The sequence below is a fragment of the Dromiciops gliroides genome, chromosome 3, assembly GCF_019393635.1.
Source record: "Dromiciops gliroides isolate mDroGli1 chromosome 3, mDroGli1.pri, whole genome shotgun sequence".
Taxonomy (NCBI): domain Eukaryota; kingdom Metazoa; phylum Chordata; class Mammalia; order Microbiotheria; family Microbiotheriidae; genus Dromiciops; species Dromiciops gliroides.
In genome coordinates, this window is record NC_057863.1 from 507,275,760 (window position 1) to 507,347,848 (window position 72,089).

The following is a 72,089-nucleotide window of genomic DNA, read 5'->3' on the forward strand; positions in this document are numbered from 1 at the left end:
ATAAGCAGTATTTACGTAAAACTATCAGCAAGCATTATATATAATGGAGATAAGTTAGAGGCCTTCCCAATAAGATAAGGGGTGAAACAGGGATGTCCATTATGACCTTTATTATTCAATATTGTACTAGAAATGCTAGCTTTAGCAATCAGAGAAGAAAAGAGAATTAAAGGAATTAGAATAGGCAAGGAGGAAACAAAATATCACTCTTTGCAGATGATATGATGGTATACTTAGAAAATCCTAGAGAATCAACTCAAAAATTGCTTGAAACAATTCACAACTTTAGCAAAGTAGCAGGATATAAAATAAATCCACATACATCATCGACATTTCTATGCATGACCAACAAAGTCCAGCAGTGAGAGATAGAAAGAGAAATTCCACTTAAAGTAACAGTAGATAATAAGAAATACTTGGGATTCTACTTGCCAAGACAAACCCAGGAATTCTATGAACACAATTACAAAACACTTTACACACAAATCAAATCAGATCTAAATAATTGGAAAAATATCAATTGCTCATGGATAGGCCAAGCTAATATTAGAAAAATGACAATTTTTCCTAAAGTAATTTACTTATTCAGTGCCATACCAATCTGACTACCCAAAAATTCTTTTATAGAGCTAGAAAAAATGATAACAAAAGTCATCTCAAAAAACAAAAGGTCAAGAATATCAAGGGAACTAAAGAAAAAAAATGCACAGGAAGGTAGGCTAGCTGTACCAAATCTGAAGCTATACTATAAAGCAGCAGTCATCAAAACTATTTGGTACTGGCTAAGAAATAGAGTGGTATATCAATGGAATAGGTTAGGCACAGGGGACACAGTAGTGAATGACTTTAGTTATCTACTGTTTGATAAACCCCAAAGACTCCAGCTTCTGGCATAGAAATTCAATATTTGAAAGAAACTTCTGGGAAAACTGGAGGATGGTATGGCAGAAACTAGACAGAGACCAACATCTTATACCTTATACTAAAATAAAGTCAAAATGGGTACATGATTTAGATATAAAAGGTGATACCATAGGTAAATTAGGAGATTTATGGAAAGGATAACAGTTTAGGACTAAAGAAAAGATACAGAATATTATTAAATGCAAAATGGATGAATTTGATTATATTTAATTAAAAAGTTTTTGTACAAACAGAAGCAATGTTTACAAAATTAGAAGGGATGCAGAAAGCTGGGAAACAGTTTTATAGACAGTATTTCTGACTAAGGCCTCATTTCTAAAATATATAGGGAACTAATTCAAATTAATAAAAATCTAAATCATTCCCCTATTGAGAAATGATCAAAGGATATGGACAGGCAGTTTTCTGATGAAAAAATAAAATCAAAGCTATCTACTGCCCTATGAAAAACTGCTCTAAAAAACTCTTGATTAGGGAAATGCAAATTAAAACAACTCTGAGGTACCACCTGACACCTATCAGATTGACTATTATGACAAAAAAGGAAAATAATAAATGTTGGAGAAGCTATGGAAAAATTGGAACACTAATACATTGTTGGTGGACCTGTGAACTGATCCAACCATTCTGGAGAGCAATTTGGAATTATGCCCAAAGGGCTATAAAGCTGTGCATACCCTTTGACTCAGCAATACCACTATTAGGTCTTTTTCCCAATGAGATCATGAAGAAGGGAAAGGGACCCACATGTACAAAAATATGTATAGCTGTTCTTTTTGTGGTGGGAAGGAATTAGAAATTGAGGGGATGCCCATCAATTGGGGAATGGCTGAACAAGTTGTGGTATATGAATATGATGGAATGCTATAAGAAATGATGAGCAGGAATAGTTCAGAGAAACCTGGAAGGATTGCATGAACTCATGCTGAGTGAGATGAGCAGAACCAGGAGAACATTGTACACAGTATCAACAACATTGTTTGTTGATCAGCTGTGATAGACTTGACTCTTCTCAGCAATACAGTGGTCCAAGATAGCTCCAAAGGATTCATGATGGAAAATACTCTCCAAATCCAGAAAAAAAAAGAACTATGGAATCTAGATGCAGATTGAACCATACTATCTCTATTTTTTTCTTTTTTGAGGTTTTTCCTTTTTGCTCTGATTCTTTTTGAACAACATGACTAATGCAGAAATATGTTTAATGTGATTGTACATATATAACCTATATCAGATTGCTTGCTCTCTTGGGGTCGGGGCAGGGAGGGGAGGGAGGGAGAAAAAATTGAAACTAGAAACCTTATAAAAACAAATGTTAGGGGCAGCTAGGTGGCACAGTGGATAGAGCACTGGCCCTGGAGTCAGGAGTACCTGAGTTCAAATTCGGTCTCAGACACTTAACACACACTTACCAGCTGTGTGACCCTGGGCAAGTCACTTAACCCCAATTGCCTCACTAAAAAAAAAATGTTGCAAACTACCTCTACATATAACTATAAAATAATAAAATACTTTTAAGGAAAAAAATAATTTGCATTATATGCTATTTGGTGTTTATATGTTTAGTATTGATTTACTTCATTGTATATAGTTGCCTTTTCACAAGATGTAATTTCCTTACTTTTACTTTTTAATTAGGTAGATTTTTTTATTTGTTTGAGATCATGATTGGTGCTCCTGCCTTTTTTTTTTTTACTTAAGTTGAAGCATATTAGGTTCCATTCTAGCCTCTTATTTTACCTCTTTATGTATTTTTCTGTTTCAAGTGTGTTTCTTGTAATTAGCATATTGTTGGATTGTGATTTCTAGTTCATTCTGCTATATGGTTTTTTTGGGGGGTTTTTTTTTGGTGAGGCAATTGGGGTTAAGTGACTTGTCCAGGGTCACACAGCTAGTAAGTGTTAAGTGTCTGAGGCCCGATTTGAACTCAGGTACTCTTGAATCCAGGGCTGGTGCTTTATCCACTGTGCCATCTAGGTGCCCCCTATACGTTTTCTTTTATGGAAAAGTTTATCCCATTCGTATTCATAGTTATGATTATGAAACAATTTCCCTCCATCTTATCTTTTTCTATTTTTCCTTATCTTTCTTTATTACTCATTCGTCCTCAAAAATCTGTTTGGTTTCTGATTAACATCTTCCTTAATCCACTTTCCTCTAAACAATGCCCCTATCCCCAAATTTTTCCTCATCCCATACCTCTCCTACTTCTCTGTTGGGTAAGATAGATTTCTGTTCCCATATAAGTGTGAATATATATCTCGCCTCTTTAAGCCAGTTAAAATAAGGTTGAGATTGATGTTCCCTCCTATTATCTATGTAAAACCTCTTCCTATTGTATCTCTTTTATGTGAATTTCCCGTTCTTCATGTTCCTCCCCCCTCTTCCAAGTGCATCCCTCTTTCTCATTCCTCCATTTTTTTGAGATCATCCTAACATAATTGACTGCACAGTCATGCATTCTATATAAACTTCTATCTGCCCCTGTAATGATAAATTTCTTAGAAGTTAAATACATTATCTTCTCATATATGATTGTCAACAGTTTACCCTTATTAAGTCCTTTATGATTTCCCTTTTGAACTTATCATTTTGTTCTTCTATTGAATCTTGTGTTTGAATGTCAAATGTTCTATTGAGCTCTGCTATTTTATTCAGGAATGCTTGGAAGTTCTTTATTTCTGTAATCATCCATTTTTTTCCCCTCTGAAGGATTATACTTAGTTTCTCTGGGTAGATTATTATTGCTTGTAATCCTTGCTTTTTTGACTTCTGGAATATCATATTCCAAGCCCTTGCTTCTGTAACATGGTAGTTGCTCATTCTTGTGAGAACATGATTGTGCTGCCATGAATATCTGAATTAATATTTTTGACTGCTTTTATTATTTTCCCATTGACTTGGGAGCTCTGAAATTTGGCTATAAGATTCTTAGAAGATTTCATTTTGAAATTTATTTTAGGAAGTGGTTGGTGTATTCTTTCAATTTCTATTTTACCTTTTGGTTCTTCTAAGATATTGGAACTGTTTTATCATTTCTTATAATATAGTTTCTAAATTGTTTTTAAATTGTGGCTTTGAGGTAGTCCAATAATTTTAAATTATCATTCCTTGATCTATTGTTGAGGTCAGTTATTTTTTTCTGATGATATATTTAAAATTTTCTTCTATTTTTTCTTCTTTTGAATTTGTTTTATTGTTTCTGGTTAGCTAAGTAATTCATAGCTGATCATCTTACAATATTGTTGTTGCTTTCTATACAGTAAATTTCACTTTGTTTCAGCTCATGTATGTCTTTCCAAGTTTTTGTGATAGCATCCTGCTTATCATTTCTTATAGCACAATAGTGTTCCATCATAATCTCATCCCACAATTTGTTCAGCCATTCCCCAATTGTTGGGCAACTCCTCAATTTTGAATTTAACTTTTTTTTTCTCTTTTTAGATGCTGAACTAGTAGTGGTATTACTAGGTCAAAGAGCATGCATGGTTTTATAGCCCATTGGCCATAGTTCCTAACTGCTCTACAGAATGTTTGAATCAGTTTACAACTTTACCAAGATTGTATTAATGTCTCCTTTTCCCCATAACCCCTACAACATTTGTCATTTCCCTCTGCTGTCATATTTTCCAATCCAATAGGTAGAGGTAGTACCCCACAATTGTTTTGATCTGGATATCTCCAATCAATAGTGAGTTAGAGAATTTTTTTTTCATATGGCTGTAGGTAGCTTTGATTATTTCTTCTGAAAACTTCATATCTTTTGAACATCTATCAATTAGGGAATGCCTATTATTTTAACAAATTTGACTCAGTTCTCTATGTGTTTGAGAAATGAGGCCTGTCACACAAATTTTTTTTCACAATTACTATTGCCAACTTTATTTCTCTCCATCTTATTCCATCCCCAAGACATTTACTCTATTTCTATCTTCTTTTACCCTGTCATTCTTTAAAAGTGTTTTGCTTTTGATTGCCCCCTTCCCCAATATGCCTTCCCTTCAATCACTTCCCCCCACCTTATCCCCTTTCCCTCCTACTTTCCTGTAGGATAAGATAACTATACTCACTTGAGTGTCTATGTTATTCCCTCCTTGAACGACTTCAAGATACTTCAACCCATTCCACCTTTCCCTTTCTCCCAGTGCATTCCTCTCTCACCCCTTAATTTTAATTTTTTAAAGATATCTTTCCTTCAAATTAAACTCACACCCATGCCATCTGTCTAAATATACCACATCCACCTGCTATAATATTGAGAAAGTTCTTATGAGTTACAAGTATCATCTTCCCATGTAGGAATATAGTTTAACTTTTTAATATACCTTATCATTTCTTTTTCCTCTTTACCTTTTTATGCTTCTCTAGGGTCTTGTATTTAAAAGTCAAATTTTCTATTCATCTCAGGGCTTTTCATCAAGAATGCCTGAAAGACCTCTCTTTCATTGAATTCCTTTTTTTTTTTTTTGTGGGGCAATGAGGGTTAAGTGACTTGATTACAGTCACACAGCTAGTAAGTGTCAAGGGCCTGAGGATGGATTTCAACTCAGGTCCTCCTTAATCTAGGGCTCATGCTTTATCCACTGTGCCACTTAGGTGCCCCTTTGAATTCCCATTTTTTACCGTGAAAGATTATACTTGGTTTTGCTGGGTAGGTAATTCTTGGCTGTAATCCCAGTTCCTTTGCCCTCCTGAATATCATATTCCAAGCCTTCTGATCCTTTAAAGTAGAAAGCTGCTAGTTCTTGTGTTATCCTGATTGTGGCTCCACAATGTTTGAACTGTTTCTTTCAGTCTGCTCGCAATATTTTCTCTTTGCCCTGGGAGCTCTGGAATTTGACTATAATATTCCTGGGAGATTTCATTTTAGGATCTCTTTCAGAAGGTGATTGGTGGATTCTTTCATTGTCTATTTTACCTTCTGCTTCTAGAATATCAGGACAATTTTCCCTGATGATTTCTTGGAATACAATGTATAGGCTCTTTTGGGGTTTTTTGATCATGGATTTCAGGTAGTCCAATAATTTTCACATTATCTCTCTTGGATCTATTTTCTATGTCAGTTGTTTTTCCAAGGCGATATTTCATATTACCTTCTATTTTTTCATTCTTTTGGTTTTGCTTTATTAAATCTTGATTTCTCATGAAATCATTAGTTTCCATTTGCTTAATCTTAATTTTTAAGTAGTTCTTTTCTTTTCTTTCTTCTGTTTATCTTTTGTTTTGTTTTTAGTGAGGCAATGAGGGGTAAGTGACTTGCCTACGGTCACACAGCTAATAAGTGTCAAGTGTCTGAGGCTGGATTTGAACTCAGGTCCTCCTTAATCCAGGGCCAGTGCTCTATTCACTGCACCACCTAGCTGCTCCGAGTAGTTATGTTCTTCAGAGAGCTTTTGTACTTCCTTTTCCATTTGATCAATTTGGCTTTTCAAACTGTTGACTTTTTTCATGATTTTCTTGTATCACTCTCATTTCTCTCTCCATTTTTCCTCTACCTCTCTTACTTTATTTTCAAACTCCTTTTTGAGTGCTTCAATGGCCTGAGACCAATTCATATTTTCCTTTCAAACATTGGATATAGGAGCTTTGACTTTGTTATCTTCTTATGAGGGTGTATTTTGATCTTCCTTGTCACCACAGAAACTTTCTAGGTTCAGCATTTTTTTTCTGCTTGCTAATTTCCCCAGCCCATTTCTTGACTTTGAACTCTTTGTTAAAGTGGGGCACTGTTTCCAGGGTGGAGGACTCAGTGTCTCATGATTTAGGTGTTTTGTGTAGCTGTTCTCTGAGATACTCCCAGGAATTTGTAAGCCCTTAGTTCTTCCAATGTGTTATGATTCAAAGAATGGTGTGTTAAATACTTTGCTGGCCTGTACTTTGGTCTTCAAGCAACCACAGGCCTGCTTTTCTGCCTTAGAGCTATGAAGCCTGCTCCATTATGGCTGCAAGCTCTTGTGACTTTGTGTTCCTCCCTCTCCTGGTACTGCCACCAAGGATTGTGACCTGGATCTGAGTATAAGCAAAACAACAGAGCCCTGCCCCCATGCCAGCAAAGAGTCCCCTGTAATCTCCTTCTGTCCAACTGTTCAACCCCTTAATGCCTGTGGGCTGAGTTCCAGAAGCAGTTGCTGCCACTGTTGATTCAAAGGCACCTGAGGCCTGGTTCACTTGGTTGGGGCTGAGTCTATACTGTTGCTGGGTCTTTGCTGGCATGACCTGTGCTGGGATCCACTCCACTTTTATCCTGGTACAACAGACCTTTCTTGCCAACCTTCTAAGCTGTCTTTGGCTGGAAAATGATTTCACCCTGTCCTTTTGTGGGTTCTGCTGTTCCAGAAATTGTCTTTTGGCCTTATTTGAAGGTATTTCAAGGGTTATTGGGGAGAACTCATGCAAGTTAATACCTTTCTTCCACCATTTTGGCTCTGTACCCCACCCCCATTCTTTTAGTACCCTCATTTTCCAGGTGATTTCTTGACTTTTAACCTTATATTAATGTGGAGCTCTCTTCACCTGTGAGACATTGTCTTGAGCCTAGGGCTTTTCTATGCTGCTGTTTTCCTAACTAGTCCCAAGAATTTATAAGCTTTTGGTGCTTACAAGGTGGTTTGATCTAGAGAAGAATGGTTACTGCTCTCCTGTTTGTGCTCTTGTGCTTACCTGGTAAGCACCCCTGCATCCTTGCAGCTAAATGCAATAGCACTCCTCTCTGCCTTGTAACTACAATTTGGAACTGGGTATGGATAAGGTATTTGCCAAAGAATATCTGGTCCTGTGTTAAGTACTAGCATAGATAGGAGCGCCCTGGAATCTTTTTCTGATTGTCTAATCTCCTTACCATCTCTGGGTTGAAAGTTCCTGAATCTACTACTGCTGCTGCTGTCATAGCCACTTCCATATCCCAAAGCTAGTTTTGCCACTCTATGTGCTCCAGGCTAGTTCCTATCCCAGTGTCACAGACATCTCCTTCTGACCTTCTTAGTTGTCTTAGACTGCAAAATATATTCAAAATTTTATTGGATGTTCAACTCTATAATTTGATTGGATGAGCCATTTTTAAGATGTTTGGAGGGGAATGTAGGGAGAGCTCAGCTGCAAAGCTATTTTTTCTCTAACATTTTAGCTCCATCATGATAAAGAGAATTTACATTTGAAATTGTTGTTTGTCCTTTGTTCTCAAAGGAGACAATGACATCAGGGTGAGGTCATGACTTGAACTGAATTGGATTTGAATTCAGTGGAGAGTTGGTGGGCAAGAGGTTTGATGAGGGTGTAGTTAGTGAAACAGCAAAGCAGTAGACCACATGTCAAGCATTGGTAAGGAGGGAAATAAAATCATGTTGTGAGAAGTAGACTCAGAGAATGAGAATGGTTCAAAGGACTAGTCAAGGAGTAAATCTGAAGTAATTGAGAGGGATAACTAATAAGAAAGGGGGATGACTAATAAGTAAGACTCATGGATATGCTTTTACACATATTCTAATTATCTTGTAAATTTGGAATATTTTCAGTGTATCTCAGCAGTCCCCCCCCACACACACACACCCCCCACCTCACTTATAGGTCTTACATTTGTCATATTGGGGAAATTTTCACTTAAAGAGAAATGTGAAAATCATTGATGATAAAATTGTTAAGTCAGCTCAATAAGCTAACTTTTGTTGTTGTTCTATCATTTCAGTTGTTTTTGACTCTTTGTGATATTTAGGGTTTTCATGGCAAAGATACTAGAGTGGTTTGCCATTTGCTTCTCCAGCACATTCTACAGATGAGGAAAATGAAGCAAACAGGGTTAAGCAACTTGCCTAGGTCACAGAGTTAATAAGTGTCTGAGGCCATATTTGAACTCGGGTCTTCTTGACTCTGGAGCCAACCCTCTATCTACTTTCCCACTTAACTGTTCCCAATAAAGTAACTATTGCATATTAAGCATTTAGCCTTAAAAATCCTAATGGTCAATCACCTGAACCAGAGTAGGGCAGGAAAGACACATAAAGGAAATGAACAAGGTTAAGTCTCATGAGTAGGAAAGACCAGTAGAATATTGGAGACAATATTGGAGAAGCTATATCTTGCAGGGAAAGTACCTCAGGTAAAATAGGACAGAGTTATAAGGATATCTTTCCCATGGTGTTGCTGTCCTCTTTAGGTTGGGTTCTATTAGAGTTCCTGAAAGCTTATTGAAATATAATATATTATCTGACTGTTAAAAATTAAAATGAAAAATAGGTAGTGTTCATGAGTTCTTCAATGCTTAAATATATTAAATTAATTTTTAAAAGACAGACAGACAGATGATAGACAGACAGACAGACAGATAGATAGATAGATAGATAGATAGATAGATGATAGATCAGATAGCTTTTGAATCTTCCAGTCATCAGAAAGAGGCACAGAGATGGCAGGTATAATTTGAACTCCTTTCCAAGGCAAAAAGTGACATGTACATATAATCATTCTTCCCCATATAAGGAGCAAAGAAAAAGAGAGGTAGAGATGAGGAGAGAGAGAGAGAGAGAGAGAGAGAGAGAGAGAGAGAGAGAGAGAGAGAGAGAGAGAGAGAGAGAGAGAGAGAAAGGAGAGGAGACAGAAGATGTAGCAATAGTATTCATTGTAGGCTTCTATCTATGGATTCTTTTTTTGCATATTCTCTGTGACCCTTGCATTTGCAGCTGCAACTTGCTCTCTGCTGTACTGACTGTAATTTACTTGGCAGTAATTCTACCCCAGCAGAGGGCACATGATTGCTACTTGGTAAACAGGAACAAAGACATTATGAAGCTTAATTCCAGGTTCCCTCTCTTTCTGCAGTATCACACTTTAAAAATTATTTATTCTTTCTGCTTTTCTTTAGTCACTAGGTATCTGAGACTACAATAATTCTCTTTAACCTAAACCCACAAAAAGTACTCAACCCAGAGATGCTGATCAATCTCTGAGGGTCCTCTCCAGTTTTAGACTTTTTGTATTCAAACCTAATCCTTGCTATCCCAGTCATTACAAAAAAATTCAAAGTCGGCTTTTTGCATATGGGAACCAAAGGACTTTTGTTTCTATATTATGGCCACAATGTTTACCTTCTTCCATGAAGTCTTCAATGGGAGAAATGATAAGGTGTGAAATGACTGTATGCTTCCTTGCCCAATTACTGAATTGGTTATTTATCATGAAAAAGAAAAGTTCTAGATAATTACAAAGCATTGAAGGATTTAGGAACACTCTACCTATCCTACATATTAATAATTTTAAAAGTTAGATAAACTAACATCTTAGAATATTAAAACTTTTATATATATTAAATATGTATACATACATATATAAATATGTTTAGATAGCAAAAAATTAGAGTTTATAACTCAATTAATCAATAAACATTTATAAAGTACTTACTATGTGCTGAGAACTGAAGGTACAAAGAAAGGCAACAACATATAACAGGTATCTATAGAGGAGGTGGAAGTTAATAATAGAGGGAAGACACTAGCACATGCTTTCACTGACAAAGGTCTCCTGCAGAAATTGGGGTTTTGGATTGAGTTTTGAAGGAAAGGAGGGAAACTACAAGTAATAAGGAAAACATTCCAGTTATGTGAGGAAATGGTGCAAAGGCATGGGTTTGGAAGATGGAGTGTCCTGTCTCATAAACAGTAAGTGGGCTAGTATGTCTGGGTCATATATTGTAGATATAGGAATAAGCATAATAGGCCTAGAAAGGTAGGGAGCAGCTAACTTGTGAAGGACTTTAAACAAACAGTACTGAATTTTGAGTTTAAAAATATTAGGAATATTTTAGAAATATTTAGAAATATTAAGCATATTTAGAAATATTAGGAAATATTAGGGAATTTTATACACTAGTGAATTGAGAGTCAGCTATGGCACAGTGGATAGAGAGCTGATTCTGGAGTCAGGAAGAGCTGAGTTCAAGTCTTTCCTCAAACACTTGCTATCTCTGTTACCCTGGGCAAGTCATTTAAACTTTACAAGTTTCTTCAACTGGATAATAATAGCAGCTCCCTCACAGGATTGTTGTGAGAATCAAATGAGTTAGCATTTGTAAAAATTCTCTTAGTACAATGCTGAGCCTTTTGTAGGTGCTTCATAAATTCTTATTTCTTTCCCACTGATATGGTCAGTTCTAGTAATTAAGAATATTCCTGCCCATCAATTGGGGAATGGCTGGACAAGTTGTGGTATATGAATACAATGGAATACTATTGTGCTGTAAGAAATGATGAGCAGGAAGAGTTCAGAGAAACCTGGAGGGTCTTACGTGAGCTGATGATGAGTGAGATGAGCAGAACCAGAAGAACATTGTACACAGTATCATCAACATTGAGTGTTGACCTACTGTGATGGACTATATTCTTCTCACCAATGCAATGGTACAGAAGAGTTCCAGGGAACTCATGATAGAAGAGGATCTCCAAATTCAAGAAAAAAAAAAGAAAGAACTGTGGAGTATAGATGCTGATTGAACCATATTATTTCTTTTGTTTTGGGTGCTGTTGGTTTTTTTTTTCTTCTATTTTGAGGTTTTGCATCACTGCTCTGATTCTTTCTCTTGTAACAGGATTAATGCAGAAATAGGATTAATGTTATTATGTGTATGTGTATATATATATATATATGTATATGTATAGAGATATATAGATATAACCTATATCAGATTACCTGCTGTCTAGGGGAGGGGGGAGGGAGGGGAGGGAGGGAGAAAAATCTGAAATTGTAAAGCATGTATAAACAAAAGTTGAGAACTATCTTTACATGTAACGGAAAAAATAAAATACCTCATACATTAAAAAAAAAGAATATTCCTTTGATAGCTGAAGGAAGCATAGATTAGAGTAGGGAGAGACTTAAGGCAAGGAGACCAATTATCATACATACAGCTCATATTGAATATATTAGTTTGAATGTTATCTACCATATTAGATCATAAACTCCTTGAGGAAATAGACTGATGGGGGTTTTTTTGAACTTTTTCTGTATCCCTAGCACTTAGGACAGTGCTGGGCACCTAGTAGGCACTTAATAAATGTGTCTGGGTATACACACACACACACACACATGTAGATTTACATCCACATGTACACCTATCTGAAGAACTCAAAAAGGTTCTACTTGGAATGAACTGAGTATGGGCTTCCTAAGTGGCCAATACTCTAGCTTTCTGGATGAATCCCAAGATCTTCAACAAAATCTTTCATGGCCCTTCCTTAATTTCTATCATCCCCTTTGGTTTATAATCACTTTAGATGGTAAATCAAATTCATATTTGATAGACAGGCTATTCTTTCCCATCAAAATGAAATATCTAAATAACCCACTTGAATAACTAGAGGGAAGTAAGTTATATATTCCTTACCCTTTTTTTTTCTTTTCTTTTTTTTTTTTGGCTTTGATCATTACTATTCAACCCTTCTTTGCTCCAGCTGTAAGGGCTATGTGAACTATTCAATTCCTTTTTAAGAGACATGTCACTGGGGCAGCTAGGTGGCGCAGTGGATAGAGCACCGGCCCTGGAGTCAGGAGTACCTGAGTTCAAATCCGGCCTCAGACACTTAACACTTACTAGCAGTGTGACCCTGGGCAAGTCACTTAACCCCAATTGCCTCACTAAAAAAAAAAAAAAAAAAAAAAAAAAGAGACATGTCACTTAGGGAAACTGCTTCTTTCTCTAGAAATTCTGAACCCTTAACTATTAAACTTGGGGTTACATATGAAAAATAGCCTTCCAATATGGCTGTTGTCCAAGAAATTTTCCCTTTTTCTCTAGAAATTTATATTATATGTTTAGATTCTAACCCTGCCACATATGTTTTTTGGTGAGAAATGCGACTTCAATGACTCTTGAATCTGGGGTTACTGATGATACAACCTCTAAGGCTAACACTATGTGAGAAATCTTGCATCTTTTTCTAAAAGTCTGAATTCTAACATCTTATAGCTTAAGAAATAGATAGTTTCCCTTTACACATGGGTGTTTAGATTTCAGGAACAAAGTTCATGAGGTCCCATTTTGGGTTTAATCAGCAAGCCCATATCTGCTTCTGTCATGTGTTTTTCAGGGATTCAATTATTGCCTCACTGACTGCCCTCTTTTGAATATGGAATATCCATTCTCAGAAACTTTATTTTTAGTGTACTGCAATGAGTACATAATTTATTTTGTCATATACTTCTGCGGGAAGACTACAATTACCCAATTTTGGCATCTCTTGTGATGGCAAAGTGGACTCATGGTTAAGTATAGTATACCTGCCCCTAGTTTTTTAGTGTTTACTCTTTAGAATTTCAGATTATATGTTATTTGTCAGAGCAGTAAGAAATAAAAGTAGAAACAAACTTCATGTATTTAAAGCTCTTAAGCATATACCAGCTGTCAAATAATTTGAAAAAAAATTCATTTATTTGATATCTATCATTGATCTAGTTATTTTTCCAATAGTATAGTAAAAAGAGGACTGTGTTGAGAATCTAGGGACCTAAGTAAAAATCCAAAATACCACATTCCAAGCCCTCTGATCCTTTAATATAGAAGTTTCTAGTTCTAGTGTTATCCTGACTCTAGCTCTACAATATTTGAATTATTTGTTTCTAGCTGCTTGCAATGTTTTCTCCTTGACCTGAGAGCTCTTGAGAGTTTTCATTTTGGGATATCTTTCAGGAGGTGATCAGTGGATTATCAATTCTATTTGACCCTCTAATTCTAGAATATCAGGGCAGTTTTCCTTTATTATTTCTTGAAAGATGTTCAGGCTTTTTTTTCTTCTGATAATGACTTTCAGGTAGTCTAATAATTCTTAAATTATCTCTCCTCAATCAGATTTCTAAGTCAATTGTTTCCCCAGTGAGATTGTTCACATTTTCTTCATTTTTTTCATTCTTTTGATTTTATTTTGTTTTATTTATTTATTTATTTATTTATTTATTTATTTATTTATTTATTTATTTATCCATTCATTCATTCATTCATTCATTCATTCATTCATTCATTTATTTATTTATCTATCTATCTATCTATCTATCTATCTATCTATCTATCTATCTATCTATTTATTTATTTATTTATTTATATTTTTGTTTTATGATGTTTCATGGAGTCATAAGCTTCCACTTTCCCAGTTCAAAATTTTAAGGAATTGGGGCAGCTAGGTGGCGCAGTGGATAGAGCACCAGCCCTGGATTCAGGAGGACCTGAGTTCAAATCTAGTCTCAGACCCTTGACACTTACTATTTGCGTGACCCTGGGCAAGTAACTTAACCCCAATTTCCTCACCAAAAAAAAAAAAAAAAAGAAAGAAATTATTTTCTTTAGGAAGCTTTTGTACCTCATTTTCCATTTGGCCAATTATCATTTTAAAAGTGCTTTTTTCTTCAGTGTATTTTTGTATATTTTTCCTATGGGTATAATTTTGTTTTTAATGGTGTTCTCTTCAACAGATTTTTGTGCCTCTTTTATTATTTCACCTATTCTTTTTTTTAGGTGTTATTTTCTTCAGTTTTTTTTTTGTGTCACCTTTACTAATCTGTTGAATATTTTTTCATTATTTTCTTGCATCACTTTCATTTCTTTTCCCATTTTTTCTTTGCCTTTCTTATTTGATTTTAAAATTCTTTTTAAATTTTTCCAGGAAGTCATTTAGGGTCTGGAACCAATTAACATATTTCTTTGAAGCTTTGGATGTAGTGATTTTTACTTAGTTTTCTTCTGAGTATGTGTTTTGATCTTCCTTATTACCATAGTAACTTTCTATGATCATCTTCTTTTTTCTTTCTTTCTTTCTTTATTTCTTTCTTTATTTCTTTATTTATTTCTTTATTTCTTTCTTTCTTTCTTTCTTTCTTTCTTTCTTTCTTTCTTTTTCTGTTATTTGCTCATTTCCCAGCCTTTTTCTTTCCTTTTAACTTGATGTTAAAGTTGGGCTCTGCTACTGTAATGGAAAAGGCACAGTTTAAGCTTTAGATTTTTTGTGCAGCTATTTCCAGAACTAGTTCTTGGGATCTGTAAGTTATCAGTTTTTCTGGTGTGATAATCTAAGGAAAGGTATATTTTTACTTTCCTTGCCTATGCCCTGTTCTGTGTTTGCCCAGAATTGTGACCCAGATCTGTGCATGCACAATGCAACAGAGTACTATTACCAGCACCAGCAAAGTGACCCCATAATCTCCTTCTGATCATTCATCCAGCCCCCTTTACTATCTCTTGTCTAAAAGCTCTGGAAGCTATGCCACTGCCACTGATTCCGTGACCCCCAAGGTCTGCTTGTGTTTTGCTGAGGCACAGCATGTTGTGGGAAGCCTGTGACTGACTGAACACCACCCACACCCTGTTTCAATAGACCTTTCCTCCCAACCTTTTAAGTTGTCTTGGTCTAGAAAATATTTAATCCTGTCCTTTTATAGGTTCTGTCACTCCAGAATTCATTTTCAAGTGCTATTTAATATTTTTAGAGGGGAATTTGGGAGAGCTTAGATGAGTCCCTATGTTGTCTTGTCTCTGTCCTCTTCCCCCAAGTATTTGAGTTATTAAAAAAAAAATAAACATCCTTTATTTGACATCTTTGAATGGTCTTCCTTCTGTTTTTTCTTTATAGATACTTTGTGGATTAAATCATTTACCAAGATCACATCTCAAATTTCAGTATCCTTTTCTTTTTTTAAATAATATTTTATTTTTCCAATTACATATAAATATATTTTTCAATGTTTATTTTTGTAAGATTTTGAGTTTCAAAATTTTTTTCCCTCCTTCCCTTTCCTCACCTCTTCTGAAGCCAGCAAGCAATCTTATATAGGTTATATGTTACAATCATGTTAAACATATTTCTACATGTCATGTTATGAGAGAAAAATCAAAACAAAAAAGAAAAAGCACACAAAAAAAGAAACAAAGCAACAACAACAACAGTTAAAATAGTATACTTCAATCTGCAATCAGATTCCATAGTTCTTTTTCTGGATGTGGAAAGCATTTTCTCCCATGAACCTTTTGGAACTGTCTTGGATAATTGTGTTGCTAAGAAGATCAAAGTCTATCATAGCTGATCATTATACAGTGTTGTTGTTCCTGTGTACAATGTTATCTTGTTTCTGCTCAGGTCACTCAGCATAAATTCATATAAGCTCAGGTTTTTCTGCTATCTACCTGCTCATCTTTTCTTTTTTTTAAATTTAATTTTATCATTTTATTTTCGAGTTATGTATTATATATAGGGATAGTTTTCAACATTTGTTTGTACGGGATTTTTAGTTCCAAATTTTTCTTCCCCCCCCACCCCACTTCCCTCCCCAAGATGGAAAGCAGTCTGATATAGGTTGAATATGTACAGTCACATCAAACATAATTCTGCATTAGTCATCTTGTGAAAGAAGAATTGGAGCACAAAGGAAAAAACCTCAAACAGGAAGGAAAAAAAAAAACCCAACCAGTCCAAAAGTGGAAACAGTCTGATTCAATCTGCATTCATAATTCATAGTTCTTTTTTGTGGATGTTGAGAACATTTTCTATCACAAGTTCCTTGAAACTGTTTTGGATTGTTGCACTGCTGAGAAGAGCCAAGTCTATCTCCATTGTTCATCACACAGTGTTGTTGTTACTGTGTACTATGTTCTTCTGGTTCTGCTCCTCTCAGTCAGCATCAGTTCATGTAGGTCCTTCCAGGCTTCTCTGAACTCTTCCTGCCCATCGTTTCTTACAGCACAACAGTATTACATTACATTCATATACCACAATTTGTTTAGCCATTCCCCTATCGATGGGCATTCCCTCAATTTCCAATTCTTTGCCACCACAAAGAAAGCTGCTATAAATATTTTTGTACATGTGGGTCCTTTTCCCTTTTCTATGGTCTCTTTGGGATACAGACCTAGCAGTGGTACCACAGGGTCAAAGGGAAGGAACAGTCCCATAGCCCCTTGGGCATAGTTCCAAATTGCTCTCTTCTTTATGCATTGCAAATTAGTCTTCATAATTAGTGAGTGTTGTCTTTGGATGATATATTTTCTTCTTGGCAAGGACTAGATTGGCTGTGATATTTTATGAAATTTTAAAGCTTACTTTTCCCACAAATTCATATTAAAATATAATTCTCACTAGTTTATAATCATATCATTTTATCATATTATATAGATATAATGACACATATTTAAATTTGAAATTTCATCTGTGTAGGGAATTTCTGGTATGGCAATTCCCTTAACTAATATTGATCTTTTACTCATCTATAGTTTTAAGTTCATAGTTTTAAAAAATTGCCTTGGACAATAGATATTAAGTGACTTTTACATGATTGCATAATTAGTATGTGTCAGAGGCAGGATTTTAACTTATATTGTCTTTTTCTGAATGGCCTTGTATTGAATATTTTATGTTGCTTTTTATGACATACTCATAGACGTATGCATACAGATAGATAGCAAACAACTATCATCTGTACTAAGCAGTGGGGATACAAAAAAAGGCAAAAATCAGATCCTTGCTTTCCAGGATCTCACCTTTTATTGGGGTGACTACAAATAACTATGTACATTAAGATATATACAATATAAATAGGAAGTGATAGTAAAGGGAAGTGACAGGAAAATATGATGGATAGAAAATGGGAAATACTTCATGCAGAAGATACTGTTTCTGTTTAAATAATCCAGGTAAGCTAGGTATCAGAGGTGCAGAAGGTAAACATTCCAGGAATAGGGAATAATCAAAGTAAAAACAGAATGTCAGGAGATAGAATATCATTTTTGGAAAAATAGCAAGTTAAGTCAGTAAAGTTATATCATAGAATGAGTGGGAGACAGTAAAATGTAAAAGACTTAGAAAGACAAGTGTTGGACAGATAATGAAGGGTTTTAAATTCCTAAAAGAGGGCTTTGTTTTACTTTGTTTTGTTTTGTTTTGATCCTGGAGTTAATAGTGAGTTATTTTATTTCTCTGAATGGAGGCTAAGGCCTGTTGATGTGGGGTGGGGAGGATCCAATAATATGGTCAGACTGGAACTTGAGGAAAACCACTTTGACAATCGAGTGAAGGTTATTGGAGGATTTCAGCAGAGAAATTTGTTATTTATAGTACAATTAGAAGGCTATTAAAATTGTTCAGGAAAAAGCTTATGAGGTCCTAAAGTATGGAGGTAGCTGCATGAGTAGAGATAAGGGGACATACATGAAAAATATACATGTAGAAATGAAAAAGATTTGAGAACAGATTAGAAAGGTGGGGTGAATGGGAATGAAAAGAAGAAAATGACAAGTTTTGAACCTCAGTGAATGAGAGGATTCAGATTCCTTAAAGATAAATAGGAAAGTTGGGAAGATGAAAGAATTTGAGAGGGAAGATAATGAATTCTGTTTTGGAATTGTTAATTTTGAGATGTCTTGCAGGAAATTCAATTCAAAATGTTCAAAAGGCAGTTGGCTGTATGGAATTAGAGTTAGTTCAGGCATAGGATTTAGTTAGTGTAAAGAAATCACAACAAGGAAACTTCTTCTACCAACTCAGATCAGTGTTTCCTCTGACATCTTAAAGAGTTGCCTAAGGAATTGAGAGATTAAGTGACCTATCTATCAAGGATCACACAGTCAGTATGTATCAGAAGGGGGCTTGATCCCAGGTCTCCCTGACTCTAAGGCTGGACCTCTATCCACTATATCAGCCTTTCCCTGTGTGTATGTTTTACATGTACCACATATGTGTGTATTCAGATATGCATACATCTTATATTTTTGTAATACTTGTCATTTTTTAAAGAACCTTCAAATACATTTTGTATTTACTTCATGAGGTAGGTAGCATAGATAATAGTCCCATTTCATGAATGAAGAAAGTAGAATGGTGAGTTTAAGTGAATTACCCAAGGTGTCTCCATTAGTTTGTAGAAAAATGGGGAATTTAAATTCTTCACTTCCCTGCTTCCTCATTCATAGCTCTTTCCACTAACCTACATTGTGCTATTTATTGATGTGCAGAATTAGTAAGGTTATTGCAGTAACCATGTTTGCATAGTTAGTCTGGATAAAATTCTTACAAGAGGTAGTGATGTTATTGTAGTAACTATATTTGGATAGAGAGTTAACCTTTTCATAATGCTTGGAAAAGAGAGAACATGATTTACTAGAGAGGAAGAGTAGGGCATTATAGTTAATAGGTAGATCTTGTCTCTTATTAATATGAATATGAATAGAATTCATAATTTGAAGAGTTAGAGGAAAAGAAAAAGATAAGTCATGTAGGAAATTTCATTTAATTGGCTGGAGCTAATGAAGGATGAGAACAGTTGCATTTGATATGTGTAGGATAGGGGTAGCTTTGATTAGGAATTTGATTTACATTTGAGAGACAGTTGTTAGCTACTATAGATTTTTGGGAAAGGGAATAATGCACAGCACTATGCTTGAATATAATAAATACTTGCTTGAGATAGACTTGCATATTCTCAGTGTTCTCCATAATGCCCTTGATGTGTGCTCACACTCATCAACCTCATTTCCTTTATCAGATCCTTGATCAAAATGGAGCCCTCTTAGCAACCTCTGACAATAGTCACAAGTGTTAGCATACATAATCTTTCAGCTGGTGACATACCCTATCATCATATTGCCTCTTCCACCTTCCCACCCAAGTTAGTGGGTCACCACTCAGTGACTACAGCTATATCCTGATTAGTGTGAAGTGGTCATCATATTATTTGAATTTTCACTGCGTATTTCCATTGGGTTGGAACCAATTGCCATATTTTACATAATTTATACCTTTAAATAGTTCAAATTTTTTAAAACCTGGGCCCACTTCAGGGGATTCATTATTCCAACTGATTAATAGGTATCTACCTATGACTCTATTTTTGTGGGTGCTATTTGTCTAGGAACTGAATGGAATGGAAGATGAGTAAAGGGTCATTTAACTGGCCAAATTGAGTAGTGCCATATGATCTTTAGAAACAGCATTCAAATCAGTGTGAGATTTTCTTCAGAAAATTCAAAACCCTGAATTTTTAGTGGAATAGTTGAAGGGAAAATTCAGTTACCAGTAATTCAGTGACTTAGAATCTTTGTAGAATAGACTATTTTGTTAAACTAGGTTTGTTGATTAACTTATATTTAACCAGAATTAGATAATTCAATTACACTTATTGTACTGATGTGGATATTGTCTGAATTTTGATAGTGCTTTTTGACTTTGCCCCTTACCTGAAGCTTTCTGACTAAAAGAATGATGCTAGGTGGTATGGTGGATAGAGTCAGGCCTGGGGTCAGGAAGACTCATCCTCATAAATTCAAATATAGCCTCAGATTCTTACTGCCTGTGTGCCCCTGGGCAAGCCATTTAACCCTTTTTGCTTCATTTTCTGCATCTGTGAAATGTGTGGGAGAAGGAAATGTCAAACCACTCCAGTATCTTTGCCAAGAAAACCAAATGGAATCACTAAGAATCAGACATGCCTAAAATGACTCAACAAGAACAAGAATAAATATGTTTTTAGGGAGAGCTAGGTGGTATAGTAGATAGAGCACCAGGTTTGGAATCAGGAAGATATGAGTTCAATTCCAGCCTCAGATACTAAATGGGTGACCCTGGGAAAGTCATTTAACCCTGTTTGTCTCAGATTCCATATCTGTAAAAGGAGTTGGAGATGAAAATGGAAAACTATTCCAGCATCTTTGCCAAGAAAACCCCAAATGAGGTCACAAAGAATTGGATATGACTGAAATGATTGAACAACACCAAAAAAAAAAGCTGAATAAAACAAAAACATGCAGAGATTATTGCCATGCTAGCAGCTGTTGACTTTCAAACCTCAGTGACTACTAAAACAAACTCCCTCTTATCCCAGAAATGCTAAGGGAACTGATTGAGATAAGGCTCAGTCTAAGGGAATATGTTTCATCCTTTTAGCCTAAAGATACCTGAAATGCTAATTTTGCCCTGTCCCTGTGGGTTATGGTCATTTCTAAGTTGAAAATTACCTACTAATAATTCCTCTTTGAATCTGGTTATTCAACCAATTTTAAATTTACTTCATTATAATACAACCTAGTCTACATTTCCACAAGGGTATAATGATACATTTTATCAGATAGTTTGCTAAAATATAAGTAAACTATGTTAATGGTGTTCTCTCATCATCTTGATCTAGTAACTGTTAGAAAAAGGAAATAATGTTAGCCTGGCATGAGCCATTCCTAATGGTACCATGTTGGCCCTTAGTGAATAACACTTCCTTTTCTAAATGCTCAAAATGAATCTCTTTAACAATATTTTAGAATTAGGCTAGATTTCAAAATCTATTTTTGGTTGAGAGCCCTTGCAAATAAATTTGAGAGAATCCAGGCAAATGGCCCTCACTAGATGTTCATTATCCCTAGCCAAAACTCATTTTTTTCATTGTTTTGAATTAGTTGTCCAGATTTTCAGATACTAACTTCTTAAATGGCTATTCACTTTCCATATCTCTATAACTTTCCCTTCTGAATAGTAGTACTGATGAAAATATCAATTGTGTTCTTTATATCCTCAGTTCCTTTCCTGGGATTTAATAATCTATAGTGATGTATTCTAGCTTTCCACTTGGAATATCCTTTGTCTTCATGACAATCATCTTTTGTAAGTTGTTAGGTTTGATGAATTTCAAGTGTCAATAGGTCAAATTCTGGTTCTATGCTCCAAGAAAACATACCTCTTTTCTTCATGTTGGATTGACCAATAGTCTTCTTGGTGCCCCTTATGAGGAAACCAACCACCACTACTCACCTTCTTATAATTATTATATTCTGTATCTCCTCTTTAAATCTTACAACATTATTCACTACAATGTGGTAAAATAATGGAATTTGGCAGACTGATTGGGATGGGCCACACCTGGCCTGTCCTGAGTAATGTATGCTGCTGATGTCAGCAGGAGAAACCATTCTCCACAGGCAGTTTGAAGGACCTCCCCTTTTGGGAGAGGGAGAGTAAATGCTCACTGAGGGGAGCTCAGTCTCTTTCAAGAGTCATTTTCCTTCCTGATGGATGAGCTTCTGGGAACAGACAAGAAAGAAGTTTTTCCTGGCAGTTTGTCCTGTGAGCCCTGACTGCAAAGCTGTTTCCCATTGAAGCTACGGACCCCAGGTGGTGAGTTAACATATGAGCCCTGCTCTTTTGAATTAGCTGAACTGAAAGCAAGTTTGGGGATTGTATAGACTTAGGTTATTGTTAGGGGGATTATCCATTTTTCTTTTTCCCTATTCCCTTGTCTTTGATTTTATTAATTTCACCTTTGCTGTTTATTTTATTCCTATTAATAAAACCTGATTCATTTGTGGAAAAGAGGCTGTTAGGCTCCTTTCTTATTGGCCTGGAAGAAATGTCTAAAAAGGCAGTTTGGAGGTGAGGGAGCTTTGGGCCTAGAGGTCCCTCATTATTTCCAGGACCCCAATATTACAGCAAGCCACTCAATTTACTCTCCATATATCAAATTTGGTTCCAACAACAGCCTGCATAGTTGCTTCCTCCTCACCTCTGAAGAAGGGAAAGGGATTGAAAGGAACAGAATATTATGTGCCAGGTTCTGTGCTAAGTGCTTTACAAATATTATCTCATTTGATCCTCATAACAACCCTGTGAAGTAGATGCTGTTATTATTCCCCCTTTACATTTTGGGAAACTGAAGCAAATGAAAGTTAAGTGATATATGTGGGTTATACTGCTTGTGTCTAATGTTATATTTGAACTCAGCTCTTCCTGACTTCAGACGCAGCTCTCTAATCATTGTCACATAGCTGCCCAAAGAGAATCAACTTCCATATGTTCTATGTACATCTTCACCACATTACCATGGACTTAAATACATAATAGTCCTGCCCCTTTCTTTTATTTTACATGATCTCCTACTATCCAATCTCCTTGCCAAAATTGCTTGCACACTTAGGCTCTTTTCCTGCTTTGCAAGCCCTTTCAGTAGTTTTCATTGTGCTCTGGAATACTTCATTCTCTTTGATAAAATTAAGAATAGAAAGGAATTTCTTTAGCCTTTTTACTTCTTACTCTAGTAGGGAGACTGGCATGGATTTTGTTTCTCCAAAGCTTTTACTGAGGATTGGTAGACACATTCTGTAAGTCATGAAAAATTCTCTTGCTTGTCATACTTGGTGCTTTTCATACTTAACAGCCTAGTTCTCTGTTATTATACTAGCTAACTGAAATTGAGAACTTCCATAGCAGACTGCTTTCTATGCAAGTTAACTTCAGTCTTCATTAGAGACCTTTCAAGTGAATTTGTTTGTCTTATTTGACACGTGCCTTGCCCTAAACATGGCTGCTGGCCATGCACTATCCATATCATATCCTGTGGCCTGACTCCTGACTCCCTCATTCCAGTTTTACTTTGTCATTCTGACTCATATTCCAATTTGTAGCTTTGCTATCAGGGGACATCTTGAACCAATAGATACCAGTTGTAATTAACTAAACTCAATGTCCTTGGGGAAATTTCTGTAGCAACACCTGAATACAGATGACATACTCACATTATTCCACTTAATTCTTTAGTTCTCAAAATATTATTACACCAGAATGGAGAAAATGTTTGAAGAGGAAAAAATAGATGTTCAAAATTTGGAATGGGTCAAATATTAATAATAGTTTGCTTTTAGTTCACAGGAAAATGTGTTCAGTGGAAGGATAAAATCTCCTTTCAAAGATCAAAGGCAGGCAAAGAAAAGGAAACAGCAAATTAAAAATGGGTTATTTGAAATATGGTAAAACCAAAATGGGGTCCTATTTGTAATTTTCATAGAATAATAGTAATAACAGATTTCTGTGGCAGTTTTCGACTTATTAAGCATTTTTCTCATAGCAACTATGTGCTATTCCTTTTTAAGGGTAAGGAAACTATGTCTTACAAGTATAAAAGGTAGGATTTGAACTTAAGTCTCCTGATTTCAAGTCTAATACTTTGCCTTACCACAGGTAAACCCACTAATTCCTCAGTCTCACACTTGAGAAAACAAGAGACATATGAGTTTTCAATGATGTCTTTAGAGCTTCAGAGAAATCACTTACCTGACATTTTGATTCAGCTTTTACAATAGTGAAATAAGCCAATACTTACCTACTTTTAAAGGGTGTTGTCAAAATTACTTAGTTTGCTTGAAATGACCAAGGATTTAAATTCTGGGTTAAGTGATAAGTATTTAATTTTATTTGGGCACTGACACTATAAAGTACATATAAGCTCAGCTTTGGACACTTCATTATCAGAAAGATATAGCTGAAATCATTGGAATTTCAGAAAGATTTTTTTAAAAGAAAAGCATGATTAATGCCCTGAATAAAATGACTTATGGAGAAATGGCAAAAAACAAATTCCTGAATGTGTGGTGGAAAATATATGAAAAATGTGTGAATCATAGGTTTCTCACATAAGGAGGACTGTTTGATGTACTTTCTAGTTAATTGTTTCCATATGCAGAAGTGAAAGCATTATTACCTGAGCCAAAGTTGACTGATGAGCTTGCTCACAGTTGAAATGCATACCATGGTAAGAAGAATGTAATCAGACCTCTCTTTTATACTTTTATGGGTACTGGGGAAGGAATATACATTTAGGGAAATTAATGTTTTGATTAGGTTATTACTTAAAAATAATATTAAGGGGGCAGCTAGGTGGCACAGTGGATAAAACACCAGCCCTGGATTCAGGAGGACCTGAGTTCAAATCCAGCCTCAGACACTTGACACTTACTAGCTGTGTGACCCTGGGCAAATCACTTAACCCTCATTTTTCATGCCAAAAAAAATTAATATTAACTCTAATAATATAGCATGTTACTAAGCCCAGGGATACATTTTAGGAGGTCCTTCATATGTACTAGGAAACCAACAGATATTACCAGAGTGGGGGACAGGGTCCAATATTGTTGTAACTTTTCCTTAACATTGAATGGACAACTGCCCTCATGTTAAGTAGCTAATAAATTCAGGAATAAAGATCAATGCCATTTAAAGGGATTGTGACTCTGTGATGCTATGGGGGCAAGCTATGGGTCATTAAGATAGTTTCTGTAAGAACCTCTTTCTCCTCTTCCTTGTTAGTATCCTATTAAATAATAGGGTATAGCATTAGGGATGGATAGAGTGTTACCTAAGAGGAAAACTTGACCAAAGAAGCTGTCATAATTACCAAAACTCCAACATTCTACATGCATACCTTTGGACTAAGGCAATGTGATCAATTGAAATTCAACTCCTTTGAGAAGTTTCATACTCTAAACTATCATGAGTCACAAACTCTTCTGTGTAGATAAGGATCAATACTATGAACTGAAAGTACCTTTTTTGGCCAATTAAAGTACAGAATTGCTAAACCTAGTTAAGTAGAAATGGAGAAAGAGAAAAGTCTAGAGCTTAGGACAATATTCTGAATCAACAATTAATCAACCACAATTTATTAAATATTTGCTATATTCTAAGCATTGTGCTTTGTGCTAAGTACTGGGGATACATCTTTTTTCCCCAACTCCTCACTGCCCCAAAAAAGAAAGCTTTCCTGCCATCCAGGGGCTTACAAATATTTGACTGGGACAATATGTACATGAATAAACAATTATAAGCAATATATGAAATAATTGCAAAATATTTGGAGAAAAAGAGGATTATTAATAAATAGGAGAATCCAGAAATGTTTTTTGAAGGTAGTTATACTTCCACTGAACCCTGAAGAAAGATGGTGGTTCCAAGAGGAATGTATGAGGAAGAAGTACATTTCAGATACTGGAGACAACCTGTGCAAAGGCACAGAGGTAGAAGATGGAACACAATGTGTGGGCAGCATCAAGTAGGACCGTTTGGCTAAAGTATACAGTTAGTTAGGGGAAGTGATTTAGAATCAGGCCAGAAAGATAGGCTAGAATCAGTCAATAAATATTTAGTAAGTACCTATTATGTGTCAGACAGTATCCTAATTGCTGGGCAAATAGGTACACATAAAAACATGCAGGTCTTTTCCTCAAGGAGCATACAATCTAATGGGGGAAGACAACACAGGAAAGGAAGCTGAAAAGGGGACTGGGTACACCATGCAGAACATGATGGAATGTTCCATAGAAGTGAGAATAAACAACAGTGTAGCTCTTAGGAAACTGGAAGAAAACTGTGCTGAATGTCATCCCTGCTCCTCCCCCCCTGCACTTTAAATAGAGGCCCTTAGAGTCCATTGCCCTCCCTTCAAATTAATCAATCAAAAAAACGTGTATTAAGCATTTAAAGTGTTCCAGGCACTCTGCTAAGTGTTGGGGATACATAAAGAGGCAAATAACAGTCCTTGCCCTTAAGGAACTCACAATCTAATCAGAATGGCAGAGGGTACTGATGAGATGTGAGTACCAGACAGATTCAGTCTTGCAGCATAAAATTTCCCATTGGTGATTTACCAGGTGAAAGGAAGGCATGTTGGAGAAATCCAAAAATGTGCAAAACCAGAGTAGCTGATGAAAATTTGGCAGAAAAACTATGCTGAATCCCTTCCTTAAATAGGGGCTCTGGAGTGTATGGCGCTGTCCTCCGGTCACAGAGTCCAGAGGGGCACATATTCCTGGCACTGTCAGGCATATTCAAGAGAAAGTCAGATCATGAAGGGCTTTAAATGCCAAATAGGAGTTTTTATTTTATGCTATGTGTACTATGTAATTGCTTCAACTTCTTGATCCAGGAAATGACTGGTCAGATGCGTGTTTTAGGATTATTAGTTTGGCAACTTACTGGAACATGGAATTCAAGATTGATGGTTAAATGGTGGTAGATTAATAAAAGATAGAAAAGGCTGACTTCTATGGGGGTATAATAGTCTGGAAACCAGGTACTTTAAATCACTTGGGTATTGAAGGTGATATGAGGGGGGACAAAAGTACAAAAAACAAATTACTTATTTCAGTCTTTCTTGGAACTTTGAGGATATCAGGGTCCTAAATATAAGTTGATCCAGTTGCCTATGTGGTACAAGTGGAAGGTACAAAAAGCTTCTGCCCCATTATTATTCCTCACTGACTTGCCTTGGTATTTGAATTTGTGTCCTCTGCCATTCTTCTGAGTTAAAACATTTTTGTCCTCAGTTAAGTTGAAAACATTTAATATTTCATCCTATTAAATTTTTAGCAGCCAATCAAACCCTAAGAAGCAGCCTTGAGGTAGGAAATAGAGAGCCACCCTAAAAGACAGGAAGAACTTGCTTCTGACACATAGAAGTGTAGTGATCATGGGTAGACTATTTATCCTCTCAGTGACTCTGGAAATTCTGTAAGGTAATTTCCAATCTCTCTTTTATCTCTGAATCTGTGATCCTAAAATCTGATTATTTAGATGGGCTATTGATATACATTAATAGAGGGAATTTCCATGCCAGAAGTTCTCCACACCTATACAATCACAAATTTGAACTAGATAGATAGATGATAGATAGATAGTTAGATAGATAGATAGATATACATAAGTCTAGGTCTAGATTTACATATGTATATATATGTAACCTACTTTCTTACTGTACTTTTTCAGTTCTGTTCAGGACTAAAGATCAAAAGTTCCTTTCAATTTTAATAATACGATGTTATGATGCTATACCTTGACAGGGTCCTAAAAGAATAGGCGCATAAAAAGATCCATTTATAGGGTGATGGAGTTGTCAGAAAAAGCTTGGTGTCTGAGTACTAGCACTGCAGTGAACTGTTCTGGCAACCTGGGGGCAGCACAAGAATATTGGACACCCAAGCATGTGTGTGTGTGTGTGTGTGTGTGTGTGTAGTGTGTACTTTCTTGAATGAAGTAGACAGAACCTACTTGAGGGGCAGGTTCTGTGTCATTTGTCTTTGTCTCTTTCCCAAGGTCTAAAACAGGAACCAAAGTTAGTAGTCATTAAAGGACACTTTTTCATCACTATCTTAAGTATAGAAAATTAACAACACTAGAAATTAATCCCTAATTTGTAGCATTTGCTGATTTAGAGCTGTAAAGACTCACGCTGAATATTTTATAATTAGTTCTCACTAGCTGGTTTGAGCTGGTTCCAGCACACCCCTGGATAAAGGAATGACATCATCTTTTGAGGTGAAGTCGACAAACCATTAATCTGTAACTTTATCCTAAGTACCATTTCCAGATTCTGATGGTTGGCCTCGTAATTTTACATGAATGTACTCTGAGAGAGACCTTTTCTGGGCTACAGAAAGCTCTATAATAGGACTTCCAACTAAATTCTTCTAACTATATTCAACTCTCAGAAATTTCATGTTGTATTTTGAAAGAGAAATCCACATTTTCATAGATCACCAATCCTTAATTCATTAATTCTACTACCCAGGCCTGTTCCCCCTCCCACCCCGCTCCCTTTCTTTCTGGTGGACCAATTGGGATCTAAGTTCTAACCTGGGCTCTGCCATTAATAAACCTGGGCTTTTTATCTCATTTCTATGGGACTTAGTTTCCTGTCTATAAAGTGAGGAGTTAGAGTAGGAGACCTCTAAGGTTCCCTTCAGCTTTAAAATTCATTAACTGATCAGTGACAAGACAAAATTCAAACTTCAAAAAATAGCTTAAATGTTCTGAGGCACCGGGAAAGGATGGTCAGATAAGACTAGGATAACAAATTAATAGCCTATAGAGTTCTCATGGAAAGTGAAACAATGGTAAAATTATGAAATAATATGATATATTACAAATAGTTTTGGATTCCAATTCTGAGGACTTGACTCTTTTATTTACTCCTTGTGCCTATGGGAAAGTTACTTAACCTCAGTGTAAATCTTACTTCCTGCATTTGTAAAATGAGAGTTAGACTAGATGATGCTTAAGGAATATTTCCACTCTAAATCCAATGATAACTAAGTAAAGTATGTTTCCTATCCTTTCTGCAGAGATGTAGTGTGAGTGGGGCCATTGATAATTTGTCACTGTCTACCAAATTTAGGGTTATCAAATTTATATGGCCAGATTCTGACAATATTCACTTCCCTTAAGCATCATAGAAATAACAGGATTTAGCACCTAGTTGGAAATAATTTTAAAAAATAGGAAGCTACCAGATGATCATTTGGGCTTTTTATAGCCTACTGTGAATTAATTTGTCAAATTAGCTCCAAGGAGTCACCTATATAGCCAGCTGTTATTAGAGAGCTGAATTTTGGTAGAGATTAAGGAACAGATAATTCTACAGTATAAAACTCTCTTCCAAATAACCTTATTATCTTTCCCATTAACTTGTTCCTCACAACTGTCTTCACTGTATTTGTCTATGTACTTGAATAAAACTTAAGGGAAAATATGAATGAGTAGTGGGTCACACTAGGAAGGGAAAACATAAGAAAAGGCATAGAAGGACACACATTCCATTGTGTTCAGAGAAAAAAAAGAGATTGATTGAGTTGGATTGAGGTATTTGCATAGGAGAGCCACAGATGATCACATTTTTAGAGGCAGGTAGGAATAACCTTGTGAAACCTCAAATTAATTCTTGACTTTGCTGTATGACTTTCCAAGTCCTTAATTTAGGTTTTTGGGACCACATTATCTTGACTTTTTTCTGATACTTTTTGTCTTTGACATGACTCTGAATGACATATCCTAAATTTAATAATTTTCTATATCCATAGATTCTGTACCCTGGACGCACATCATAATTGTTTTTATCCTTTGTGGTTTACCCCCTTTTCCTGGTCTGGACACTTAAGCAAAATTCCCTTCACCTTTGACAGGGACCATGCTATGGAATATATCAAGGCAACAGGCATTTATTAAGCACCTAATATGTGCTGGACATTGTACTTAGTGTTGAGGATACATAGGAAAGCAAAAACAAACACAAAACAATCCACATTCTGAAGTAGCTCATAATCTAATGGTGGAGATATATAAAAGCAAGTATATACAAACAAGATATGTACATGGTAAAGGAAGACTGGGAAAGATTTCCTATAGAAAGTGGGACTTTCGGGGGCAGCTAGGTGGTACAGTGGATAAAGCACCGGCCCTGGATTCAGGAGGACCTGAGTTCAAATCCAGCCTCAGACACTTGACACTTACTAGCTGTGTGACCTTGGGCAAGTCACTTAACCCTCATTGCCCTATAAAAATAAAAAAAAGAAAGTGGGACTTTCATTCACATTTGAAAGATTGCAAGAGGCCAGGAGGGAGAGAATTCCAGGCATAGGGGACATTCAATGAAAAGGTCCAGAGTCAGGAGAAGGGATGTATTGTTTGAGGAAGAGCATGGAGGTCAGTATCACAGAGTATGGGGGGAAGAAAGGATAAGATGGAAGAAGATTGGAAAGGTAGGAAAAGGCCAGATTATAAAGGGTTTAAAAACTCCAACCAAACAGAAATTTTTATATTTTATCCTGGAGGCAATAGGGAGCTACTGGAGTTGAATTAATGGGGGTGGAGGGATAAAGGGCTGTGATATAGTCATATTTGTGCTTTAGGAAGATTAGTTTGATAGTTGAATGGAGAATGGCTTTGTGCTTTTTTCTATCACAATTCAATTTGGTTCAATTCAACATGCATGTATTAAGTGCCTACTATATGCCTAACACTGTGGTAGTCAGTGGGAATGCAATGACAAAAATATAGTAGTCCTACCCTTAAAAAGCTTATGCTGTATGTTTTCTTTTGAGGGGGGCACACAAGAACATGTATTTGTACAAGAAAAGACAAAAATTTACAAAATAATCTATAGCCATGAAAATCAAGAAGGGCTTTTTTTGGATCTAGCACTTGAGCTGAACTTTGAAGCAATTATTAATGAAGCAATATCAGGATTCTAGAGATTGAGTTGGGGAATGACAGCATTCTAGGCATAGTGAATATCCTGTGTGGAGGCCCAGAGACAAGGAATATAATGTTATATAGACAGAAAAGCAAATGAATCATTTTGACCAGAGAGTAGATTGCATTAGTGAAGATTAATGAGAAGATGAATGGCCATCCATGAGAAGACTGATTGGATCCAGATTGTGAAGAGATTTAAATAGAAAAAAAGGAGTTTTATTATTTTTTTTCTCAAAGCAATAGTGAGATACTACTGTGAAACTTTTTGAGCAGCTCTGATTAAACCTGTACTTTCAGTGGGTCAGTTTGGTAACTGTTGAAGAGGGATTTGTAAGGCTTCACAAGCTTAATCTTCTGGGTCTTGCATTACAAATCTGTCTAGCTTAGTCTCTCTAGCTTGATCATTCAGGTGGATGGCAACATCAGCAGCAGTATCATGTTCATTGCTCATCATTTGATCATTTTTGTCTACTAAACTTGGATGAAATCTCTTGAAAATGTGCTGGTGAGATTTCTGCTACCTGTCACTTCCATCTGGGTTAAACATAGCAAGTGAACAGCCTTCTCTGCACCAGAGCCCATTGTGAATCTAGCTATCTATGTACTTATGTGACAGCTATCATCTCAGTCCTTAGTTACAGAGGGAGATGAGACTTAAATATACCATAATTATCATCCTTCTGGATCTAACAAGAAGGTACAGACCTGTGTAAAACTTGAAAGTAAAAGATAACTGAGTTGTGTTTTTGACTTTCCAAGAATGTAAGTACCAACCTGCTCTGGATGAAGCAACTTATTTTATTTCAACTCATTTGTCTAATATTTTCATTTGCATACATTTCATCCCCCATTCATATACATAGGCATGTCCAAGGATTAACCTCCATTTCTTGTTAAAATTAAAGTGGAGGGGGCAGCTAGGTGGCACAGTGGATAAAGCACTGGCCCTAGATTCAGGGGGACCTGAGTGTAAATCCAGTCTCAGATACTTGACACTAGTTGTGTGACTCTAGGCAAGTCACTTAACCCTCATTGCCCTCCAAAAAACCCCAAAACCAAAGAATCAAAAACTGAAGTGGAGAAAGAAAACCTCAGGTTATTAATGAAACATGTACAAAAATAACAGAACTTAAATCCTGCCTTTTTTTCTTTGAAAAAATACTAAAATACTATCACATGTAATCATTTAAGTCAATAAATAAAAGCTGTTTCTTTCACTCAGGGGATAACATTGCAAACCTATGCATAGATCTTAGATAAACAGTGTAAAGTAAAAGATAATAGAATATGTAAAAAAAAAGTTTTCAACCTTTTAAAGTACATTTATAAAATGAACAAAGCTCAGAAAATACACAAAATAACTGGAACAAAGGTTATCCATTAAAGTCCTTGGGGTCCTGATTTAATGACCAAATAAAATTAACTTAGAATTAATTAGTGCTGGTGGGGTTCCAAAGCTACTCCAATACATAATCCGAAAATAGTTTGTACCATAGTATCCTGTTGCATAATCTCTTCTGGGAAATAGCCTAGCCCCACTGTTTCCCATTATTCAGAAACCCCTAACCCTGAAACTGCGTTAGATAAAATGTAAAACCCAGCAACAGGGACTTGATCAATCAACCGTTACCCTATCCCACTCTTTTCAGCTGCCATAAAAACACAGTTCTGTCACCTCAATGTGAGACTTTTCCCAATTGGAAAAGCTACACTTGGTGGCAACTTAAATAAACCTTGGTTTGCTTTACAAATTTCTGTTCCAGTTACCTGATTATTCCCATCATTGCCCCCCACAGTGGTCAGCAACTCTTTTCATTATTTGCTTCACATTAAAAATAAGTCATTAATGCTTCTTGCTTTGTGCATGATGGTCATGTCCCTGTCTTTGCCTACCACTCTTACATCTCTCCCTTGTTACAAAGCAAAAGGAACTTAGCAACCTCATCTAAAAGCAAATTGAACTTTCTATATTCATGGTCCACTATCTGCCTACTCAATGTTGGACATGGTATTTTATTATCTGATCAATTAAATCTCCTAGGTTTACTTTTTAATTTTTTTTCCATTTTTCATTTTTCTCAAATGTAAAGATATTTTTTGAGTTCCAGTTTTTTTCTCCTGCCTTCCCTTCCCTCCCTCCTCCCAAGGCCAACAAGCAATTTGATATAGGCTATACATTACTATCATGTTAAACATATTTCCACTTTAATCAGAACAAAAGAAAACAATACAAGAAATAATAAACAAGAACAATAACCAAAAAAAAGCAACAATGAAAGTGAAAACAGTATGCTTCAGTCTGCATTCAGACTCAATAGTTATTTGGTTTTTTATTTTTATTTTTCTGAATGTGGAGAGCATTTTCCACCATAAGTCTTTTGGCGTTGTCTTGTATCATTCTATTGCTGAGAAGAGTTAAGTCTATCACAGTTGATCATCAAAAAATGTTGATACTGTGCACAACGTTCTCATGATTCTGCTCATTTCACTCATCCTCAATTCATGTCAGTCCAGGTTTTTCTGAAATCCATCTGCTTAGCATTTTTTACAGCACAATAATATTCCATTACATTCATATACCACAACTTGTTTAGCCATTCCCCAATTGATGGATATCATCTCAATTCCCAATTCTTTGCTACCACAAAAAGAGCAGCTATAAATATTTTGTATATGTGGGTCCTTTTCCCTTTTTATGTTCTCTTTGGGATATAGACCTAGTAGTGGTATTGCTGGGTCAAAGGGTATGCACAGGTTTAAAGCTTTCTGGGCATGGTTCCAAATTGCTCTCCAGAATGGTTTGATCAGCTCCACCAACAGTTCATTAGTGTTCCAATTTTCCCACATCTTCTCCAGCATTTCTCATTTTCCTTTTTTGTCATATTTGCCAATTGGATAGGTGTGAGTTGGTACCTCAGAGTAGTTTTAATTTGAATTTTTCTAATCAGTAGTGATTGAGAACATTTTTTCATATGGCTATAGATAGTTTCAAATTCATCATCTGAAAACTGCCTGCTTATACCCTTTGACCATTTCTCAATTGGGGAACAACTTGTATTCTCGTATATTTGATTCAGTTCTCTGTATATTTTAGATGTGAGGCCTTTATCAGAAATACTGTCTGTAAAATTTTTTTCCCAATTTTCTCATTTCCTTTTAATCTTGTTTCCATTGGTTTTGTTTGTGCAAAGACTTTTTAATTTAATGTAGTCAAAATGATCCACTTTGTGGATAGAGCACCGGCCCTGGATTCAGGAGGACCTGAGTTCAAATCCAGCCTCAGACACTCTACACTTACTAGCTGTGTGACCCTAGGCAAGTCACTTAACCCCAATTGCCTCACCAAAAAAAAATGATCTACTCTGCATTTTATAATGTTCTCTATCTGATCTTTGGTCATCAATTCTTCCATCTCCATAGTTTTGACAAGTAAACTATTCTTTCCTTTTCTAATTTGCCTATGGCATCATCCTTTATGTTAGATCTTGTCTAGGCTTACTTTTGTGGAGGTCTTCATAGGACTATCATGTTTTGTATTGCTCACTCAAATGTTATTTAATTAATCATTTCAAAGATCTCAGCTCTTCTACTGTTCAAATGTTTGAAGGCTTCATGTTCAATGCAATAGCATCTTTTTTTTTTCTCTTACACCTCTCAACTAAATTACTTGTCAAAACTATCTAAGCTCTGTGCCTCCACTTCCTCTCCTCTCCCTTTCTTCTAAACCCTTTGCAGTGGCTTGGGAACTCATCATTCAAATGAATCCCCTCTAAAACTACAAATGATCTCTTAATTGCCCAATTTAAAGACTCATGTTCAGTTTTCATCTTTTTCGACCTCTCTGCAAATTCTGAAACTATTAATCATCTCCTCCTCAATACACTTTGCTCTCTGTTTTAATAACCTTGCCCTCTTTGCAGTTTCCTTCACTGCTCTTTCTCAGTGTCCTTTGACTCTTCCATATCCAAGTCATTATCTGCCAAGGCCCTGTCTTGGGCTCTCTTCTTTTGTCCCTCTCCATATTCCATCATTTAGTGATCTCAACAAGTCCCATGGGTTCAAATATCACCTTTATATAAATAATTCTCTGATGTCTATGTTCATCCCCGGTCTTCTGGTTCGCATCACCAGATACCTTTAGTACATCTCAAACTTAATGTCCTATAGGCATCTCAAATTCAAAATTTCCAAAACAGTATTTTCCCCACCAGCAACACTACCCTCATTTGAATTTCTTTACTATCAAATATTCTACCATCTTTTCAGTCACCCAGACTCATAAACTTAGTTTGATCCTTATTCTCACTTACCCCACATACCAAATTTGTTGATGAATATTGTCATTCTATCTTCCCAAGATATCTTTCCACTTATACTACTACTCTCTCCAGTCTGCCCCTCCCACTCCCTCCCCCCCCCTTCTTCAGGCCCTCATCACTTCATATTTGGATTATTGTAATTGACTTTTTTTCTTTTTTCTTGGGTAATGAGGGTTAAGTGACTTGCCAGGCTCACACAGCTAGTAAGTGTCAAGTGTCTGAGGTCAGATTTGAATTCAGATCCTCTTTAATCCAGGACTAGTGCTTTATCCACTGCACTACCTAACTGCCTGTACTTTAATTCTAATTAGTATTCCTGCTTTTAATATATCATCACAATTAATCCTGCCTACAGTTGGCAAAGTTATGTTTTTGTAAAACATAGGTCTGACTATGTGGCCTTCCTTCTAACCCTACACTCAGTAAAATCTAGTAGATCCCTGTTACATCTAGGATAAAATATAAATCCTCAGTTTGGGAATTAAAGCTTTATAAAACTAGATGCTTCCTACATTTCCTATTGACTTACATTTTACTCCCTTCATATACTATAAGATCCATCCTTATGAGCCTAATTGTTCTTCTTTATATATGATCTATTTCCTGTCTTAATGCTTTTCAACTGGCTTTTGAAATATTTGGAATGCTCTTTCTTCCCCTTTCCACCTCTTTCCCTGACTTTTTTCAAGACTGCTCAAATCCCTGAAATTCCCTTTGCAGGAAGACTTTCCTGGTCCTTTCAGCTGTTGATATATTCTCTTTTGAGATTATTTTCATACAAATTTATATACATATATGTATTTATGTGTAGATATACATATATATGTATTCACATATACACAGGTATCCATATTTTTATATGTATGTGTACAATTATATTATACAAGCATATAATATTCAATATAAACATGTATATACATCTATTATTGCATATAACCAGATATTTATATGGTTTTTCCTTTCCTATTAGAATATGAAATCCTTGTGGGGAGGGACTATTTTTTCATTCCATTGTAAAACTTGCACATACCAAAATGCATGAAAGATAGTAAACTATAAATACTTATTCATAGGCTAACTATAAAGGGAAAGTATTCTTGGGTTAGCAGTTGTGGTGAGCAGAGGAATACTTCTTCAGGGTCCAGATGAAATCAAGCTAAGTGATGTATTTGATCTATTGTGCAGAAGTTCTTCAACCTTGTTGTATGCTATATTTCTTTCCTGGCTTCTAAAAAATTATCCCTCAGTGATCTTTCCTTTAAAACTCCAACAATGATATCCTGATCTAAGGTAATTTTGTTAGGGCCATAATGCATCAATCTGAACTAGATTTTGTACCCCACTTCTCCTGATGATGATTTTCCACTGGTATTTTTCTGTCCAACACAATACCTCTTTTCCTCCCTAGGAACTTAGGAAAATCTTAGAAGAAAACAAAAAAGAAGCAAAACAAGTAAACTCACAAAAAGCCACAACCAAAACAAACAATCCCATACATTCAACTCAGAACTGAAAAATTAAAAAAAAAAACAAACAACAAATTCAAAACTAATTCCTTTTTCTCCAGTAATATTTTTCTTGCCTCCCTTTTCATAGACTTTGCCATGTGCAGATTTTTGGTAAATATAACTTGCCCTTTCCTAATGTCTACACTGTTTTGTATGACAAATGTTCACTGGCTTTCTGGTCAGGTAAAAAAAGACATTTTGCCCTCTCTAGTTTCTGTTCCCTTTCTGTTTTTTACACTGTCTTTTTCTGTTGCCCCTTCTTAATCTAGATGATAGTTTCCAATTTTACCATTCACCTTTTCCACATGCTCATTCTCTTTTCCCTAGGAGTTTACAATGCCCATTTATCTTTACCTCAGAAGATTTAGTTACCTTGAATGTTTCCTATAAGTTCTCATATCTCTGTGAAGTATAGTCTACATTTAATAAATAGTGAACATGAAACATTAAATAATTACATGCCTTGCCCTGTTTTACCATCAAATAATGATGAAGCTAGAAGTGTTTGACCATAATAATGGGAAAACCTTAAAATGATCAAATTTAATGTGATGATTTTAAAAAATGTTCCATAAGTGCATGAAATAGATCTAATGGAAATACTTTAAAATATTTATGAGGAAATTATATTAAAATTTAAGGCCTAATTATTCTCTAATAGATAAGTGATCTAAGGATATAAACAAATAATATTTCAAAGACTCACAAACTATTAAAACATATAAACATTCCACAAATAATTAATATTAATGTGACTTATATATGCCACATGACTCCCCTCCTGATAAGTCTCTCAGAGCCAGAGAATTTTCATACACTGATTTCATCTTGATGGTCTAACCTCTAAAAGACTATAGTCAGCCTTCTCTAACCTTCTCTCTGTATCCTTTAGTCTTCACTCTGGAATAATTCCAAGGAAATCTCTACAACAAAGTTTAGTTATGTTTCATATCTATGGTCTCTGCAAAAGGAATTTGCAGTGGTCCTTCTGGCAATCATGCTCAAGTTACAATATGAATACTAGGTAGGAGATGGCAGTCTATTTCCTCCACCACAGAAAATTCTTAGGATAGAAAAGAACACAAAGGCATGCATTAAGAAAGACAGACATATAAAACAATACATTTTAAACTCTCAGAACTGAAGGCAACTTTGTGGGTTTGGTAAAGAGATATTTAAAGGATACTTTATAGCTACTTCATATATAGCTGAGTAACTCAAAAGGCCCAGATTCACTTACTAGACAAGATACATATTTGGTTTTCTTTAGTTCTTTTGCCAAAACCTCCTCCTGGTTGTGGTAGTCTTCTCCTCCAAGAAGATGTTGCAGGAATCACTGCCTATTGGGTAGCTGAGGGTTGACTTAGAGTTTTTCAAACTCTTCAGGTAGCTACAAAGGCAACAAATGTTCACTGTTTATTATCTATTCACTGACCAATGCTCAAGGAAGGAAAGATAAAAGCAGAATGGATTCAGGAATTCAGGCTCACTGAGGTAAAAGAGAATTTCCATTGTTATGTACTTATGGGAAAGAAATACCCTTTCCCATTTCTGGCTGAAAGTATAAGGGAAAAAAGCACTAGATATATCTTAAATATGAAAAAGGCATTCTTTCCTTAATTCTTCATATGTTCTTCATTGCTCAAGTCACCAATTATATTTGAAATGACTCCTTAATTACAAGAACCAATAACGATTTCTTAGATCATGCCCAAAGGCATGTTCTTCATCAAGGAGTCAAGCTAATAAGCAAATCCACAAGCATATCTTAAGAGTGTAAGATGTGCCAGGCACTGTGCTAAATTCTTGGAATAAAAATACAGGTGAAAAAAGTCCCTGACCTCAAGGAACTTGTGTTCTGATGGGTGAAGACAGCACAAAAAGGGAGATGAAAAGGGGGTAGAGGCAGGGAAAATCAAATTCATGGAAAATGGGACATGGCAGAGAAAAGTACAGGGTCAGCAGAGCAGGCTGAAGTAGAGTGAAGATGTTATTGGCCTGGGTATCCTTCTTAAAATGGAAGTTCTAGGAAGAACCATCCAATCAGAGGGAGAGTTCACAGTACATTGACAGTATTTTCAGTATAAGAACTGGATTAGATTCTCTAGAGGAAAAGACCATAAAACATGCCTAGCTCCATCACAGGTTCCCTAATTTAGCATACCAAGTCCTTTACCTGGTTAATCTCATTATATTAAGAGATGCAAAGTAAAGCAACTCACAAGTTTCATTCATTTCAGAGCAAATTTCAAAAATCATTAAAAAAAAATACCAGGGCATGACAGTATACCCTTATAAGGCTTTCCAAGCACACCTTGGGAAGACTAGTGGATTTTTTAATTCAGAAATTGTGATATCTCTTAGGGCTAAAGATGATTGCGTGTCCATACTGAGTTTAGAAGCAATATGGTGTAACGATTGGAATGACGCCACCTGCTGGATACTTACTGTAGAAGAGTTCTGCCCATGAAGCGAAGGTCTTTGAGGGCAAGACCAGGAGTCAGGAAGTGACGCGGACTAGTGGGAGGAGGAAGGAAGAGACTGGCGCTCAGTCTCGGGCTCTTTCCTCTGGACTCTGGTGGAGAGCGGAGCTAGAAATGTGCTCTCCCTTTAATAGATAGGAATCTAGGCCTTTTTCTCTCTCTTTACCAAATTCTTATTCTCCTTAATAAATGCTTAAAAGTCTAACTCTTGCTAAAGCTTGTAATTGATTGGCGACCACTCATTAGATATTTTAGACAGTTTAGCTAGAATTTTAGCCCTTAACAGATGGCGACCACCTCTGGACTCTGGTGGAGAGCGGAGCTAGAAATGTGCTCTCCCTTTAATAGATAGGAATCTAGGCCTTTTTCTCTCTCTTTACCAAATTCTTATTCTCCTTAATAAATGCTTAAAAGTCTAACTCTTGCTAAAGCTTGTAATTGATTGGCGACCACTCATTAGATATTTTAGACAGTTTAGCTAGAATTTTAGCCCTTAACAGATGGCTGACCACGAAGAGGAAAGCTGAACCTCACTTCTGATCTTCTGGTTGGGTAAGAAATTTCCCCTACCCTTTAAACTGCTAAGTACTGGCGTACTGGCATACTGGCTGTGTTTTCCCTTTAAATTTTTTCGAATGGACCTTTTAAACTCCCTAATTACCCTATTTTTGATTTTAGTCTGTTTAACTAGACAAGTGGGAGATAAGATCATGTTAATGCTTTGTTTTTGTGGATTTTCTATTTTTCTTTTTATTTTTGTTAGAAGAGCCAGCAACTTACTCACACCAGGAAATATCTCCCCCTCTCCCAACCATGCTTTTTCAGAGAAACCTGAAGAGATTCCTGCAGCTTTTCCCAGTTCTAACACTAATTGTTGCTTTAATTTTGCATGCCTGGAGGCAATGACCCACCCTCTAGAAGCTTTTAATTCCCTAGTGCCTGGAGGCCAAGTGGGGGAAGAGGAATCCAGGCCTGAGTTCAAAATCAAGTCTGATTCAAATTGCACTGGTCCTTCCCCTCCTCTCCAGACCCCACCCTCTACTCCTCCCATGGCCAAGCCCATAGCTTCCCCTGCCTGGGAAGTCCAGAGATCTGATGCGCATGCTCAACTTTTTCTACCTGCATTTGCAGCTTCAGGCTCAGCCCTTCCCCGGCCTGGCTGTGCTTTTGAGACAATCTTAGAAAACCCTTTAAATTCCAGATATGCTCGTTTTGTTCATAATTTTGCTAACCTGCTTTTGTCTTTAATTAGTAATCTTATAAAGCATTTGTATGGTGAAAAGACTGACAGACAATATAGAGGGGTTAAAGAAGAAAAACTTAAGCTGAATAAGAATGACAATCAACATAGTTCAAGACTCTGCCTCTTTTGCCATGGAAGGGTATATATTTTACAGAAATGTAGAAGTAAACAGCAAGGTATTGATATGAGTATTGGGGATTTTAGATATCGGAATCAAAAGTGTTCTGAATTCACTCAGAGTAATAGTATCAGTTCAGAGGTTACATAGGATTTCTATGCTATTACATATGCATTTTGAAATTAATGGTATAGGTTTATTTTCATAGAGAGTTTCATGCTTTTGAGATTGTGTTTTATACTTAAGCTTTTACAATAGTCATGTGATCAAGTTTATATTTTATAATATTCTTATTAAGTTCACATTCATTTAGACTTCCTTAGTTTGAATTTCATTGTCTTTTATTGTTCCATGTGTATTTTCTTCTATTCGTTTATCTATCTAATTTTGAAAAATTGCAAGATGGTTTTGATTTCATAATACAATGTTAATTCTAGGAGTATTGTGCTCCCATAATCTGAGTTGTTTGTTTTTGTTATTTTTTTTCCTCAACTGATTATTTGATCAAACTCTTTAAAGCATTTCCCTGGCAAATTGGTTGCCATGGCAAGTGTAAATTGATTCTAGAAGTATTATTTTTGATAAGCATATTCCAAAAACAAAAAAAAAAAGAGGGGAACATTTGTAAAAGTTTTCTTTGAGATTGTGTTATGATTTAACTTATATTTAAATGTTATGATTTTTCAAAAAAGAAATTGTATACTACGTAAAAAAAAAGGTATTATTTGAAATTGTTGCATAATTATATATTGTGTTCTGAGTCAAGATGTATTCACATTTTTTGCAATCATTTATTATCCTCAATTTTTAAATCCATATGAGACTTGGATTATGGGAATTTATCATTTAAGACATTAATTGCCTTTATTCTGAGTTATCAGATGCCAGTTAGCCAAGATGCCATCCAATCACAAGAGGAATACATGCAAGAGCAGACACTGAATTGTCACATGAGGGGAGACATCCATGAAGTCAAGGTATGGCCGAGGGAACGGCTTTTGACTAATGTTGAGGTTGGATTCTCTTGGTTTAATATTTTATTTTATTTTTCCCCACAATATTGTACAGATGGCTGGAAGTATTGATCCCACCCATCTTACTTCTACACCTGGCTTCTATGCTCCCTCCTATATGCCTGATGCCATGGACATCTCAATCCCATGCATCTGATTAAGTCTGACTCAGTTTCCTCCAATATGTTCGGTGGCATGGACATATATTCCATCCACCTATTTTAAGCCTGGCATACTGCATGGACAGTACATATTGCTCAAGTGTGGGAATGCTCATATCCCATCATTTCTCTGTTCTTTTATGGTAACCCCCATAATTATCTCAGGTGTCATGATAAATAACAGTGTTGAATTTGGCCTTGACACCTGTTACCAATTATATTAGATTTTCTAATTTCTCATAATGGCATGAGGATAATTAGGCAGATGATGCAAAAAGTGATGAAACAAAGATAAAAATTATTTTTATTAATTAATATTGCAGCAATTGTCTTCTCAATTACCCTCCATAAGGGGGGACTATAGTAATATTATAATTTTAAAGAATGGTTCAATTTTTGTTTTATTATATGTTTCATGTGTAACAACTAAGATTCTGAATTCCCTTAGACATGTTTTTGAGAACTTTCATTGTTTGATTTGATTATTGACAAAGCTATTTTAAAGTTGTGTTAAGCTCAATTTTGTAGGAAATTTCCTGGCTGATTACCACTATCCACTCATCAACCCCTGAAAAGACTTCCATTCCACGACTACACCTAGAGGACATCTGAGAAAAGACTTTCAGAGACTTTAAATGAACAGTTTTGATTTGTTGTTTTTGTTGTTTTTTTTCTCTTTCTGTTATAATATACACCATCTGTAACATGTATTCTCTGCAGAGGCCCTCCCTTTGCAAGACTAATGTCAAAGCGTCGGTTCATGAGGACAAAAAATCGCTCCTCTGGACAAAACTTTCCTCTCTTCCTTTTCTATATTGTTGTTCACATATTATTAGTTAGCAATAGTTATTATATTGTTTTTACTGTTCCGTCAAGGAAACATTTTGTTTCTTGAGGAACAACAGGGGGGACTGTAACGATTGGAATGACGCCACCTGCTGGATACTTACTGTAGAAGAGTTCTGCCCATGAAGCGAAGGTCTTTGAGGGCAAGACCAGGAGTCAGGAAGTGACGCGGACTAGTGGGAGGAGGAAGGAAGAGACTGGCGCTCAGTCTCGGGCTCTTTCCTCTGGACTCTGGTGGAGAGCGGAGCTAGAAATGTGCTCTCCCTTTAATAGATAGGAATCTAGGCCTTTTTCTCTCTCTTTACCAAATTCTTATTCTCCTTAATAAATGCTTAAAAGTCTAACTCTTGCTAAAGCTTGTAATTGATTGGCGACCACTCATTAGATATTTTAGACAGTTTAGCTAGAATTTTAGCCCTTAACAATGGTGAGCCAAAAGGACCTGGTGCCAACAAGCATCCTAAGAATGGGTGAATCAGTCCAGGTGGAAACAGAATAGTTCAAAGCTTCTGGCTAATTTGCAGTTAGATTAGGCAATGAGTGGCTGCAACAGATAGTGATTCATTCTCAAAAAAAAAAAAAAAACCAGGACAAAACAAAACAATTGATAAAAAATAGAAACAGTAAATATTGGAGAGCCTGTGCAATGAAAAGCATACTAATAATAGACTATTAGTTGAACTGTAAATTAGTCCAGAACTTTTGGAAAACAATTATGAATTAAGTGGGTTAAAAAGAGTGATAAATGCTGAACAAAACTAACAAATTTTTACTCAGCAATGCATTGCTGTGTATATAATTCAAGAAGATCAAAGTCAGAATGAAAGGCCCTATGTGTATTAAATTATTCCTAGAAGTACTTTTCATGGAAGCAAAAAACTGGGGCAGGGGGTGGAATTATGTACCAATCATTTTATAAATCATTGAGCAAATTCTGTTATATGAATATAATATAATATTATTTTCAGTAAGAAATGCTGAGTATGAAAAATTCAGAGACCATGCTACCACTTGTATGAACTTATGCAGAATGAAGCAAAAAGGTATGCTATATTAAACTGAGTCCTTGTGATTAAAATGGTCTCACTCAAATATACTTGTAGAGAAATTTTTAAAATTATATTTCCATTTTTTTTATCAGAGTCACTTCAAAATGATACACCTTCCCTACATTGAACCTTCCTTTCTAATGAATAAAACAATAAAGCAAAATAAACAAAGTAAATGCATTTAACAAAATAGGAAACATCGGTAGTCCTTCTTCTCTATGCATGCATATGTATACACATATACATGCATATGAATGCATAATATCATAATCTATATCATATATTTATATCTATATCAATATCATAAATACACACACATATATTTCATCATATGTTGTGTCATTACATTTATTCTATTTGGCTTTCTTCTAGTGTTTATTGTCTTGTCTATTCTTCAGCTACCAATTTATCTGGTATGGAAAGAATGAGTTCTGCTGATGTTAGGCTCTAAGTGAAGTTGAGAGGAGTGCTGTTTTTTAAAACAATCATTAAGTGACAGATTTCACCCATGGCCAGAAACGTCATTGCTGGCCTAGCTATGAAAAAAATAATGAAATTTCCTTAAGCATTTTAAAATATTTAAATATTAAAACACCCCACAAATCTTAAAGTCATTGCAGAACAGAGAATATTTCTCATTCTGAGGAAATGGAGGAAGACAGATTTCCATCACTGTACATACGATAGGTACAAGCTGGAGGAAGCACTAACAGATGCTTGGATTTCTTCACCCAGAACTCTATAGCCTGTTAATTAATTCTCCTTCATCTATTTTTCTCCCTAGGGCTGTTATGCACAATGAATACCACCAACTGTAAAACTCACAGCTGATGACAGAGGTGCTTCTCTAAAAATAGCACAAAGCTGTGAGTCCAACCAGTGAAAAGTGGCTCACCCAGGGATGCTGAATTTCATTTCTGAATATGGCAATGAAAATGGCTCCCCTACTTGTTTCTGTATGGTGTCCCAAGAAGATTGAACATACAGTAGAAAATATGATTCCCCAACTGACAATCAAACAAACCTCTTTGTCTCAATGAATTTATGTTTTCGTAAGCAAAAATGCCTTTTAGTTAGATCCCAATTCTACAACCTTCCTAGCCAATTACTACTTCGTGAAAACTGTGACCTAAAGAGTTATTCTTTGCTTTATGTAATAGGTTTCAACATGGAAATTTGGAAGTTTGTTAAATTAAATTTTAAATGCTATAGTAAGACTCCCTGTCAAAGCATTCTTGTTCAGTTCTTTTGTAAAGCAAAGATTGTGCTCATACAAGGTATAATTCTCTCTCTTTCTCTCTCTCTCTCACACACACACACACACACACACACATGCACACACATGCACACACGCAGACATACACATGTGAAGACACACAGAGTTTTCAATGCAATTCAAATTTCAACATTATAAGCCTGGCCCCCAAAATGAGTTCCTTTGTACAGATGTGTGGAGGGAGGTCAAGAGTAAGAGACATTGTCTATATTTAGATCTTTTTTCTACTTATTGATTGATTTTGCTGGAATTTTTTATTCTTTTTACTTTTCCAAATTCTTTGTTATGAGATTACTTTCTGGGAAGGGGAGGAAGAGATATGGGGTAAATCTATATGAACTACCCACACAAAATCAATAAAATATATTTTAAAATAATTTAAATGTGCCTCCAATAGATTTACTTATATTGAAGGAAATTTCTCTTGTTTTGCTGGTTATGTACTTTAAGTATGTGGCTAGTATATCTCTATTTATTCAGATACATTCAAAAATAATGAGCCAAATAGTCTTGGACTTTTTCTCAGAAATCCCCGAGAAAAGATTAGAAGCTTCAAAAGTTGTTATTAATTGCTCTCACTATATCACAGAATGTTCATCATCTAAATTCAGAGTGCCCAAGACCTCAGACAACATTTAGAATATCCTATCTTAAGACTTAATGAGGTGTTTAGTCAGATCAGAGGAATGCTGAGATGTATAAAGTCACCCTTGAACTCCAGACCTCTAAATCCACCTTGCTTTGCCACGGAGAATTCTCATCTCCTTTCTCTCTTCTTCCCTCAGGATAATGAGCTAAATGTCCACATTATCTTGTGGATGGGGGTGGACAAGCAAACAAACAAAAAATAAATTTCCAAGTTCTGCCTATCTATGATTCATCTGCTGCCTATGGGCACTTTCAGCTTGGGAGAGAGGCTGGTACTCTTCTGAGGGCTATTGAAAACAGATGTCACCTTAACAGAAAATTCATGAATCTACTGCTTTGGATTCATGTTTATGATAATAAATAGAGCTACTTGCACAAATTAAATACATTTCAAAATAATTATTCATCTGCTATGAAATTATAAGGTACATATATGATATTATTCTCTTTTTGCAAGCAATAATATTTTAAGTATTTTATAAATTTTATTTTATATTTTATGAATTTTAACTGAAAATTAATATTTTTGTTCTGTCATTCCTGTGGAGCAAGCTGAGAGTGGTTGGTGAAGGAGGCTCAGTCAGGAGGCAATATTTATAAAATTATTTTGTAGTTCTTGCTAACTTTTCTTCAAACAGAGATTCCCACAGAGATTTGGCCAAAGGGAAGCAGAGGTCAAAGATGGCATTTTGGTTTTGGACGGATTCAATTTTATTCATTTTTTGTTGCTACTAGGTCTGAATCCAAATAAAACAATATCCTCTGTGCAGAGGCTTCCTGAAAAATTACTTCAAACCAAAATTTGTACTTCAAATAAAGGGAAACAAAAAGGTAGCTTAAAAAAAGTAGACTTTTTTCTACAATCACAAGACACCTTGGTGGAGGGAGAAGGGGAGAATGGGAATTTAGTATCGTATGTGAGAATCATATTGTTCCTGCACCTTGGAACCCACTTGACAAATGACTGGGAAAAGAGGAATATAACTTTTGGCCACACTGTGAGGAACTTTTGGAGAGGTTTTGTTCTCACCCAATGGGACACATGGAATCAGTTCCAAAGAACCAAGAGAGAAAAAGAGACAAATGCTAGTATATATTTGTGAGGTAGAGGGGAGGGATATATACTAAATCCCAAATATGCTTTGAAGAAACTATGTAACAAAAGACAGGATTTCAAATTTTAAGTCCAGAAAGGGGCAGAAATATGAAGTTGGTACCCTAAAAATATCAGGATCTTTTTCATAAGTATCCAGTTTCTCAAACATTTTTGTTCCATAATGGGATGTACACTTTATGACTACTTAATAATAGCTACTAAGAATGATAACTTATGAAAAGTGCTATAAAATGTGTCAGTTGCTAGACCCACAATAAAATATATTGAAATTCTACTTCAGACAATGAATAGTTTTCTCTCCATGGAAAAGTCACTTAACCATCTTAATCCTCGGTTTTTTAAACATTAAAATTGGGAAAATAATATATGCACTACCTAATTTAAAGGATTGTTGTGAGAAAAGTAATTTTGAAAACCCTATAATTCTAGGAAAATATACATTAAGTCATAAGTACCATAGCTCAGACTTTAATAATGGATATTTAGGTCTAAGCAATCCAGTGGATTCATTTCATTGTAATAGGTTCCTTTGGGTCTTGAATATAATTTTACTTCAGAGACTTATTATTAAAGTTCAAATATTCCCTGGAGAAAGTTTCTTTTTATCTCTTTGTTTGCAGTTAGTCCACTAATCCCTTACCAACTGGGGATTAGTTGATAACTAGGTGAAGGAAGGATATTGTAGAGCTCCATTATCATAGCTATATAGGAGATATGATGTACTTAAGTTAGGCATATTGCGTGAGGAGAGTAGAGAAGACCACCATAGAGAAATAGCTAGGTGGCACAGGGAATAAAATGCTGGTTCTGGAGCCTAAAGTACTTGATTTCAAATGTGACCTCAAATACTTCCTAGCTCTGTGACGCTGTGCATGTCACTTAACCTTGTTTGCTTCAATTCCTCATCTATAATATGAGTTTGAGAAGGAAATGGCAAACCACTCTAGTATCTTTGCTAAGAAAATACCAAATGAAGTCATGAAGTCAGACATGACTGAAAATAACCTCTCTTCAGGAGACCACCATAGACAAACTACTTGATTCATCATTTTGTGCAGGGCTTGCCCTGATGACAATATACAAAAGTGGATATGGAAGACAACAGTAACATCTGGATAGAGAAGAACAGGATTCTAAGACTCCAAGGGCTCATGAAAATGTAGTTTTATTTCCTGTTGTGCAGTTAGCTTTCTGGATAATCTGTGGAATTTCAAATATGCAGTTGATGATGATTCACACACATTTCAAAGAAGGGTATCACAATAAAGTATGTGAATATGTATATATCTAAATCTATAAATATTAGATATTATATATGACATTCACACACATACACAGGCTTGCATATCTATATAGATACATATTACAGAACAAGCAGCATGATAAAGTATATATGTACATATATGTATGTACATAAATTGTATATATGTATGCATGTGTGTATATACAAACACATACTTTTTTGTGATACCTTTGTTATGTGACTTACATTTCCTAGTATTTTCTTATACTAATCTCTTTCAACTAGATGCTTTCCTTACAAAAAATGGTAATGGAGGCAGCTAGGTGGCGCAGTGGATAAAGCACTGGCCCTGGATTCAGGAGTACCTGAGTTCAAATCTGGCCTCAGACACTTAACACTTACTAGCTGTGTGACCCTGGGCAAGTCACTTAACCCCAATTGCCTTACAAAACAAAACAAAACAAAACAAAAAATGGTAATGCCCAGTTACAATAATCAGCTTGTTTTAAACATTGAGAATGATATAATGGTACCTAAGGTCTACTTGGTTCCTACCTGGTTGACTTTAGGGAATTTATTTTATATGAAAAGTTTTGAGTTTAGTCACAATAGTTCTGAGCAACCAATTAGCAAATTTTCTATTACCTAAGATTTACATGGATCCCTAACCCCTAGTTGAGGGAAAACTTTGTTTACTTAAAATGATTAGGTAATTATAAAGAAGCTTTATTATAGTATCTATGGATAGACAGGCATTAGGAGATTTTAGGATAAGAATTGAGCTATTCTTGGGAATTCTGCCTGTATTCTCTTCTCTGAGATGTCTGAATAATCTCCTTAATTTATCATTTCTTGCCACAGTTCAGTCCTCCTTTACCTGTCAAACATGTGTTGGAAATGCCATGTTTGTTCTAACCACTTGAATCAGGAATCTATACACTCTCAATCTCTCTCTTTAGTCCTTAGATTTTTTTTTTTTGCTTTTATATGAATTGCTTGGAGAATGGCTTCTTCTCTCACACAATGGCTTTGATTGACTTAAAGAGGTATATATTTCCTTTTCATATTCAGTTATGATTATTTGATTCAATAAAAAAAAAATTCTGACCTGATTGAGTTATCAACCATAAATGGTGTTGATAACTTTACAAAGGGATTTTTAAAAGGATGAGGAGATTTGACCAGTCAAATTAACATATCACAATCTCTGACATCATATTTATTATTCACAGTGATCCATATCAATAATCCCCCACATCTCCAACAAGAAGGCAAAGGTACCTTTTCCTATATTTTCTTTGGCTCAAAAATTGGCCATTATAATTTCATAGCATTCAGTTTCAATTATTTTGCTGTTCTTGTTCTTTCCATTTTTGATGTGGAAGTCATTATATATAGTATATTATTCTCCTAGTTGTGCTTCCTAAACTTTACATCAGATCATATGACTTCCCCATTCTTCTCCATATTCAAAATATCAATTATTATAGATGTTCCATATATATGATGATTAAAAATATAAGACATAGTATCTTGGTAATTTGATAATTTTATTAATATAGCTGGTGGGTGATTAATAAAATATGGTCTATGACCATCTCACTGAGACCAAAGACCCTATGTTGATGGGGCACAGAGCTTATAAGTCCTTGAAACAGTAGGTGGTCGATTGGGCCACCTACACAGAGAGATAGCCTTGGGCTATCAATTCATAGAATGTCCTCTTCTTCAATGGGGAAGGGAGGAGGCATTGAGTGACCTCCACTTTGGATGGGGGAGCCTTCAGTTATCTAGATAAAGGGATCTTTCTCCACCCAAGCTTCCTTGTGAGTTTGGGTTGGGTCTGACCTAGATAGATTTGATGAAGTCTCTCAAGGAGACCTTGCCCTGGGAAGAGAGGACAGAGAAGGAAGGGGAGATCTCTGGGTCCCCCAAGATATTGATTATTAATAATTATTTCTCACATATAATATGTTATCATATAGAATTGTTATATTTATTATGATAATAATGAAACAGTGATATTGTTCATTCATATACAATGAATTATTTAGCCATTCCCCAACTAATGGTGATCTATTTTGTTTCCAGTTTGTTAGCATAACATTTTCTTGGATGTAAATATTTTGGTATTGTTAACCTGAAAATTAATGAAGCAATCAATATGGGAGAAATCAGGTCTTTAATCAAGACAGAGGAACTATAGCTATAGCAAGATGCTAGGAATACCCAAAGATGAGAACTGAGGACCTGGTTTATATGGAGTAATAGAACAAAGAGAACTAAAAGACTGATCTTGAGTCAAGTATAGAAAGTACTTAACTCTGAATATAAACTACTTAATGTAAGTAGATCCTTTTACATAATAACATAAAGTCCAGGGTGTAAGGTGGGGAATCGTTAGGAGGGAATAGTTTTCTTGGGGGGAGGTCCATAAGTCAATCAAGAGTCTGGGATTGACAAGCAATTCATTGGCCTGGGAAGGGGCAGTAGGTAGGGATCAGTCAGTTGTCAGTAAATTTGTGGTTATCAGTATATACAGGGCTTAAAAAAATCATTAACTTTTTAATGCAATCTGTGGGGTGACAAGTATGTATATTTTAGTTCTATTTTTAGTATTATTCCAAATTTTCAGAATTTTTCAGAAATTTTCCAGAATATATGGATCAAATTTACAGCTCAGCTTAAAGTGCCTGTCTTTCCACAACCTCTCCAACTTTGACTATTCCTATACTTTTTTTCATTTTTGCCCATTCACTGAGTATGAGCTGAAATATTCAGTTATTCAAATACTCAGATTGTATTTCTATTATCAGTAACTGAGACAAATATTTTATGTCATAGAAGTAAAATCAATGAGACTTAGAAACTTATTAGACATATGGAATGAGGTAGAGAAAAACAATAAATGATTTTGATTATCAGCCTGCATGACTGGGAGGATGGTTGTGTGAATAACATAAATAAAGAAGTTAGAAGGATCATTATGTTTAATTTTGGACATGTTGAGTTTGACATGCTTCTACTTATTGGATAGAGGAACTGTGCTTAGAGAAAAAATGCTGAGCTAGAAGCCTTGCCAAGCTGATGGATTTCAACCTGATTCAAGAATACTAGCTGAGATTAGTGAACAGCTTCTGAGCCATGCTATCTTTCAAGGTCAAGATAGAATTCAAGTGCAGGCATTTTGAGAGTGGAAGCTTCACTTAGGTAAACAATTAGAAATGCTTCTCCACTGTGGAAGGCATGAATCACACTCTTATGTTGCCAGGTAAGGCTCAACCTATGAAACTTTAGGATGGTCTTGTAGATCTTGTTCATTTTAAGTATTTGTCTTTCTCCTTTTAAAGGCATTTACCCTCTGCTAATGGAAAGGGCACTGACTTGTAATTTGGTAGCATTGATTCTAGCCCTGCTTCTATTATTTCAGTTCTGTTAAATTTGATTAAGTGCAATGAAATTCAAGGTACATTTATTAAGTTCCTACTATATGGGAGTCCCTCTGCTAGGTGTAAAGTACACAGATGATGACCTCCTTCCCAAAAGGAGCTTGCATTCTACTGGGCAGTCATAATATATACTATAAGGAAGTACAAAGTAATTTGAGAAAGGAGGAAGCACTAATAAATCAGCAAATAAGGTAAGTTTCATGAATGATATATTACTTAAAGTGAACCTTGAAAGAAATGTAGTATATGCAGAAAGATGTGGTGAGAAGTGCCAAAAGATTCAGAGGCTGAGTCCTGAGATGGGCTATCAGATTCAGAGATTAAGAGATCATTGTAACCTTTAAGATAGTACTTTCAGTAGAGTAGTAGAGTTAGAAGCCAAATTGCAAGGGGTTGAAAAGAAAACAGGAAGTGAAGAAGTGAATCATTGAGTATAAATAGCTCTTTCTAGGATTCTGAGAGTGAAAATCTGAGAATTATGATAATACAAGGAAATAGAAGGTTTAGGTAAAGGGTTATATTTTTTTGGTGGGGTGTCATTTAAAATATTGTGGGACTAGCCTGTTTCTGTCTAAATTAATGTGGAACTAGGCTGGGGTTTCTAAGATATTGCTACTTATAAATTAATGGCTATTGCACCCATTTATGTAGTAAGCATTTATTAATTATATTAGATGTTAGGAGAGCATTGACCACATTTAATATAAGCCAAAATCCCCCCAGCACCATATTATTTCTCAGAGAAAGCACATGGCTCCAAGCAGAATTCAGAAGTCCTATGTTACCTAGAGAGAGAACTACAAGAGAGCCTTCCTCACCTAGCATGCCACCCAGAATCGTGTTTACCTGGGGATCTCTGTCTTTTTCCTCTTCCAATAGAGGTGTCTCTTACACATTGTTCAAAGCTAATTGGCTAGAATCATTCAATTTCATTGGTTGACGTGACTTGAAGGTGGTCCATATTAAAATAAGCTCTAATGATGAGGTCAGGGTCTAGTGAAAGACAGACCCCTGAGGGCAAAGACAATTTAAATAGGTGTGGTTTTAATCTCCATTTAGTTCTCAAGCTAAACTTTCAAGTGGGGGTAAAGAGAAAGCCAAGACTGGGTTCCTGTGTCCCCCAAGAAATCCACTATCAATAATTATTTTCTCACAGTGGGGAGGAGACTTGTTGATTTATTATTTAGGGTTGTTATAGATTTAAGTATGTTAGTAGGCCTTGGATAAGGTTGCATGGAAAATATTGAAGATGAATGCAGAACAGAATGATTTTTGGGGAGAGATCTCAGGGAATATTGAAGAGGGTTGGAATCAAGGATATCATTGGGTTAGCTTTCCCAAGAATGGCAATGTCTTCCTTAGACAACAGAGCAAAGGAAGAGAATGAGAGATTTTATGTAAGGTAGAGGAGATAAACTCACAACAACCTTTATTTTATTTAAGGGGATACAAGTAGGTGAATCATTAGATACTTAAAGAGTAGAGGAAATTGGGGAAGAAAAACTGAATTTCTGTGAATAGTGAGTGACTAATTGAGATTAGAGAATTTGTTAATTTGGTGATGTTTTTGGACAAGTCCTTTAACCTAATCTGGGATTCAGTTTCCTGCTATGTGAAATAAAGGTATTCACTAAATGACCTCAAATCTTTCCAGATTTGTATCCACTTAGATATTTTGTGTGTCAATCAGAGTCTCCTCCCCCACAGTAGAACCATAGCCCAGATGCATATAGCAGCCTGATGGCCATCTAATAGAATTCTTCAATGACCTTTGTTCCCATTCACATAGCTATGATTCAATTTCACTGGTATGCTCCATTTCCTGACTCTATGGCTTTTCATTTGCTATGCCCCATGAATAGAATACTTTGCCTACTCACTTCTACCTCTTAGCTTCCCACCTTCTGCAAATCCCACCTTCTGCAAGAGGCTTTTCCTTCTTTACTACCTTGCTGCTAGTAACTTTGTTTTGAAATTACTACCTACCTATCTATCATTATTTACATATTGTTTTCCTCATTAGAATGTGAGCTTCTGGAGGACAGGAATGTGTTTTTGCTTTCTTTTTTTTTCTTTAATAAAAATTTACTTGCCATGGGTTCCATTGTTTCCATCAAGTTTTCCACAGGTGAATGTTACCCCCTTCAATGTTACTTTTTTCAGAGGACTTTTTTTGTTGTTATTGTTGGTCAGGCAATTGGAGTTAAGTGACTTATCCAGGTTCACACAGTTAGTAAGTGTCTGTGGCAAAGGACTTTGATATCTTAATTCAAATGATAGACTAAACCTGAAAATTTTAGGAACTATGATAGGCCAGTGACAAGTTTAGTTTTGGTTTTTGGATACTTTGGCTATGTCTTTAATCACCTACTGTAGAGGTATTCACTACTTCTACTTACATATAAATCCAATCTTTATGCAAGTCAGACTCCCATGAGCTTATGAAATATCAGAGTGATTTCCTATAGCTGGTGGTATGAAGGAAGTAGTCACCAGATAGTTCCAAATTAGATGTAACATCATTCTGAAACAACCATCACTGAATCACAGGCTTTCATAGAAGCATCTTAAGAGATTTTCTCTAATCCATATAATTTTACAGAGGAGAAGATGGAGATTCCCTATCCATAATCCATAGGATGGGCCACCATAACATCTCCAAACTCCTGCTGAGGTTGTATTTTGTCCATTTGTGACTTCCATTCATTTTTTTTTTTTTTTAGTGAGGCAATTGGGGTTAAGTGACTTGCCCAGGGTCACACAGCTAGTAAGTGTTAAGTGTCTGAGGCCGGATTTGAACTCAGGTACTCCTGACTCCAGGGCCGGTGCTCTATCCACTGCGCCATCTAGTTGCCCCTGACTTCCATTCATTTTTAGGTTATTCTTGATTTTCATTTGGATCAATTTTCAAATAAACATGTGAGGGTGTGAGAAGACACACAATGTGATTTGCCTTGAGTCCCGAACCTTCTTAGTGATATCTCTTGTCCTTGATCATGAAGCAGAAGGCCATTGATGCTTCCTATTGGTCCAGTAAGAATGCTAAAAAGTTAAGTTATATGTATTTGGCATAGGGCAAATGGTCTGCCTTGGTGGGGCATCAATAGTGCCTACTTCCAATTTCCTATCAGCTAATCTTCCTAGATCAATGTTCAGGATCATTGAAAAAGAATAATTAACCAGATTTAATTCTTCAAAATGATTCTATTTCAAATTACACATATATAAAAACCTCTCCTTACATAGTTAGGAACCATATCTTGTCTGATTTGATATTCTGTTGGGTGCTAACAACATTGTTTCCCATAAATAAAACAAATTCATATTTTTGTGTAAACTAGAGAAACTTCAAAACTGTTGAAATAATTCAGAAATGTTTTTAATAAAATAAGACATCAAGGCATTCTTTTTCTTCTATTCTAGCCCAATTCCATTTTCCAAGCTCCTGCAATGTGTGCTTCCTGAAGGAAGTGTCATTACATCTATAGCTTAAGTGCCAATACCTGCCACCATTATCACCTACTGGTGTTAAGAATACAGGGATGTGAAAATTAACACCAAGTGGGAGGGAACTAAAGGAACTAAAGGAGAAAAAGGTCAGATATGTCCTTGCTAATGAGAGCATGAGGGAAGTCACAGCCAAAACCCTGAAAGGTACTGCTGTTTCAGCACCATGATTTTACTTTACATAGGATGAGTTCACAAAACACTAACTTCTCCTCTCCCCACCCCCTCACACTACGCCCAGACTCTCCCAGGGAAGTCATCTTGAGACATTTGACTCAAGGTGAATAGATTTGCATAGATTTCCTTCTCAGTGATTTTCATTAATTTATCTGCCTCTCCTGTCTCTCACTGAGAAATCATGATGCCACTGTGAATTTGACAAGAACGCATATGGAAATTGGAAATTCCTATGAAAAGCAATGTTAATTTGCAAGCAGGCCCTGACTCTCCACTCCAAAGTGTGGAGTCAAGCAGAAGAGGATGTAAGAGACAAAGCGATTTGGATGTTTTTGCTCATGGAACTTGTGAGTCTTAAGAAAACAAGACCTTTATGAGCTTATGTACTCATTACATAATTGTAGCATGTGAAATCAGCTGTGTTTAGATGGGTAACATATGCTACCAGGGAACTCAGGGACTCCAGAAAGAATGAAATGCCTGCCAGCTGCCTAGTGTTAATGCTTCCTCTTCGGAATGGAAACTATATGCCCATCTTTCACACCAAATTGAAGAACACAAAGACAAATGTTCTTGTTTCCAGGAGCCAAGAGTGGTATTTAGCTGACCTTGGCTTAGGGTCACTAGAAAATTTGCTAGGGAGCCTTTTTCTCACTCGCCTAGTCAGTCAAGATATTTTCTGGCCTCTCTGAAGGCTGGGGAAATACAGCTTATTGGGGAACTCGGCCAGTCACCAATCTAGTAAGGAAGGGAACTGCACCCCCTTCAAACTCCCCCCAAAATACAAATAGTTTCCTTTTCTCTTAGCAGGGCAACTCCTGACACTAGAGGGAGATCTGATTTTGCTCACACTTATTTCAATTCCAAGCTTTAGTTTGTGTGCTTTGAAAATAAAACATTAAAAAAAAAAAAACCTCTTACAGAGAACATAAAACCTGGTATTGCTGTATATTAATTAATTGTATTCTTTGAGAAAGGGTTAGATTTGAGATCTAGTTTTCTGCACTACTCTGAGTTCCCCTGGGAAAATGAAATTGGGTCACATGGGGAATGGACCATAAAATATTACAGAAAGAAGGGACTTTAGAGATTATTGAGGACAATTTCATTATGGTACAGATGAAGAAACTGAGTCACAAAGAGGTGAAGTGACTTGTCCAAGGTTACACAGATGATTAGTGGCAGCACCCACATGAGAAGCTTCCAATCCATTACTCTTTTTCTTCCCCTAGCTGCTCGTGCACCTGCCCCCAAGTCATCATTTGTTAGTTTGTGTACATTCTGTATACACTTATTTATATACGTGTCATATCCCTCAAATATGATTTAAATTCCTTTAGGACAAACATAACTTCAGTTCTGTCTTTCTCTCCCCAGTATTTAGCCCTAGGAGACACAATAAATGTTTTTTGCATGATTAATTAATCCATTGTGCTATATGAAAATTGAAATTAAAATGCTATACATTGTTCCTTAAATTTAGAAATATTTTAATTTAACATGCCTATTTAATCAATATTTCCCATTGCCCAGCAATACAGTCTTGAATTTATTTATGTGATGGACTTCAGTATTTTTAGAACACTTGAAGGTTTGCAAAGTGTTTTACAAATATTGTTTCATTTTATGCCCATAATCTCGCTGGGATCGTTATCCTATTATCTTACCTCTATTCTACACATGAGAAAACTGAGTCAGACAGGCAAAGTGACCTGTCCACAGAAGGTCACATAGTCTGAGGCCAAATTTGAACACAGGTCTTGCTGACTCTGGGTCCAGAATCTATTCACTGTATCATCTAGAATTATATAATCCATAGCAGCACTAATTTCTGAACATGAATTCTGGTCAGGATTTCCTATGGATTTGGGCATTGTCAGTTCTTACAGAAAATAGCACTATTTATTGGTATATAACTTTGCAATTATATACTTATAAAACAAGGCAAATTAAAACAACAACAAATTTGTGTTCACACTTCTATCCTCTGGGCCAATTTTTTTGGGGGGGCAGGGCAATGAGGGGTAAGTGATTTGCCCAAGGTCACACAGCTAATGTCAGGTGTCTGAGGCTGGATTTGAACTCAGGTCCTCCTGAATCCAGGGCTAGTGCTTTATCCAATGTGCCACCTAGCTCCCTCAGACCAATTTTTACAATGTTAAACCTGATTTACCTAGTAAATACCATGCTGAGTGTTGTTTATATATGAAAATGTTAGTGTGTTTGGTTTTTTAGAGTAAAATGCAAAAATGGTATAATTCAATCAGCCTTTTGAAATATGAGCCGAGTTTCACTTACTAATGGTTATTAATGATGTGATAATTAATGCAGAATTCCTTAGTAAATCAATTAACTGATGACAGATACTTAGTCTGCATGTCATCTCCATTAGAATCATGAATTCATTGAATTTTCAAATTGTATGGGACTTCAGTGGTCATCTAATATAACTCCCAGCTGAAATCTGAATATTTTCTTTGACAGCATTCTTTTCAGGAATTCATCCATTTTCCTTTTGACCCTTTATATTGATGGAGAACTCACTGTGGCAAGAGGCAGCCTATTTGGTTCTGGGGTAGCTTTCACAGTTAGAAGGAGGTTCCTTATATTCTGCTGAAATTGCCTTCCCTATAACTTCTATCCATAGGCCACATATGTATCTTGTATTAGAATGAAAATTTATTTAGGAAAGGACTGTGTCCACATCCTTTTTAACCTCTTAGAAATTCCTTGGCTTTGGTCTTCTAACAGGGTTGAGCACATTCTTGAACATCAGGTCTCAACAGTCCAGGTTTAACTCACATTTAACCTAACCACAATAAAATGTCATTCCCTTGGATGCTTTAAAGAGTCTCTACTGGACAAAAAGTTAGGATTCTAATCAATGGAAGAGAAGTAAAAAAAATCAGAACAAAATAAAACATAGCACCAGCTACTTGAAATAACTGACTTTGGAAATGTGAGTCAATCAGCATTGATCATGTACCAGAAAGCAGCTGGGTGGTTCAGTAAATAGAAAGTGCTGGGCCTGGAGTCAGGAAGATTTATCTACCTGAGGTGAATTCTGGCTTCTGAAACTTACTAGCTGTGTGACCATGGACAAATCACTTTACCCTGTTTGCCTCAGTTCCTTTTCTGTAAAATGATCTGGAGAAGGAAATGGCAAACCACTCCAGTATCTTTGGGGTCACAAAGAGTTGGACACAACTAAAAATAACAACAAATAACTGTGCTGGGCTTGGGATACAAATACAAAGAAAGTTTTTTTTATACTACCTTGTTTTTATGAATCTATAGCCTCATTCACATGGTTCCTGATACTCCTCCTGGGTTCTCAGACTCCCTAGTTGATATACTTTTTCCACTTCTGTCCTGCTGTAACCCATCTTCCAGGATCTTCAGAAGACCCAGCAACAGCTTAACCAGCATCTGCAGGAGACCTTTCAGTTCTGCACAATGGCTAGAGCCTTCTCCTATAAGATAATCTTCTGTCTTCTCTCTCTCTCTCTGTATGTATGTGTGTGTGTATATATATATATATATATATGTGTGTGTGTGTGTGTGTGTGTGTGTGTGTGTGTGTATGTATATATATATATATATGTATATATTTATTAAGTTTTTACTTAATTGTGTGTTGTCTCTACAACTAAAATGTAGGCTTCTTGAGAGTACAGTTTACCTTTCTTTGTATGCCCAGCACTTCACTCAGTGCCTGGCACACAGTAAGCATGCAATAAATGTTTGTTGACTGATCAATAACCATCCTCCCAACATATTGAAAATCTTCCTCTGTTGTTATTTAAATATATGTGCATATATACATGCATATCTACATACCTGCATATCTATAACATTATCTATCTCTATCATCTATCATCTCTCTCTCTGGATATGTATGTGTGTACATGTTAGTGCATGTGCATATGTATGTGTATATATGTGTTTACACACATACATATAAATTTCCATATTTCTTATATTTCAATGCAATCCCTTGACTGCCCATTTGTTTTCTGCCTTTGTACTACATAACTGGTCCACTTCTTTTCTAGATTTTTGCATTACTCCTAGTGTTTTAAGCAAAACTTCTCAAAACTGTAAAGTTCTCTGAGGTACCACAAAGAGGCTGATATTTTGATTCTGAAATGGTATCAGAATCCTAGGTAAAAAGAAAAATAAAAACTAAATGGATCAATTTCATGAAAAGTTCCTGTTTTTGACTGCTGATTCCTTCTGGACAAAGTTCTGTGGGAATACCCTTCCAAGTAAAAATATAATAATAACAATTACAATGACAACAAAAATAAATATTTTGCTAACATGCTGTGTTTTGTTTTCATACAGCAAGTATTTTATTGGAGTTTGAGTCATTTGAAATTATGACTCTTTTGACATGTTCCATGATTTTCAACCATATTGATACTAAAGTAATACTGCTTAAAGTGGTTTTGTATTGAAATGAACATTCCCAAACATATCCTAGATTCTTCCAACTCCATTCTGTATCCAGCTCATTGTCTAGTTATATTCAAGATATATACTGATAGAATAACTCAGAGTTCCTGTCTAATTGTGGGTCTGAATCTGTGAATTGTCTATTTATAATTCCCTTTAGTTTTTCATGGTACACTATTAGACCAATCTCTTTTGAAAAGGCATGGATTTCATTGAGAAATACTTTAGTGTTCCAAGACTTGAAGTAACCAACACAGTGTCATCAACAAATAGGTGTTATAGCTATTTAAAATTGAAAAATAATTTTGAAGAAGAAACAGTATATTTTTCTTTAAAAATCCAATTATTCTCATTATAAAGGTTTTAGAACACTTTGCAGATCTCTTTTTTGAAGTTGAATTTTATGACTAGGATGAAAGAAAGGTAAGATGAGTCACTTCATGGTATATTATAATGACTGCCCAAAGCATATTATATATACTGGAAACTTAAGAACATGTTCCAGAACTTCATTCATCTGCAGTAAATATTGAAAATTTTTACATATAAACATATACAATATTGTGAACTGGTCCAACATTTTCCCACAAAATAAATAATCATGAATCTGTACCAGCAAATAAATATTACCTTTGCATATAATGTTTCACTTTCACATCATCACCATGGAAGTTTGAAGCATGAATTTTTTTTTCAGGAGCAATCTATGGAATCTTTTGTTCTTTGTTTTCCATATTTAGAAGTTTTATGTGTATTTCTTTTGTTTTTTCTTTATGGTGTTAAGGTTTTTTTGACTTACTGTGTTCTAAGAAAGTCACGATCCTTAAGCTCTCTTTACACATGCTGTTTTGGTGATTATTGCATTTTGACTATATCTAGATCATTTCTTCTTTTAACATTACTTCTTTTTGCTTCTCTTCTTCTAGATTACCATTCACTTTAGAACATTTTTTTTATTGCCAAACTTTTATTACTATGGAGATACTTGCTCATGTGGATTTATTTTTTTCCTTTTATGCTAATTATTTCTGCTGAAGAGATTATAAGTGTTGCCATTTCTTCTTTCCAATCTGTCTAGATTCTGATTTGCTTCCAACATTTTGGAACATTCTGATGTAGTTCCATGCTTTCCTGGGAAGACCCAGTGTTCTGTTTTTCATCAGGTATTTGTTCAATTCCCCATGTCTTGTAATAGACAGATTCAGAATGATTTTTACTCTCTTAGCTATATTGGTATTCCTCTTCTACTTTTGGTATCTTACCTGTTAATTTAAAAACTTGAAATCTAGATTTTTTTAAATTACATTTTTATACTTTGGTTTTCTAATTACATATAAAGCCATTTAAAAAAAATTGAGCTTCAAGTTCTCTCCCTTACTCTTCTGCCCCTTCTTTCAGAAATCAGGCAATTTGCCACAGATTATTACATATGTGGTCATGAAAAACACTTATGTTACAAAAGAAAACACAGGCAAAACATTTTAAAAGAAAAAAAATTATGCTTGACTCTTCATCTAGATGCCATCAGTTCTTTCTTTAGAAGTGGATAACATTTTCCATCATAAGTGCTTTGAATTATCTTGGATCATTTTATTGCTGAAAATAACCAAGTCATTCACATTTGATCATCATACAATAATGTTATTACTTTGTACACTATTCTCCTGGTTCTGTCCATTTCACTTTGCATCAGTTTATATAAGTCTTCCACAGTTTTTATGAAACTATCCTAATCATCATTTCCTTTAGCTTAATAGTATTCCATCACAGTCATATACCACAACTTGTTCAACTATTCCCCAAATAATGTGCATTCCCTCAATTTCCAATTCTTTGACATCATAAAAGCATTATAATTCTTTTTGTACAAATTTGTTCTGTTTGGGATTTAAATTTAGTAGTGGTATTGCTGGGTCAAAGATTATATACTGTTTTTTAGCCCTTTGGGCAAAAATCCAAATTGCTCTTTAAAATGATTAGATTAGTTCACAACTCCACCAACACTGCATTAATATCCCTTTCCCTTCCCTAAAGATCCCCCAACATTTGCCATTTAACTTTTGTTTTCTATTAATCAATCTGATAGGTGTGAGGTGGGACCTCAAAGTTGTTTAATTTGCATTTCTCTAATCAGTATTGCTTTATAGCATTTTTTCTTCCATATAGCTCAAGATAGCTTGTAGTTCTTCTGAAAATAATCTTTTTTAGCCTTTAATCATTTATCAATTGGGGAATGACTCATTTTCTTATAAACCTGACTCAGTTCTCTATATATTTGAGAAACAAGGCCTTTATCAGAGAAATTTGCTGTAGATATGCCCTCCGCCCTCACATTTTTCTGCTTTCCTTCAAATTTTGGCTTCATTGGTTTTGTTTATGCAAAATCTTTTTGATTTAATGTAATCATAATTAAATATTTTATATCCTATAATGACCTCTAGTTTCTGACATGTAAAATTTCTCTGCTGCCCCAATTTTCATATGATGTCACCCTTTATGTCTAAATCACATAGCCATTTTGACCTTATATTGATATTCTGGTGTAAGATGTTAGTATATAAGTAGTTTCTTTCAAACTGCTTTCCAGTTTTCTCAACAATTTTTGTCAAATAGTGAGTTTTTGTCCCTAAAATTTGAATCTTTATTTATCAAACACTAGATTACTACTGTTATTTACTACTGTGTGTTGTGTACCTAATCTATTATGCTGATTCACCACTCTTAGCCAGTACAAGATTGTTTTGTTGATTACTCCTTTGTGGCACTGATATCTGGTACTGCTAGGTCATCTTCCTCTATATTAAAAAAATTGGGGGTGCAGCTAGGTGGCACAGTGGATAGAGCACTGGCCCAGGATTCAGGAGGACCTGAGTTCAAATTCGGCCTCAGACGCTTGACACTTACTAGCTGTGTGACCCTGGGCAAGTCACTTAATCCCCATTGCCCCTCAAAAAAACAAACTACAATGCAAAAAATGATTCCCCTGATATTTTTTGACTTTTTGTTCTTTCTGATGAATTTTGTTTTTACTTTTTCTAGGTTAATAAAATATTTTGGGTAGTTTGATTGGCATGATAGTGAAGAAGAAAAAGTCAGTAAAATTGTCATTTTTAGTATGTAGGCTTTGCCTACCCCTAAAAAATTAATACTTCTCCAATTGTTTAGATATGCTGCTCTAGAATTTTTAACTGGATTTCCTTCCTCCTGATATCTTTGATGGTTTTTCTCTTTCAGTCTTTTATTTCCTTCTAGTTTATTTCCTGACTTTTGTCCCATTTGATATTGAGTTTACCCCACTGTTTCAGCCACTTCCCTTGTTGGGAAGTTTACTTTTCTTGAGAACTGTTCCTTGCCATAAATAGTAGGAAATTATAGGGGGTTGGGAAACAGGAAAAGCCAGAGTTTGATTCTACAGTAGTTCCATTTTTTCAGTCTTAGCACAGTCTTGCTGAAAACACAGTTCCTTTCATTCTTCAGTTCTCTGGCTTGCCTGATTCAGTGTTTAGCAATAAAGTTTGGGAGAAGGCTAGATGGGTAACTCACTCAGAGGCTCTGTGAATTTTTGGTTCCCTAATCTACGTGACATTGCCATCATAATTAATATTTCCTCTCATGGCAAAGCATTATTGAGTAACTCCAGTACTTTTTTTCTGTTCTGAGAACAGAGTTTACTCAATGTATGAACTGAATGAATGGTTGTTGCAAGAGGATTCTGGAATAGAGCAGAAATAGGAGTACGATGACAGAGAATATAGAAAGAAAATTATCTGAGTATATCCCAAAACAGAAGATTGGGTTGGTTTGCATGCCCTATTGGAATGTTGAGGCTAATGGGGTTATGAGTACTGGTGGCAACCTTAAAGCTTACCATTCTCCATTGTTAATCTTTATGACTGTTGATTTATGACATTGTTAATCTGTTGACTTGTCAGCCTTCTTGCTCTCTTATCCTTGGATGCAGCTGAAATTGTTCCACCCCGGGACATAATTTCACTTGGAGATTTATTTTCTGAGTTAATAGGGACTAGAGAAAATCTGTAGTCATCTGTCTTGTTGCTCATGTAACTTGGAAGTTACTCCTTAAAATGAAAATCATCTCTTTGAGCAGGCAATGGTTAGAAAACATGAATTAACCAAAGATAAATATATCTCAAGTAGATTGTAACCTCCTCAAGGACAAGAACTATGTCATATTTCCTTTTTATCCCTAAAAATATTGGCCATAATGCTGGACACATAACAGGTATGCAATAAATACTTGTTTATTAATTGATTTGCCACAAATCAACTATAGAACTGCTTGTACAGGTTATAAAATAAATTGAGACGTCTCTAGAAGTCAGTATCTAGATAATCATTTTCATGGGTTTAAAGCAATGGTCTGACACTAAGTGCTGATAAAGCATCCAGTTTTGTAGGCATAATTAGAGAGCATTAGCATTCCTCAGATTTGTTCAGTTATATAAGAAGAAACCCTTAAACATGACTATGGATACACAATCAAAGAATTATGAAGTAGAGGCCACTAGTTCAAAACAGTGTTTCCATGATTCCAGCCTCATAATTTCTAAATCTTGGAAAAGGTCAAATAAATCAAAGGTGGTTGTATTTTTGCTCTAAGACAAGTTAGTATGTGATGGAATGAAGAATAATATACAGTCTTGAAGATTTGAAGATTTTCTTCCAAGTGAGAAAAGAGTATTCTAAAGGTCTTGATAAAATTATGCAGATGACTTTAGAGGACTTGAGATCAATAAAGGATCATGGATCTAGAGTTGGAATGGATTTCAAAATACATCTAATCTAGTCCAGCCTAGTCAATTTTACAGATGAAGCAAATTAAGCCTGGTGAGGTTAAGTGATGGTAGTAAACATCAGAAGCAAGATTAAGAGCTAGAAGATTTTTTCTTCATATCTTTTTTTTTTCTTTTCTTTTCTTTTTTTTTTTGGTGAGGCAGTTGGGGTTAAGTGAATTGCCCAGGGTCACACAGCTGGTAAGTGTTAAGTGTCTGAGGTCAGATTTGAACTCAGGTTCTCCTGACTCCAGGGCCGGTGCTCTAGCCACTGTGCCACCTATTAATTAATTAATTCTTAGCTGCCCCATCTTCTTACCTTTTAACATATTAAAGATTTTTGGAAAAGTTCAAAATGTTATAACTGTGAACCAGTTATATTCCTATGACATTGCCAAGCATAAACACAAGCAAAAACCAGATCCTAATGTGGTAGCAGTAGAGGTATTGTGGAGAGATGGGGTTAATAATCTCCTTCCAACCAAACAAAAAAAATGGATTATTGAAATATTTCTTTAGGCTCTTTTAATGATTCTTGAATAACATCAAAAGTAGTTCTTTCAGTACAACAAAATTTCAGTTAAGTAGAACCCAACAGTGATTTGTGTGGAATACACACAATTGTTGAAATGAAGGGAATAGATTTTTATTTCTGTACTACACTATTTTTTAGAAAGAGAAGAATAAATTACTCAAATTTCATTGAATGAATCCCCTTATTGAACTCTATATTCCATTGCCTTGTATATAATCAATGCATAATAACCCTGGTATTAAATGTTTTTTAAATTATAATTTTAAAAAAGGGAAATATTTGCCTACTCCTTCCATGTATATTTTCCACTTGGATATGCTCTCTGTTGCATTAAAGTTTTTGTTGTTAATGGTGTTGAATGAACGAATAAAACAAAACAAAAATCCTTAAATACCTAAGTAAGTCCCAAGAATAGAAATACACAGGTTTGCTCACAGTCTCAGACTTGAGGGTTTCTCCAGATAAAAGTTCTTTCTCCCAAAAGTACTCTATGCCAAGTAAGGGACGTTACTTCCCCTAGCTCTTCTTTTAGCTGTCCAACTGAGAAATCCTCCCCTCTAGGTGTCCCTCCTCTTGCTATCTTTTAAAAAAAATTTTCAGTTCCAAGACACAGATGCTCCAAGACAGTTACCATTATTCTAAGTTAATAAAAAGAATAGGGAGAAATATAGTCTAGCTCTGAGGACACAGATATTTCTTCTATCATGCTTGTATGATGCTGGGCACCCAGGAGCTGTTTGATAACACATTGGCTAGTTGTGTATATGCCTTCTCCTAAGAAACACCAGGTTCTTATTATAGTTTAATATTATATATTTATATGATTTGGAACTAAAAGGGCCCTTGGACTAGGGCTCACATAGTCCAAACTCTTCATTTTATGCATTAGGAAACTGAGGACTAAAGAGGGGAAGGAATTTTCCCAAGACCACAGAAGTAAATGGCAGAGCTGAAATTTGAACTCAAGTATTACAACTCTAAAAACATTTTTACTTCCACCAAATTAAATAGCCTTTGAGTATTTGGAAAAGCAGTTTCTAGTAAACATTTTGGAGGTAAAATTTGCATTTAAGCTCCTCTTTGCTTTGTATTCTCATCATGTAGGTAAAACTGGAAATTTTACCATTATTTTTTCTTTTTAAAAGTGTATCTGGGCAGCTAGGTGGTGCAGAGCAGCTAGGTGGTGCAGTGGGTGGAGCACTGGCCTTGGATACAGGAGGATCTGCGTTCAAATCCGGCCTCATGCACTTGACACTTGCTAGCTGTGTGACCCCGGGCTAGTCACTTGGCCCCAATTGCCTCACCAAAACAAACAAAAAAAAGTGTATCCCTGGAATTCAGACTAGAATTCCTATTCTTTGAGGAAGAAAGGAACCAGTGTTGATGGCTATCTATGAGCTGTCCCTTACTATATAAAACATCTGCTCACTTTCTGCAGAAAGTTGCTAGAATTTAACTTGTTATTCTGTCTTTGAATGGTTTGGAGAAACCTCTAAAGTGAAGGATTTATTTATTTTAAAAATTCCATCGTATGTATAAAGATAAAACTGTATTGCGATTATTTCTATTTATCATTTCTCCTGATTATTCTTCAAAATGATAATCACAATAATATTTATTTCAAACAACACATTTGAAAGTCAGTTTTTACCAAAAGTGTGAGACATGTCATTGTTGGGCTGATGTGAGAGAACATTTGGATCTGATGTTGTTAATTATTGACACATTTAATGTAGTTTAATTATTTACAAATTAAATATAAGTTCAATAAAGCTGCATTATATTTTACTCTAGCCATGCTATATTAGACTGCAGCATCCGTAGTCTTCATATGGCAGAGGTAGGCACACACATATATATATATATATACACACACACATAAAAACAGGTACTAACTAGGAAATTAGTTAGCATGCAACCCATGTTCACTATTAGCTGCTGGTAATTCACTACTAAGTCAGTACTCACTTTGTTCTGAATTCCCTAAGACTCCCTCCTTGTGGGTACTCATACCAAGGATTATTATTGCCTTACACTTCTTTTGAAAGGGATCCACTGTTGCTTCCATTGTGTGTGTCTGATTAGGAACCTCCTCCTACCTCACCCTATTCAGCCTCCCCACCCATTATAGGATGAATTACTCTGGGGACCCCCTTCTAGACCCAGGGTTGATAGAACACACTTCCAAAGGATTCAATTCTGTCTGTTTCATCCAACCTCTTTGAATGTCATTAATCTATAATTATCTCCCAACACCAGTATGTGGGAGTGGGACTGATTGTAATGCTCACAGTTTAACAAAAATAACTCTCATTTCAAACTTAGTCCTTTTAGAACCTAGTTATTTTGGGGAGGACTCTGTGGGTGGTTTCAGTTTCTTATTTTTATGCTAGAAACACAGCTGTTATTTAAAGGAAAGCATAGAGAGGAAAGGCCTGCTGCAGTAGGCACTTAGTCCATTGCCAGAAGGCAGGTCCTTGCAGTCTATTCCCTGATGCCTTGTCCAATCCAGTTTTACATAATTTCTGTGATAAGACTTTCCACACCTCTATTAGGAGGCTATTTAATAGGCTAATAGCCCTTGATTGGTACAACAGGCATTCTGATATTCAACTTATCTTGTGCAAAGAAATAATACCAAAGCAGAATATTTCAATTAATGACAGACATTTCTTAAGGGTATTTATAATATTCCAGTGATCTTTGACAGCTGTCTACTAGTAAACCAATATCATAATTTCTATGTAGATCTAGACAAAATAATCTACTAATTTGATTTGTTACACATGTTAAATACTTTCTCTGGGGCACCTAGTGGCACAACGGATAGAGCACTGGCCCTGGATTCAGGAGGACCTGAATTCAAATGTGGCCTCAGGTACTTGACACTTACTAGCTGTGCAACCCTGGGAAAGTCACTTAACCCTCATTGACCTAAGGAAAAAACAAAAAACAAAAAAACAAACTTTCTCACCTATATGCCTTTGCTTCTACTCTCCCCTATTCTAGAAATACCTTAGCTATGTTTTTTGGAATTTTAACACATCCTTTTAGTATAAATCTCAAATATCATATCTTCCAACTCCTTCTCTGATCCCAACAATCCATATGAGGGGATTTTTTTTCTGTTCATAATCCTTTCTCTTTTCTCATTTTCTTTGCTTTTTTCTCTCTCTTTTTTCTTTTTTTGGGTAATCTATTCTATATTATGGTTAGAGATTCTTACTCCTCATAGTGGTATGCATATACAAGCTACTTAAGAAATTATTTGTGAATAAATAAATGAAATATAATTCATTTGGGACTTTCTATTTTAGAGATATTCAGAGAGAATCATTACCTTTGGTGTCAGGGCTTGCAAGGTCTTTTCAGGGTTGCTCATTCACCTTTGATGTTCACCTCTCACAATTTTCACCTGTAGCTCCAAGAAGCTGTAGTATGTACAGAAGCCACACCCTAGTAAAGCCATCTGGGCAGATGGGATAAACAAGTATGATACTAACCAACAGCTTCAAACTCATCATTGAGTTAGTAGAATGTCTATCCCAAGTATATGGCAGAAGCAGATATTGCAGAGTGCTTTGAGCTTGGTCAGAAAGCAAAGATGCCAGGGTCATCCACTACTTTCTAGGTCATTGCCAGTTATCTTGATTTTCGTACTGTTACTGAGCTTTGATGACTGGAAGAGTGAGACCACTTTTTGCAACTCTGCTTCACTTAAATCAATTCATGTCTAAGTCAAGCCATCACCTAGCATCCATTATTTTATCCCAGCACCATGATGCCATTGGTCCTTTTTTAAAATGAAATATGAACAGAAACATCTTAGGGGATCTAGTAAAGTAGCTAAAGGCAGTACAAAGCAACTGGGCAGGATAGGTGTAGATTTTTGCCCAATAATATGAAAGAAAGAGCTATGTGTGCTAATTGATAAGGGTTCCTAGGCTGCAAATTAATATCAGGGGAAATTAGAAAGTAAATAGAATTTTCCTTCTCATTCCCATTTAGCTACTTCTTATCTCCTCTTCCCTACTGCTCCTCAGAACCATAAATCCAACCCATGGCTGCCCCACACCCTGTGTTCTCATAACCCATCCAGGCCAGTCCTCCCCAACCAATGCATCAGATTTTCAAAATTTCCTTCTCTCCTTCCCAACCATAGGGTACATTTTGTCCTGTTTACCTATTCCCTCAATATATCACTCTGTCAAAATCAGTATCTATAAGTATGGGGATTTCAAGCATGATGTAAAACATGCTTAACAAAAGCAATTAGACATACTAGGCTCTGAATAACTCCCTGCCAAAAGAGGAATGAGGCATTGTGGCAGGAGTTATTGGAGTAATATCATCCACTAATTAAATTTGTTCTAATGGGAACTTTAGGAACCTGTTACAAAACAGTAGCTTGGACTCTCTGGCTTCCTTGATATATCAAGGCTGACATGTAATTCCAGATTTTTATTTTATTTTAATTTTTTTTTTTTTGCGAGGCAATTGGGGTTAAGTGCCTTGCCCAGGGTCACACAGCTAGTAAGTGTTAAGTGTCTGAGGCCATATTTGAACTCAGATCCTCCCTACTCCAGGGCCAGTGCTCTACCCATTGTGCCACCTAGCTGACCCCAGAAATTCTTAATGGAAGAAGTTGAGATTGCATACTTCCATCATACTTATAGCCATTTAATCTTCTCCCTATAGATTTTGGAAGGAAATTCAATCTCCTTAATTTAGCATTCAAGGTCTTCAAGATCTGTCCCAAGCTAGCCTTTCAAACTTATCTTTTGTTGCTACCCTTCACATACTCTACACTCCTGACAAAGGGGATATGTTCTGTTAGTGAGCTTCCTTTTGTTCTCTTCATCCTCCTTGTCCTCATCCTAATCCTCGTCCTCCTCCTTCTTCCTCCTCCTGCATCTCCTTCTGCTTCTGCTTCTGCTTCTTTTACTTCTGCTTCTTTTTTAACTTTCTTTGTTTTTCTAGGTTTTTTGTCTTTTTTTTTTACAACATGACAAATATGGAAATATGTTTTGCATTACTACACATGTATATCCTATTTCTAATTGCTAGCCTTCTCAATGTGGAGTACAAAGAAGAAAGAAAAGAATTTGGAATTCAAAAATTCAAAAGCAAATTTTTTTAAAAAGCAAATATTAAAATTGTCTTTATGTGTAATTGGGGGAATGAAATACCATAATTAAGGACACATAAAATATTAAGTAAATAATTTTAAAAATGAATATCCATAATATTTTATTAAATTGAATTTTAGTTCCTCTAAGATTATCTTCCCGCAAAATCTTCTGAGATCCTTTCTAGGAAGATTGTCATTTGCAATAAAAGTCTAAAGTCTTGTCTGTCCTCCACAGGCAACACACATAGAAAGACAGACATAGACACAGACACAGACACTACAGACATAAAAATGCAAATATGTAATGCAGAAGTATTTTATCATCTCTGAGATACTATGAAAACTTTTGTTTCTCATGCCACTTTCAATTTCTATCTTATGTTAGAGTGATTTTTTTATACTGGATTGCCTAACTTAGTAAAAAGTAAGATCAATGGGGACATAAACTTCATCTTCTTTTGACCTTGAATAATGGACTGTGAGAGGTGGAAAGATCCTTGGAGGGTATTTACTGTGACCTACACCTGAAAAACAAATTCTTCTAATTAGTGGATCCTTCAACCATTGCTTGAAAAATTCCAAAGCATGGAAACCCACAACTTCCCAAGATGGCCTTTTCTTTCTTTATTATGAGTCCCAAAATGCCCCATTAGGAATTCCATGTATTGTTCCCAATTCTGCCATCTCAGGGCAAGTAAAAGAAGTCTAATTTCTTTTCCATATGATAGCTCTTTAAACATAAGAATACAGTCCCAATACCCTCCTTAATTCTTCTTTTCTCTTAGTTGAATATATGCAAGTTTCTCTACTTATCCTCATATGGCATGATTCCCATGACATTCACTGTACTGGCAAGGTTCCTCTGGATCCTTCTTAAATTTTCAATGCCCTGTCTCAAATGTGTAGAAAACAGTATGACAGGTATTGCCTGACCATGGTAGAGTGCAATGATACAGTCCCCTCCTTAGCTTGGGGCTCTAAATGTCTCTTAAGTTAGGCTGAGAGTATATTAGCTCTCTTAACAGCACTCTGACATTGTTCATATATATTTTGTTTTCAGTTTGCTAAATCCCGACATCCTTTGCAGGCAAACTACTTACATGATATCTCTGACATCTTGTACTTGTGAAGCTTGTTTTCTGAACCATAGTATAAGGTTTGTGTGTTTCTATTAAAACTCATCCAATTAAATTTGGTCTAATGTTTTAGACATCCCTTTTGGCTTCTGACTTTGTGCTTGTCATCCCTCATAGTGTCCCATACATCATAGGGACTGATACAAATGAATGGACGGATGAGTATATTAGCCATGCTGCAAATGGATAATAACTCTAGAAAAAAGAGAATATAACTCATGTTTTCCATTTTTTTTAATAGGGGGAAAGATTTCAAGTTCTATATGAGAATTTATAAAATGAGAATGTATCTCTCTAACTATTTTTCCAGGATCTTTATTCCACCCCAAATCAGAAAACTAGATCTCAACACCATAAGCAAAAGAATGAGAAATAGATTAAATTTGGTGACTGGCAGAGTAGAGAAGAAATGAGAAGACTGTAGGGTCCCCAGGTCCAATGAGTGTCAAGAATTAGTGAAAGAGGGGCAGCTAGGTGGCGCAGTGGATAAAGCACCGTCCCTGGAGTCAGGAGGACCTGAGTTCAAATCCAGCCTCAAATACTTGACACATACTAGTTGTGTGACCCTGGGCAAGTTACTTAACCACACCCAATTGGCTCACCAAAAACCAAAAACCAAAAAAAAAACCCCAAACCCCAAAAAACAAAAACAAAAGAATCAGTGAAAGACATTTATATAATATTCAAGGTTCAAATTTGATGGGAGTTTATTCTGTCAGTCAGGGGAATTAAGGAATTTCAAATTAAGATGCATCTGGAATATTTTAGGGGCATTTCAATCATGAATGGCCCAGGTACCACTTATTAACTGGTGGAAACTAATGGTTACCATGTGAGCTTCTGTTTTCATTAATAATAGACAACCATCTTGTGTGTGCTCTGAACCTCTTCCTCTTTTTTCTTTTTTTTTTTATATAATCCATTTCTTTTGGCTTACGCTGAACACAGACAGTCCTAACACCTCAGCTGAATTTTAAAAAAGATAGTGCTAAATTGGGAAAGCAGGATCTTTGTCATTCAAAGTAAAAGCCTAAAATGTAGTGGGTCCTCTGACTGATATACAAAAGATTTGCTCCTTTTTAACAGAGATAATATATTCCACAAAGAATGTGGGCCCAAATATATAATTATCAATTATGCAAAGGGATATTTGAAGTTTC